Source organism: Accipiter gentilis, chromosome 10 (genome assembly GCF_929443795.1).
Source record: "Accipiter gentilis chromosome 10, bAccGen1.1, whole genome shotgun sequence".
In the NCBI taxonomy this organism is placed as follows: domain Eukaryota; kingdom Metazoa; phylum Chordata; class Aves; order Accipitriformes; family Accipitridae; genus Astur; species Astur gentilis.
The window spans coordinates 40,945,706-41,004,594 of NC_064889.1; the positions used below are offsets into that span (position 1 = coordinate 40,945,706).

At 42.6% G+C, this 58,889-nt stretch overlaps 2 protein-coding genes across 8 annotated transcripts in view; both read right to left on the minus strand.

Moving 5' to 3' along the window:
* Positions 1–1,248: 1,248 nt before the first annotated feature.
* FASN (fatty acid synthase) lies at positions 1,249–46,259 on the minus strand. The gene is made up of 43 exons (XM_049811923.1): positions 46,103–46,259; positions 40,087–40,233; positions 39,121–39,273; positions 37,652–37,825; positions 36,553–36,753; positions 35,983–36,105; positions 35,212–35,327; positions 34,823–34,957; positions 31,602–32,061; positions 31,057–31,244; positions 30,077–30,266; positions 28,566–28,660; positions 28,011–28,145; positions 27,523–27,726; positions 25,801–25,916; positions 25,187–25,362; positions 24,640–24,831; positions 24,276–24,356; positions 23,996–24,181; positions 23,500–23,679; positions 23,076–23,279; positions 21,521–21,831; positions 20,981–21,370; positions 18,802–18,966; positions 18,491–18,609; positions 18,232–18,386; positions 17,689–17,892; positions 16,549–16,699; positions 15,875–16,053; positions 15,165–15,284; positions 13,994–14,116; positions 11,745–11,968; positions 11,265–11,466; positions 10,073–10,224; positions 9,482–9,573; positions 9,179–9,330; positions 8,651–8,893; positions 6,958–7,146; positions 6,203–6,430; positions 5,520–5,740; positions 4,845–4,943; positions 4,468–4,719; positions 1,249–3,348 (listed from the first exon to the last, which is right to left on the minus strand). The coding sequence occupies exons 2-43, from the start codon at positions 40,211–40,213 to the stop codon at positions 3,211–3,213; spliced, it is 7,545 nt and encodes a 2,514-aa protein (XP_049667880.1). The 5' UTR covers positions 40,214–40,233; positions 46,103–46,259; the 3' UTR covers positions 1,249–3,210.
* A 3,314-nt stretch (positions 46,260–49,573) lies between these two features.
* CCDC57 (coiled-coil domain containing 57) overlaps positions 49,574–58,889 on the minus strand; it is a 51,482-nt gene continuing 42,166 nt past the window's right edge. For 6 of the 7 annotated variants that reach the window (XM_049813496.1, XM_049813501.1, XM_049813497.1 and 3 more), the window contains 3 exons: positions 58,155–58,277; positions 57,564–57,786; positions 49,574–50,330 (listed from right to left, as the gene is read on the minus strand). In XM_049813496.1, coding sequence (XP_049669453.1) covers positions 50,107–50,330; positions 57,564–57,786; positions 58,155–58,277 — 570 coding nt within the window. In that variant the 3' untranslated portion in view covers positions 49,574–50,106. Of the gene's footprint in view, positions 50,331–57,563; positions 57,879–58,154; positions 58,278–58,889 lie in introns of those variants that run through there. The other variant, XM_049813500.1, reaches the window with a different exon arrangement.

The window sequence follows — 58,889 nt, forward strand, 5'->3', positions numbered from 1 at the left end:
TAAAGTCTACTGCCCAGCATTTCAGCATACCAGTGTGAGTTTGTGAGCCTAAGTAAGTTTATAGGGCCAGCAGGAGACTGTGTTTTTCAGTGTCAAGGTTAAGACCAGCATGGTGTAGAGAAGCCTGTGAGAACCTAGCTGAAAAGGAGGGTGGAAAGCAACCATCAGTTGACAAAAGACTCCCACTTCAATTTCACCCAGAAGGGTAGATGTGAAGGACTTTGCTTCTGCCCTTGTCTTCTCAAAACAAGCAACTGCAGTATGTAATATTGCATTATGATACTATTGTTTTAGCTATCTCTATCTGACAGACTACTGAGAAACAACAAGCAGGACCAGCACTAATAAGGTCTTTATTTTTGGCACACTGTATTCAGCAGCCAGTTACATAATGGGTTACAGGGCAGCAGCTTGTAATTAGACAATTATGGGGAAAAAAAACCCCAAACCAAAACAATTTTCTGCTTTTCAAATAACAACCACAAGAACATTGAGAGCATAGAGGCTATAAGTAATTCTTGAAGAACTTCTATTACTAAACCAGTATCTTCAAGCTTTGCTTAGATGAGACCATGCACATTCATATTTATATAAAGAACTTGTCCAACTCCTGCTTTGGCAGCTGGAACAGCATTAGTCCTTGCTCCCTCCACATAGCCCATTTAGACTTGTTAAACACTTTAGCACAGAACTATTGTACCTGTTTGCTTAAAGTTTAATCACGCCTTTCTTTTTCCTTCTAGGTTTTCAATACAACCAAGGCAAGTAGGATTTTTCCAACTTTTTCAGGCTTACTGCAACTGCTAGTAGTTAAATTTAAAACAAACCAACCAACCAGTCTACATTCGCTTTATGTAGCATCCTGTGCTAGGACATGCATGTATAGTATGCGCATATGTCCAGTTCACATAGCCACCCTGCAGTATTAGATTTTTTGCAGCTGTAAGGCACCTCACCCTCACACATTACCCATTTCCCTCCTTCCATTACCACCTAATGCCTAGTCATCATACCCAACAACTTAATAGCATTTATACCCATCGCCTACCTAACACTCTCAACGACCTTGAGGTAGATGCTATTAGTCCCACTTTACAGATGGGGAAACTGAGGCAGTAGCATTAATGGCTTGTCCATAACTGCAGCAATGGAGCCAGAATTAGAATTTAAGAGTTTCCACTTCAGTCTTGTGGGTGTGTGGTTTGGTTGTATCCAAGGTACCAAAATCATGGCAACAAGAAGCCATGCTTGAGAATAATACGTCTTCTTTATTATTGTTATTATTTCTACAGACTCCAAATCAAGATATGCCAGCAGCAGTTTTTGCTTTATACCAAGAAACGAGAGATTCCAGATGAAACACAGGATTAAGAAATGGTGGTAGAGAATAAGACAAAAAGCCAACCAGTGATCAATTCTGTTTAATACTAGGAAAGCCAAAGAGAAAAAGACACTCTTTAGACTAAAGGAGAAAAAAACCCACAAAAAACCCCACAAAAAAGAAAAAAGAACAAGACTTATTTTGGAAATGCTTCAAGCTGATATTATGTTGGTTTTATTTCAAATTTCACAAAAGAAATACTTTTTAAAACTAAAACCAGTTAACCCAGCCACTATCAACAGAGGGTAGTATAAGCAAAAGACACTAGGTCAGAACCTGCAGCAAAGAGCCACCCATTCCTGTCACTGGAATGCTCCTGTACTACCAGGATACTTCACTGGGGGATGGAGAGAACTGGGGTTTTAAAGCAGTTCTGAAAAGCACAATAGCTCATCCTAGTTGGTGCTTTGTTGCTACCCAGGTTTCCTCTGTATCATAAGCGTAGCAAGGATTTACTGATTTCGGAAAGGACAGATCCAGCATAGCAAAGGCAAGAAATTTTGTAATGGAAATTTATGCAAGTTTCCTTTAAAAAGGTACTGTATCTTAAAATCATACCATCAAACTGATTACTTAGCTAACTTATGTGGGGTCTCCATTCTCATTAATGAGAGGAAAATGAATACACAAGGCTTAAGCAAGCCCTGTGCTAAATAAAATATACTGGAGCTTTGGGTAGATGCTTGTATGTTTGCCTGAGCTTTGGTTATGGGAGAGCAGGGCTAGGAGGATTTGTTCAGTTACCACTGAAGAATTCTATTTCCCACCCTGTTCCAAATGTCTGGTTGGGTGGTAAGACTGGCAGTGGGAGGGAATAGGTAAAGCAATAGTCTTAATACTTTACTAAAGTTCTGATACAGCAGAGCACAGAACCTTGCACAAATATAAACAAAGTACCTGCCTAGGGATAGGTTTGCCTGTTTTTGTCAAATCCAAGTTAAGGCTGTTCAATACAGTAGCATCTGTCAAACCACCTGCCCTTCCCTCCCCCGTCCCCTCTCCTCAGGAGTAGAGAATGGCAAGAACCCTCTTTTCTACCTTTTCCTTTCTGAACAGGGCAGGGCGGTGGAAAAAAAAAAAAAGGAAAAAACCCTAACAACCCAAACAAAAGAAATCAGACTGCTCCAAAGATGCACTTTTCGTTTAACAAATGTGCAACTTTGCCTTGTAGAGTAAACCTTCCCCTCCGAAAAGGGATGTTTCTTTTCTCCTATAACCCACGATAAATTAAAACCAAGTAAGAAGTCTCTGGTTTGACACAATAAATACTTAGAATATATCAAATTAAAAAAATATAGTTACAAAAGCCTCAATGGAATTCTCTTTCTGACCTAACTACAGACAGATTCTTCACAGACAAAAGGTATCTCCGAAATCAGCTGCAGCTCCTCTCCCTGCTCACTGGGCTTGGTCAACAAGTGCTATCACATACCCTTTGGAATACTGTTAAGACAAAACAATATAGAGCACAAGAAATCTACTCCTAAATTTGTTTTTTCATACTGCCAAGGGTGTAGGAAGCAACCATCAGTGGGGAACCCTCATAGCAGTGCAGAGTGACAGAGTCACAGCACTAAAGTAACACAGACAGGGATAGTAGGGGAAAACAAAGCATAGGAAGGGAAGGAGGAAAGAGAACCCATAAAAGTTGGGAAAGGAAAATACGAGCAAGAAAGGGACAGAAAAAGACCAATCAAGTTCAGCTGGACTTCCCAGTTCTGGCAGCAGAGCAGATGAGATGTTGAACAACAGGAAGAGTTCCTTGGGGTCTGTCATAACAAGGAATGTTGTTGGCATTTTCTTCACCTTTGACAGTAAGTAAGCAGAAGTTAACCCTCTCTGACACTGACACGTGGCTCTGCCAGTGAGCTGTGGATGATCCCAATAATTGATTCAACGCCATCTCCCTCCAATAAGGTACGGTGATCCCCTTCAATAATATGGACAGATACTTTCCCATCGCATACCTGCATAGATATAAAAAAAAGAAAAACCCTTTACATTCACAATATACAACCAGCTGATTATCTAGCTATTTTAGGTTTATCAGTCTTCTAAGTTACTTACAGTTTACACCACTGTATCAAACTCAGTTGAAAACAGCACCTGTTTTACTCTGACACATTTTCATACATCAGCTGCAGGGCATGGTTTGGAACAGTGTTTTAAAGCACAATAGTTTGACAGCCTGGCAGGTAATCCACTCAAATGTAAGCTGGGCAGGAAGCAAACGAACCTGACACTAACAGAATAATTTACCTACAATATCAAAGAATAAATAGATAAAATAGCTACTTCCAAGCCCTTAAGAAAACTAAATAACTCTCCCCTCCACCTAATCATTCTCCCACCACCATGAATCTTCCTTTAAGGTCATTATGTAACTTTAATAACATAAAAGTTAGCCTGGAATCAATAATGAATTTAAGTTAGAAGCCTGAAGGGGGAGGAGATGCCAGAAGCAGGAGGGCAATTCTCAAAATCGCTTCCTTTTCCCTCGTATCCATAGCATAATGTAAGACACTTGACCATTTTATGTGAACAGGGGCTAAAGAACAGTGACCTTACGTGGACTACAGGCCAAAAACTTAAGGTTTTTTAGGCCCACAATAAACCCACATACAAACTTAAGTGGTCCACAAAAGGTAACTAAGAAAAAGCTGCCTCTATTGCCAGAGGGCTGACACTTGCTCTTCAAAAGTCTGCCCTCAGGCAGTGGACAAAATCTAGTCTCCTTTCACTGTAGACCCCTAAAAGTTACTCCTGTCAAGTTACTCTCTCTTAACATCTTTATTACCGAAAGTCCATCTAGAGAGCTGCAAGAGTCAGCTATAGAAAACACTTATCTAATACAGCGGCTAGACCTTCTCCTGGCCCTCACTACCCTGAGAAAGTGTCTGTAACCAATCAACTCATTTGCTTTTGGGGATTTCTAATTCTTGTTAGAACACAATAGCTGCAGAATGATCATTTCTTTCAGGTTGGTTTCATCCCTTCTCCCTCAGTAAGGATGATTTTCTATGCTCCTCTTTATCAGTGGGAGATAAAGGAGAACCTCAACAGTCACCAGTAGGCCTCAGACTGACCTCTGAGAGTCTGTAGTCTCCACCCAGACCTTCTTCATATTCATTGTGAGATTTTGCCCGCATCAGCATCACATTTCCATGATACTTGGATTCTGGTATATACTTGTCAGCAGCCTTCAGTTTATGGTAAAAGGAAGCAGCAGCAAAACTGAGTGCTTCACGATTGATGTTTGTATAAATCTCAGTTATCAGGTCTGCAGCAGCATTCACACGAGCCTCCAGATCTTTCAGGGGCAGAAGAACCTCCAGCAGCTGGAAATATTAACATGTTTTTTTTCCATTAGTCTCAATATCTGAGAATCTGTCTCCATTAAAAAAAGACCCCTCTTCTGCAACACAAAGAGATATTAAAAAAACCAAAAAACCCAAAACATTACCTTATTGTACTCAATGCCTGTAAACTGCTGAACAAAGGCACACAATGCTTCAGTCTCCAATGCAGCCTCATTTCCTTCAGTCAGCTTAGCTCTGTAGCTCTGGAAAAGAGAATAATAAAATGCAAATATGAGAGCGATATGCCTGATTTTGAATGTTAGATAAAAACAATTACAGAACAAAGGGCTTTGAACTGGGAAAAAGGGGGTGCGGGGGAGAAAAAAAAAAGACAGACTGAAGCTTGAGGTGGGGGAATAAGACCCCTTGAGGACAGATTAGAAAGCAAATCCGCAGGTGGCAATTGCCAAGAGCCTAGTATCCTCTAGAAAGTACAATGAAAATGGAAAGGAAGGCTTAAACAAGGTTTCCTAGCACCCCTACACAAGGATCTTGTCTTGCAGGCTCCAGTATCTTCCAGAAGACATACTAATATGATTTATCATACCAAAAGCAACATTTTTCTCCTAGCCCTTGCCAGTTAATGAAGACCACCCCCCATATGCTTCCACTCTTCAGTCATCCCTAAGCATTCACTGTCTACAGCTGTCTCCCAACTCCTCTGTCAAGAAAAGTCTGTCAGCTTTTCAGATGGCTCATACCTAGAATATAAAGCTCACAGAACATGAGCCCTGATGACACAGGATGGTTCCCAGACAGATCTGCTTTGTATCTCTTACCTGGGTGTATGCTGCCACAAAGGAATGGGACCCATCAAAGAGGAATAGACTGTTGAGTGCGTGGGAAGCATTTTGTTGTGCTTGCAGTTGAGAGCACATTTCAAAGGCTACACAGGCACCGAAAGAATATCCAGCAATGCGGTAAGGTCCTTCAGGCTGTATCTGCTTCATACAGTCAATGTAATAGGCTGCCAGGCTCTGTATGCTGTCCAAGGGAGCAGCTAGAACGTGGAAGTGAGTTAGAAACAGACTCTGGTGAAAAGGCAGTAGCAGAGACAATTACGTTTTCATGACCTCAGAAACAACCCTGCTGGAAACATCCAGGTTATTTTGAAGGTAATTTTCTAAATTGCAGTTAACAACTTACATTTTGGACAAGAAATAGTAATGTTCCTGCTTTCCAAAGACAGGTAGAACAGCATGCCTTGTTTTTCTCCTGCATGCTATCTGCTGGCAGGGAGTCAACACAACATCCAGTTGTTCCACTTCCCCATACATAAGCTCTGCAGTCTAAGCTAGTACTTCTGTTGTTACCTGGGAATGTTTGACATGACCCTATGCAGACTATAAGTACTGATGCTTGATCCTCCGAGTTTAGAAGTCTAGTAACAAAGCTCTCTAGAAAGCAACCAAGATTCAGAATATTATGTTTACAAATTCAAGTTGCTGAAGAACTGAGATACCTTTTGTGCACTGGAACCCATAGCAGGGCATATGAAGTCTGGAGGCAAGAGTGTAGAAAACTGCAATAGATCCTTCAATGGGGTGAACAAGGAAAAGAGGGCGCTCTGTGCTCTGAACATCATTGAGACGGGTGATCGTTGGCCCTTCTGGGTTCACCAACAAGTTGTTCAAATCTAGTTTTGGAGGTTTGCCAGGGCCTGTCTTCATCACTTGGGATGGCTTCAGCTCTTTGAAGGGAAGAACACCAGACACAATTAGATTCAGGATCAGCCTTGGTTATGTAGCCATAGTCCTAAAGGAGAATCTCAGGGCTGCTCTGGATTAGTCCAGAGCCGACTACATCATCAGGGCACAGACATAGGCATCTTCCTATTGTCAGCTGCTCTGCAGCAACTTCATATGCTTTTAGCTTACAGTAAGCATGACATTACATTGTTTACTCATTCCTCAGGCAGGTGAAAGGTCTCAAATTACATCCTGCGCACAGCAGCGTATGAGTACTCATGCAGGCAGATACAAGCCAGGCAAGAAAGCAGCTTTCATGCTCTTACTTACACCCTACCCCCAGAACTGGTAAGCCTGACCCAATGGTCAATGCACTTCAGTGACATGTCTGTCACTTAAAAGCCTTTCAACTATAACCTTATTTCATGATTTGATAGAGGTTTATGTCACTTGAGACAAAAGCAATGGATTGGGAGCTTAATTGTTTGGACTCAGGTGACTGGTAGCAACCCTAATCCAGACACTATACCCTCTGCTGTCCTGGACTTGGAAGAAAGTTCACGCAGTTTGTTGATTGTAAGGAGTCGAATTTCTCTCATGGTCATAACGATGTCATAGTCTCTCTCCAGTGTCTGGCGCACCTCCACACCCATCAAGGAATCCAAGCCCAAGTCTGCCAAGGAGCTCTCAGCATTCAGGCTACTCACATCACGGACACCTGAGAAAAAACAGCACACTAATAAAAGGCCAATTTCTTTTTGGCTCTAGGCCTCTGTAGCAGTCTTCTCACCTTCCTTCTTTCTCCTAAAACCTGAATAAACTACAGCTACAGAGAGTTACCTTTCAGGATCACCTAACGCTTTCACAAGTCACCTCTTCTACAATCCACAACTGGTCCTATGGGATCTAGCCTTTAGAGTACATGTTAAATGTGCACAGCTTTATGACAGGGGATGCATCAGTCCCAGCTAAATAGCTGTGAACATTGTCATTTCAGCTCTAGACCAAGTTCATAACAGTCAGCTAGAGCAATTTCATACTGGAGGCTCTAACTGAAACTGCAGTCCTAGACCCAACGCAACTAATCTTCAGCTACAACGCGAGACGAAACAGTTATCAGTGTCAATGATGGTCGATTGCAACGCTTGATGTCTGTTACATTGGAGGAGGATGTGGTTCCTCTAGTCTTCATCACCTCTTCTCTTTCAACCTTCACACTGTTCAAATCTCTCACCCTTTCCTTACTTGTAAAATACTTCTCATAACACCACTTGCATCTACAGCTCTTCCTCCCCTCCTCCACCTTGTGCTGCCCCATGTTGCCACCCTTCCTACCATTAGATTTCTTATTAGATTCTCCCTTTGTCGTCTTCACACACTCTCCCCTTCCAAACTAACCCTACAGCTGGTACAACTTCCCAGACACTTTCAAATGACTTCTAAAAGCCATGTCTGTTATCCAAGGTCAGATTTACTGCCAGTTGCTGCATACAATTCCTTAAGTAATACTCAGGAGGCTGACAATTTATCAGCACCTCTTTTGTTAGAAAACAAAGGATCAGTATACACTTCCGTCTGCAAAAGAGACAACTGAAGTGGGACGTAGAGTTGACAGATTATTCACTTTCAACACAAGAACAGGGGACACAATAGTAAAAGAAATCAGGTTCAAAACACATAGGAGGACATGGCACTTCTTGTAACACACAGTTAAGCTATGGCTACTAGATGTTCACATGGGATGACAGAGCTGGTAAGAGAATACGCTACCAGTTAGTCACTAAGTACATAAAAGCTACTTTTTGCAGCGTGGGCACACCCCAAGGTGAACCTTTGAAAGCTGGAATAGTACTCAAAACGTTAGTCATGTATTTGCCATATTACGTGCTGTCCTAGAATTTTGCTCTTGGGGGCTCTTCTTGTTGATTCTCTGTTTGGAGAAAGGCACCAGTCCAGTCTAAACAAAACACTGAAGCATGTGTGCGCATGTATGTAAACACACTAAGTGAGAAAAGCCCACACTGAAGAAACAAATTGATTATTGGAGAGAAGCAGCAGTGTAAAGGGAAAAAAATAAACAAACAGTCCCACAACAACAACACACCCACACCACAGGAAATCAGGAGGAGATGCTGAACAGAGCACCTACAGCAGCACCACTGCTTTCCAAAAGCATTGAGATGGTAGACACTGCCCAGCAGTACTTGTCTGAAAGCACTTACCCAGGATGTGCGCAACTGCTTCTACAAGATCCCGTTGACTGCCTCCTTCAGTTTTCACAGAGACCTTCTCTGCTAGGACAAAACTGGACATGACAGGATGAGGTTGATTCAGGAAGATATCGAGCACCTCCAGGCACGAGCTGATTTGCTGGGGAATAGTTCCCCCAACCACAATCTCTCTGTTTCCCATTGTCTTCAGAAGGATACCCACATCACCAATGGCTCCCCATTGGATTGCCAGGCCTGGAGAAGAAATTGGAAGAAAGAACACACTAGGCAACTAACTAAAGCGCATGGCAGCAACCAATGGGAGTTAAAACCAGCTAAGCGAATGCCTGCATTTCCTTTATACTGCTAAATAGCCAGTATTCATTCACACATGAATGACTCGTGTTAACAGCTAGGAGAGGAAACGGCCTTCAACATTCATTATCATTCCAGACAAGTGCACGAGTTTCTGGTGAGCTGGTTGTCCTCTGGATGTTTGGAGAGATAGATTATTCTGCACAATGTGTAAAGTCATCATACCTGGGAGTCCATCGTGATGTCGCTGCTCACAGATACGCTCCATGGTAGAATTGGCAAAGCCATAATTACTTTGCCCAGCATTTCCTCTTCCACAGCTCACAGAGGAGAACACAACAAAATAGTCCAGGTCTGGACACTTCTTACGAGTCACCCTGGGAGCAGAGCAGGAGAGACAAACCCCATCAGGCAAACCTGCTAACTATGTGTTACTGTAGAAGGCTGGTGCAAGACTAAAACAACTAAGTTTGATCAGCTCTATAACCACAAAAGCAGTTCAAATATGTCCCTTCTACAGACACTTACCGATCCAAATGAAGGGTGCCTAAATACTTGGGCTTGTTGACCTCCCAGAAGAGTTCTGGGGTCTGATTTTCAATCATGGCATCTCTAAGGACCTATTGGGGAGGGGGCAGAGGGAGAAAAAAAGAAAAAAGGTACAGTTTCAATATCTCCAGTTTCTCCATTTAAATTTGCCACATGGTTTGAGATATGAGAGGGTATCACTATGCAACGCGTTTTTCTGACTTTACAGTAGAGATATATCCCAAATGTCCTCAAATACAAGGACAACATGGCTTTTGCCAAGTCTGCTTTTTTCAGTACTGCCACTGCAGCCTTCAACTGGCAAGTTCTGTATGGGACTTTTCTCGTCCCCAGGGGTCTTGGGCAACATTTGTCTTATCCCAGAACTGAGCTCGCTGGCCAAATACTGTTGCTTCCCAGGTCCAGGGGCCAGATCCTTAAGCCTTTAATCACCAGGTAAGGCCAAAGCAAAGTGTCCTTTGAAACACAGAGAGGCAATCTAAAACTGTATGAAGCCTGACTGCACTCAGTAAAAAAAACCACTTGAATGGCTGCCATCTCTTACAAGTCCTAAGCATTTTTGTCACTTACCACAGCCAAATTAAAGATGCCTCCAACCGGGCCAAGCTGCAAAGCTTCTTCTATCAATAGCTGTGTTCCTTCTAGTGTTCCAATATCACTGGTAGATACCAACACTTGGATTCCCAGTGCCTTCCACTCTCTAACACATTTAGCCTGGTAGCCTACAAAAAAATGAAGGTGAACAGTGTCTGAGATGAAGCATTCAAACCAGAAGGCTTTGGTTAACCTGCTCCTTATGCTTTTCTGACTAGATTGGGACTAAATAGCTAAATAATTCCCGATTCATCTACAAGAGGAAAATTGGACAAAACTTGAATAGTAGATAGAAATCACTTAAGTTTCAGAAATATTCTGAATAGATCAAAGCGGAGAACAGAGTCAGGAGAATGTAAGGCAGGGAAAGGAAGAATAAGTACAACAATGGAGGGAAATTAATAAGAATTTGGGTACCAAGACAGGAAAGAATGGCTAGATTAGAGCATGGCAACAGATGATAGCAGCACAACCAGAACTTGAAAAGTGGAAGTATTTGATCTATGTGTTTGTGCAAGTGGTGCAATTGTGAACTTGCCAATAGAAAGGAGAAGTCTGTAGAGACAGACAGAAGGTTTGTTATGACTGAATTTGTATGAGGAAACACTGAAGACTACCATAGATAAGAAATCTCAGTGCTGCAACTGTAATCAAACTAAGTAAAAGTACTGATGTTATCAGACAGGGCACATCTTTACAGATAAGCTATCTGATGGAGCAAAAGCAAGCAAGCATCCACACACATAACTTGAAACACAGAGTATCTTTACCAAAGAGTCTACAAGGCCTTTCCTTGTGGCATGTGATCCACCATGCTACAGCCACTGGACAAATCAATGAGGTAGCCGGATACAGACTTTGTAGAGGGGGTAAAGGTAAAAGTAAGGCTGCAGAAAAAATACTGGGTAAGGGAGAAAATGGGTTGATAGAATTAGGAAGCATGAAGAGAGGAAAGAAGCAGTTGGAAAAGAAATCATTTTAAAGATACTTCCTCCTTTAGAATAAAGGGGACAACAGCTTGTTTGAAGTGAGAGAATACATACACGAGAAGAAAGAGATCAAGAACATTATTATTTGCTGATAGGACACTTAAAAATGTAGAGATGCTACAAATTGAGGTCTGTTGAAAGACAGTCATGTTTCCTGCTCCTTTATGATTTTTGCTTACCAGTTCGTATGCCAGAACGAGATGTCAGTACAAGCTTCTGTGCTCCTCTCTCAACCAGCCACTGTGCCAACTCAAGCCCAAATCCTCCTAGGCCCCCTGTGATGATATAAGACTTGGTAGATGGACAGGAGGTTCGGGAGATAGCAGAGATTTTAACTGGTTCAGACCTTCTTAAAGGATATTCCTTTTCCTCTTCTTGGACCTTTCCCCCCGCAAAAGAAAAAAAAAAAAAAGAAAAAAGTAGTTAAGATCAGATACACAATGCATTTCTTATCTTTCCATAATATGTTCCTCCAGTCAATGGGAATGAACCTTTTAGAATTAGTGACAGACTCGACAGTTACAATGTCAACAGTAAAAACAATAACCCTGTGCTGTCCTAGTTATACAATTTCAACTTGAACTGGACCAAAATATCCAATATAGCCATCTACAGAGGATGACAGATACATTGGAGAATCAAAGTCATTATCTCATTACCTTGATCATAACTTTGCCAATATGTTTTCCTTGTGCCATGAATCTGAAGGCACCTTCTACCTCTTCTTTGTTGAAGACTGTACTCCTCAGGGGCTTTACTACACCGTCTTTTATGCCTTTTTTCAACAACTCTGATACTGCTTCCCACTCTTGGTTTCCAGCCTCAAAGATTGCATCTAGTAGGATGCCATGAAATGCCACATTCTTGAGGAAGAGAGCCATTCCTAGAAAAAGCAATTTGGTTATGACCCGATGCTGCTGACATTTCAAAACAGAGTCTATCTTCTGTGTTGGTCAGTAGTGTAAGACTGAGTAGTAAAGCAGTCATTAGTTGCTAGAATTCTACATTTTCCAAACTAATTCTTGCATATACTCTCTAAATGCTATACTAATTAGGTTGTTCTCTTACAAGCAAACCAGTTTAACAGAAACTCCACTCACAAAAATTGTGTCAAGACAACAAGCTAGGACATGGTCAGTCTGATATGAAAAAGGACATTTTGTGTCTAGTGACAGTTGAGTTATTCATAGAGGAGCTAGAATCCCATGTACATCCTGTCCATCTCCACAGGAAACTCTTGCTCATAGGAATTTTCCATGATGCTAGGATCTTTTCAAATTAGTATAAGAAAGGAGACCGTCAACCCTTGCTATACGCAGTTGTTCTACACCAGGATAACATTCTCATTTTTCACTAACATATCACATTATAACATTCAAATTCGTTTTCCCATCCAAGAGAAATCAGGTTAATCTTGACCCTGTGCCATCAAAAACTGGGAGGTGCTATTGATTCTCTCGAGGGAAAAGAGGCCTTGCAGAGGGGTCTGGATATACTGGAACACTGGGCAATCATCAATGACATGTGAAGTTTAACAGGAACAAATGCCAGATTCTGCACCTGAGACCGAGTAACACCAGAGAAGTATAAATTAGGAGATGAGTGGCTGGAGAGCAGCTGTGCAGAATGGGGTCCGAGGGTGCTGGCTGACAGCAGGCTCAGAGCCAGCAGTGTGCCCTGGCAGCCAAGAGGGTAAACTGCATCCTGGGATGCATCAAATGCAACATAACCAGTTGGTCAAGAGAGGGGATTATCCCACTGTATTCAGCATTAGTGTAGCCTCACCTTGAGTACTGTGTGCAGTTCTGGGCCCCTCAATTTAAAAAGGATGCGGAGGTACTTGAATGGGTCCATAGGAGGGCAACAAAGCTGGTGAAGGGGCTGTAAGGGATGTCCTATGAGGAGTAGCTAAAGACTTTGGGTTTGTCTAGTTTGGGGAAAAGGAGGCTGAGGGGTGACCTCATTGCTCTCTGCAGCTTCCTGAGGAGGGGAAGTGGAGAGGGAGGTGCAGATTTCTTCTCCCTGTATCCAGTGATAGGACACGTGGAAATGGCTCAAAGCTGCGTTATGGGCAGTTCAGACTAGGTATTAGGAAACATTTCTTTACCAAAAGGGTGGTCGAACACTGGAACAGATTTCCTAGAGAGGTGGTTGATGCACCATGCCTGTCTGTTTAAGAGGCATCTAGAAAATGCCCTTAAGTAATATGCTTTAATTTTTGGTTGGCCCTGAAGGAGTCAGGCAGTTGGACTAGATGATCACTGCAGGTCCCTTCCAACTGGAACTATCATACTCTATTCAAAATGGCACAGATATTTAGTGAAGTAACAAATTAAGGTTATCCCAAGGTCAGGTTCTCTGTAGTTATCTGAAAAATTCCAACTACTTTCACTTTACAAATTATCAAGTTTGCCCAGAACAGAGGGCAAAACTGCAGCTTGTATATGCATGAACTTAATTTGCCAAGTTTTACAGTGCACTTATTTATTACAAATAGATGTTACACTGCAAAAAGTTTAAGTCAAGTCCAAAGGATCTATGAAATCTACAAGCTAACAGACACTGGTAAACACCGCCATGTGAAATAAAAGCTGCTTCTTACTACCTTCCTATCCAAACACTTTGTGGGCAACATGTCCTATACTGATTTTAAAGAAAGACTTTGAGAAAGATAACTTCATTATTTTGCATGTTTTACGCAGGCTTCCAGAAAAATGCCAAGTGTCATGCTCCTCCAGGAAGGTATTTGTTTAAAAGACGACAAATTATTAGTGATAAAAGTGAAACAAGTACTGCAGCTAAAAGCTTTTCTAAATTTGAAGATTAGTCTGTGTTAAGATAGTATATAGGTTGTGCTGTCTCACTTGCTTAAACCTAATTAGATGTATTTTCTGATGCCCCATCTTACCAAGCTGACTGTTGTTAGACAGATCAAATTTGCCTATTTCCAAAAAGCGCCCATGTCGAGCAAGACAACGCAAACTGGCTTGAAGCTTCTCTTCTGCCAAGGAATTTAACACGAGGTTGACACCTGCAATGAAAGGAGAGGCAACTATTTAATAAACTCAACTCTGCTGAGAGCCTAACTCTGTTTTTCAGTGACTCATTTTGTCTTTAGAAAGTGTGTTGCGGTTTAACCCCAGCCAGCAACTAAGCACCACTCAGCTGCTCACTCACTCCCCCCCACCCAATGGGATGAGGGAGAGAATCGAAAAAAGAAAAAAAGAGAAGAAAAAAGTAAAAATCATGGGTTGAGATAAGAATAGTTTAATAGAACATTAGACTAATAATAACACCACTAATAAAATGACATTAATAATAATAATGAAAGAATTGGAATATACAAGTGATGCACAATGCAATTGCTCACCACCTGCTGACCAACGCCCAGTTAGTCCCCCAAGTGGCAATTCCCCCCAATTTAGATACTAGAAACGTGTTGTGGTTTAACCCCAGCCAGCAGCTAAGCACCATGCAGCCACTCACTCACCCCGAGCGGCAATTCCCTGCCCCCACTTCCCAGTTCCTATACTGGATGGGACATCACGTGGTACGGAATACACTGTTGGCCAGTTTCGGTCAGATGCCCTGGCTGTGTCCTGTGCCGTCTTGTGCCCCTACAGCTTTCTCGCTGGCTGGGCATGAGAAGCTGAAAAATCCTTGACTATATTCTAAACACTACTTAGCAACAGCTGAAAACATCAGTGTTATCAACATTCTTCACATACTGAACTCAAAACATAGCACTGTACCAGCTACTAGGAAGACAGTTAACTCTATCCCAGCTGAAACCAGGACAGCATCACGTCACATGGTATAAACTATCCCTTTGGCCAGTTTGGGTCTGCCGCCCTGGCTGTGTCCCCTCCCAACCTCTTGTGCCCCTCTAGCCTTCTTGCTGGCTGGGCATGAGAAACTAGAAAAATCCTTGACTTTAGACTAAACATTCTTCTCATACCAAACTCAAAATATAACACTATACCAGCTACTAGGAAGACAATTAACTCTATCCCAGACAAAGCCAGGACAAAGTGCAACTGCATAATGTGGCATAGCTGACAAAAGAAGGAAAAACTTACCTTTTCCATTGGTAACTCTCATTATATGTTGCTCAAAGGTAGTATTTCGGGAGCTGGCAAAGCTATTAGCATCCAGCTGTGGGAACCTTGCTTGGAGATACTCGCGTTTCTCAGTGGAGCCTGGAAATAGAAGACAGGCTGAATGATGCCAGTACTTTTACACTAAGTGTTTTATGGTGAAACAGCCCATTTTCATCTGCATATCTTTTCCCAAGGACTGTAAGTCTGAGCAGCCATCAAGGACTTGCTTCGAAGCTCTCAAGGTGTCAGACCTTAGGACAAAGGTGGTCTAGTTGTTAGTGCTCATTTATGAGCTAGAGCAAGGACCAGAAACAGACCAAGCTTTACAATGGATAGACATTCTTTGATCACATTACTGAATTTAAAACGAAGAAGCCTTGCTCTTCTTCCATACTTTTGATCACATCGTGAACAGAGGTAGATAAATTTGTCTGTGCTGTGGAAGTTTCAAGTGCATAGTCAGTAGCTGTATTTACCATGTATCCTGTTCTCAGTCTAGAAACTAGATCTAAGTTACAGGAGATCATATTGGGGGGTAAAGTATAGACATAAATATGTATTTTTATATATAAACACATGCGCGCACACACACACTTCCTCTCTTTCTATACATATATATAATATAAATATTATATTATATAAATATAATATAATCCCCCCCCCCCCAACATGGGGCCCTCAGTACTCACCTACAGTAGCAAAGACATGGCAGCCCATGCTCAGGGCAATGGCAATGGCTGCTTGGCCCACACCTCCTGATCCCGAGTGAATAAGGATACTCTCACCCTTCTTCATACCACCTCGAACCACCAAAGCATAATAAGCAGTGGCATAAACCACAGGCACTGAAGCTGCTTCTTCCAGAGTCCTAAGAAGCAAAATGAAAGAGAGAAGTTATCTTTAGCCTTGGAATAGGCAAGTAGGTTCTCCTGATGAAGTTTGCTTTTCTGCAATGGAAAGGTTAAACTGCCAAGACAGACCAAAGAGTATAGATGACTCTCAATCATACAGCAGACTACCACAGCTAACAAGCACAGCCAGGAGCTTCATCCTTCTGCAAAAATATTTCAGTAACTAACCAGTACCATAATCAACACCAAAATCCCAGTGTATACTTGAAACACATGGAGCTAAAAGCCCAAGAAAGAGATGAGAACCTTGTGCAAGCCACTGTACAAAAAAAATTACGGTCAACTCCTGCAGCAATTCTAAGCCAAATCCTATAGCTGCTCAGGACACTATAGCTCTGTTATTTCCCAGAGGGGAATCTACCCATTGTGCAGTACTCTGGTCTGATCAGGGCCTCAGGCAGGAAGGGAAATCTTAACCACATACACAAACCAGAAGACAGAAGTTGACCTACCAGTTTTTAGGCACCTCCCATAGAAACCTCTTGTCACAGTCTACCACTGTAGCCAGCCCCTTTGCTGGCAGCAATCCCATCACCCTTCTTCCAGCCAGGTCCCGTCCTGAGAACTCCATGCCCAGCATGCACTGCTGCAAAGCCCAGTTACCTGAAAGAATGTTAGCATTTTTTACAAAGGAAATTTCTCTTCTAAAATCCCCTCGTCAAGAATTTACTACAACAGTAATCCCTGAAAGTTAGAACCCCAGAGACAGAAAAAGTGCTGGGATTTACCTACTGTGTAGACAGCTCTTAAGTCACCATAGTTAATTTCTCACTACAAGAGTGGCAGAAAAGGACTTAGTCTCATTAAATCTTACTTAGTATCCTTGGTGATATTGCTTTAGTTTCCATTCTTCATCTGGGAAATTTCATGGAAACATCTTGTTTCAGAGGCAATTTTGTTCCTCTTTGAAAAAGAATGATACGTAAACTAGAAAGGATGATCACAGCAAAAATATACTGCAAAACTTTTATTTTTGCAAACATCCATTTTAGACAGAGACTAATCTCAGTCATGAAGGGAAACCCAGACCTAGTCAAGTCACCCATAAGAATCTCCAAACGCACTTTGTACATATTCTGCCCCCTCTCCTTTAAATAGAGCTTTGAAACCATTTAATACGCATTATGTTAATTTTTAACTCGCTATGAGACAAGATGTCATCACCTCCGTTTTGTAGACAGGAGATGACTTCACCTTGCATTTTTCTCCCCTAAAAGCAAAGCATGTCCAGTAGCATGGCAGCATGAAACTTCAACATTCTCACCTTGGTATGCACCTTACCCATCTCTGGACCCTCCATCAAGCTGTTTCACCTCACGCTTGGTATCTATGCAATGGGCCTAGTAATGTTTCCTCACAGCAAGGTTTATTAATTTTGCTGTATGAAAAAATGGGACTGCAACTGGAAGTAGAACTTACGAGTTTTTGGTGTACAGTCCTGCAGCAGAGCTATACTTTCTTTTCAGAAGTATGCTTTCTTACTAAACAAAAACTGATATGCACTTTAGCGAGTGCATAACTAACATTCAGGAGATTATGTGAATAAACTCTAGAACAGTAATACATTTTCTTCTAGTGTAATTTTAACTCACCAGGTATAGCATCTGGAGAAAGCTTTCCTGTGGCCAGCATAATGTCCCGGAAGTTAAGAGATGCGTAATAGACTTTGCAGAGTTGAACATTGGGGTTAGTTGTGTGGAAGTGTCGAAGTGGGGAGGCGATCCAACGAAGAGATGAGAGGTCTCCACGAGTCAATACATTTACATAGGCATATTCTGTCAGCTCCTGAGATTGTGCTGCAGAAGAAGAAACAGTAAGAACTTTACCCACATTAACACAGGCACACACTTTCCAGAATGAGTAAATTCCTTGGGTAACTGCTACCTCCTCCTCCATTTGCTCTCCAGAAAGCCCTTTCTTACCCGGCATACTACCCATACCCTAAATAGCTCATCCCTCCTCCTGGCACCAAAGCACACTACTGTTCACTCAGATGGAGCAGAAGAATTCCAAGTTAGCCATTAAAAATAATAATAATAAAAAAATAATTGTAGGAACAATAGCTACTCATTTTCTATTCACAGTCCGTTCAGACTCAAGGCCCTGCAAGTGATCCTCAGACTTAAAGGAGTTACCTTGCTGCAATGGGAGATGCCTGAAGGAGCCCCACTTTCCATCACGATACACATTCATCACCAGGTTGCTCTGAACAATCTTCTGCATCTCCAGGGAAGAAAGACTCGTGGGTGGGACAGCTGATGAAGGGTTCAAGTTGGAAACGAACACACACCTAGAAGCCAAGAGTTGTCATTTTGTTTGTTTTGCTACAGGCCTGAAAAGACGCTAACACAAAAATCTCATCTCCAACTGTGACTCAAGGACATGCTTATATACCTGATTCTGTGGCCTTCTGCTTCAAGGCGGAGGCAGTTCACCATTCCCAAAATTCCTGAGTTCCCACAACTGGTGGCAGTCAACCACACAGGCTGCTCCGATGGGTCAGCCAAGACCTCCTACAGGACAAACCTCAAACTGTTTTACTATGAACCACAGAAAGGAAATAGTCCTCATACCCTTAAGGCAGAGATGAATAACTTCTATTTTAAGAAAAGTAACACACCCACACCTTTTAATACTGCTAAATAACTCATTTAAAAAGCACAACTATTTGGAAATTCAGATATCCAGGACACAAGAATTCTCACCTTCAAGGATTCAACCCACTTATAATGGGTCTCATCTATTGGCAGAAAAATGGGTGTTTTGGCAGGGGCTTGCCGGCGACAGAGGAAAAGAACTGAACCAAAGAACGATTTCTTCACAGCAACCAGATTCAGTGAGGCTTTGCTAAATAAGCCCTCCCACTGTGCCTGTCAAATCAGGTAAAACAACAATTAACAGGAAAGTTGAAAGTCAATTGAAAATACAAGTCACATCTATACTTCATGTTGAGTGTCCTCAAAGACAGCTTCACCAGGAACAACGGGCACTGTGCACCTCTTTCTTGCTTTTGCTCAAAATCTTGGCATCTGTTCTGCATTGTCCCAGTACAAATATATATTTGATTAACACAACAGTACTTTATCCATGTCTAGGCTATTCCTTCTTCCCTGAAAGATCCTCAAGAAGTAGTAGTACAAATATCTCAAAGGCCTGGCTAGGGAACTAGGCTTGCCACACTACCAGGTGTGCAAAAAATCAGAGCAGTGACCATGCTGTCAAATCCCATAGGGTATTTGAACATGTCTAGAATTTAATTGCAGCAGTAAGGAACACATCCACAGGCAAACACAATGTACAGATTCCAACACAGAAAATAACAGAAGTGAAAAAAAATGAGTTTAGATGTTACCAGTCTATGTCACATAAACCCTGTCTGCAATAGAAAAAGTAAAGCAGGACAGAGGAAACATGAAAAACCAAGTCACCCAAATCCTTCAGCTGCAGTGGGGAGAAGCAACCAGCAGCAGTGAGGTGGGGAGAAGCACCTCCTATACACCTAAGTTACATTGAAATAGCATTTCAGAAAAACAAGAGAATGAAAATGCATGTATGGGATATCCAGAAACACTAGGCTCCACTATCAATGAAATAAAGATGACTGCAGGCTCTTAGAAAAGCACCCATTTGCTTTCCAGGTACCAGGCACAAAACTGCAGAAGGTTTTTACCGTATGACCCCTTAAATTGAGGGCCAGGGACTGTGTCCCTATCCAGCAAACTTTAAGAACTAATATTAAAATCCTGCCCACTCTCACCTGCATCATATAATTTTCTTTAGAGAAGGTGCATTCAACATGCATGCATCTTATCCAAGGGATTTGCTAATACCAGGCTACTGACACTTGTGACAGATCTAGGTTTTAAGTTATCAGCTTCAGTAGCATCTCAGTCTACTTTTTATCCCCCCTCTTTACTGGGTAAGATGCAAAGCCAAAGAACTCACCCTTTCTCCTTAAGTATCCTTGAAAAATCACTGCAGTAAGCGAAGGGCTAGAATCCATATCATTGCAAAATTCAAAATCCAACTACCACACTCCAGAATTACAAGCAAAAAAGTTAAACTATTAGAAGTGCTACTCTCATTCTAAAAAGAAGAGCTGAGAGGCTACAGTCCCTCAAATCAGGAAGAATGCCTATGTTCTGTAGAGGGGCAGTTTCCCATTACTGCTTAGTCTAACAGCTGCCAAGAGAGGGTGATGTCCCAGTTCCCACCCTTACCCTAGCCACTCACTCTCCTCCTCCTGTGCCAGCATTGACATTAGTTCATCTGAATGACATACCGGTTTGCACCTATAAAGTAGACACCCTGCCCGCTCCCTGCCACTTCCAAGGGCTTATTTTGCTGTATCTCATTATGGGATCAGATAAAGTGGGGAGGAAAGGAAGGAAGGAGAAAATAAAAAGAAAAGTACAAGAGAAAAAGCCCTCCTTTCTGTGACCACTTCAGTATTAGAAGAATTTAATTAGTTTGTAAAGTCTCATGCCCAGCAGCAGTATCAAAAAGAAGTGAAATATTCTGATACTGAAGCATTTTAGGATCCTACAGTGATAAAGCTGTACCCCACCCAACAATGTAGCACATTATTTTAGTTATAAAGGAATTGCCCTGGCCAGCGTTCTCATATGGATTAGAGATATACAAACGACAACGAATAATTTTCAATGCATTAAGAAAGGCTTTCCTGACTGAACTCAGTTTACTCTCCCAACCTAATATGTGGAAATTCACAACTCTTCTCTTCTGAAGAAGTGTATATTACATGTTCCTGCAGAGGGCCTCAATGGAAACCAATGTTAGTGTCAACAGTCATCACAAGAGTGTCTGCAAGCAGCAGAGTCCACAGTATCCACTGAGAAAGTATCTGTCCTGCCAGGAGCTTACCTCACTCAGGAAGCTGCGTTTCTGCTGTAGATCAGGACTTGTAAGGAAACTGACAATTTCTCCAAGAGTTTCTCCTTTAAGAAGGGTGTGTAGCAAAACAAATCCCCCTTCTTTCACTGCAGCTGCCAAATTAGAGATCATTTCAGTAGTGTTCCCTAGAACACTTGTTGAACAGTTGTATACCACCAGGTCAGCATTGGTCAGATTTCCAGAGGGAAGGCTAGATGGATCCCACTGGCTAAAGGAAACTCCAGCATCTTGTAGCTCTGTTTCATTAGCTGAAAGACTTTCCAGGATGCGGTCAGTGGCAATGTAGTCCACCTGCAACAGGGGCTGAGCATTCAGAATACTTTTGACACGAGAAAACAGATGTCCACTTCCTGCAAGAGCCTGTGAGAAAAGAAGGGGAAGGAAAAGAGGAAACCAAGTTGAAACATGAATGATTTTCAGAATTATAACTGGAACAATAGAAGTATGTAATCAGGTTACTGGAAGGCCTCAAAACACTGGCTATGGTCCCATCCCAGGCTTCCCACTAACCTCTACTATCTTCACCCTGTGGCTGGTCATGTTCTCCACTGCCACATCCAGGCAAGTCTTCAACTCTGAAGAATCTAGCAATCCATTGAGAAGAGGGTCATCCTGGAAGTGCATTTTCTCTTGAGACACTATCTGTTCCAGCTCAGAATGGAGGTTTCCATTTAGTTCCAGACGGCAGATTTCAGCAAGGATATGCTGAAGGCCCTTCTGTATGGGCGAGGACTCTGCAGCAGCCACTGCATCTTTTAGTCCAGGGATGACTAATTTGACCCCATGCACTGCCACCTTAGCCTGTAAATTCTGGATCAGATCTATGGAATAGAAGGCAAAATGAAAGGAAGAGTCAGATTTTCTGAAGATTTTTCTTTTCCTCTTTGCCTCCATTTGCTATGTGAGCTGATCAGCACCACAAATTACAGCATCTTATATCATCAGCCTAGCCACAAAGATATAGTGTATGCTCCTGTACACTCACATGTTTATGTATTGTGCAGTAGTTGCAACTCCCAAACAAGTAGGCTTTGTAGCAAGACAGTCCTAAACACAAAAATTAGCTGTGGAAAGACTCTGACTGAAAGAGGACAACTAATAGAAAACTTCTGATTGATTTAAGGAGTTGTGGAGGGAAACTATAGATTTCTGCAGATACAAAAATACTGAAGTGCTCTTTTGCTTTATAACCAGAAGGGAAACAGCTCATCCTGACTTAGAGATCAGAAACAGCATTACAAAAAAATAAAATTAAAATTCCTCTACAGCACTTTGGGGACAATATTTGGACACTGCGAAAAAAAGAGCAATCTTTAAAATCTATTGCCAAATTGAAGGATAAGCATGAAGGCAATTTACCAATATAGAACAAAATTGCTGTCTCAAGATACAGCAAAATTCATGACTAGAGTAAAAACTTCAAAAAATAGTAATTTTTTTCCCTTTCATGAAAAGGCACTTAAGAGTGATGAGCTGAGTGGATGCCTCCCTATCCAAAGAGCACTGTACTAGGCTACCAGTTTCAGAGCAGACTAAGATGCTCCTACTCTATTCTTGCAGCAAACACAAACTTTTTTTTGGCATGCCTCACTAAACCACTTTCCCTCCTTGGATATGCTCTTGTGCCCACAACCAAATGGGAACAGACATGTCAGCTTACCCATCTTGGCAGTTCACTGGGAAAAACAAAACAAGAAAGCTGAAGACCTGAGGAATTAGGCTCTCCTGTCAGTGTTTGAAGCAGCTAGGCTGGATTTCTCCCTAAAGAAGATGATTTGTGCCTCTCTGCCAGCAGAGAGAGTTGTGCTATCTGACACCACATTGGCTGTTACAGAAGGGTAGATGCCCCTCCCCACAGCTTTACTCCTACTCACATTCTAGCAATACCTCAGACAGAAGTAGCTTTTAGCTTCTAGCAAGCAAACATAGGACTCCTGCTCAAGTCTTCTACAGAGACTAACACTTTATTTCTTGGATGTTCTGAAGTAGTATGAACAGTTCTCTCAGACATTTCTGTCAGGCTCAAAGATTCCCCTAGTGTGACAAGAAACCAATCCCACTCTACCTTTGCAGTGCTCCAGGTATGTGTGAAGATGGACACTGGAAGACAAACAGTTACTCTCAGTATAGGGCACAAAGCAGAATTTTTCCAAGGTGGGAGGGATTCGTTCCTGTTGTCGTCGTGGTGCCACAGAAGCATGAAGACCATTAATCTGAACACCTCCTGCTTTAAGGCTATCAAGACAGTGGTCCACAACAACATCAACAGCTGAAAGACAGGAAAGAATTCTAAGTTTGCATCAAACACTACAAGTATTTTATTCAAGTTGATCAGATGAACAGTGCTATATCAGACTGTTACAGAAGCTGCAGAATAGCTCAGCAACAAAGACGGCCCCCCAAAGTCCATGGTGCTTCTTAGGAAGTCATACATTCATCCACACAGAAGTCAAAGCAACTAGCAAAAGCCCAGGCATGAGACACATTACCTTCTACGTTGTCCTGGTATTGGCACACCTGCTTTTGATGCAGCACTGGGTCAATATACACTGAGCGAATCCTGGTGGGTAAGCGTAGACTGCGCCCAGACTCAGCTAAGATTGTGACATGTAGCAGGGTGTCAAGGAAGGTCACCCAGTTCCCATTCCACAGAACTTTCCCTGCGCTTGCTGCAGAAGAGGAGGAAGGGGAAGCCTCAATGTGATTTTGTCATTCAGTAGATGCCAGAAGTCACTGCTTATCAAATGCAAAGTCTGCTGTATGTACCCAGCTTCCCCTGTAAACTCCACTAGTCAGTTCTACATTGGAGATAACAGCTTTCCCAATGCTCTGTCAGAACTCTTAGTTGTTCTCCATTATCACACAAAGTATAATTAGCACACAAAGCACAGTCAGGTGGACTGTTAATAAAAAAGAAATTAAAAGAGCAAATATTCATCATTGCAATAACCATGCTCATCATTCGTCTATAGAAAGTAACTTCACCTTCACTGTTGCATTCCAGAACGCCCTGGAAAGTTGGTCCATAATTATATCCACGCAGATGCAGCTCTTGGTAAACATCTTCTTTCAAGAGGCCAGAATTTGAGCTCATGTCTACTTGACTGTGGAAGTCACCTAGCTGGTTATGGAAGTTCTTCAGAGCAGTGTTTTCTAGGAGGGATATCTTCCCTGATGGGCACAGTAGCAAGAATAAGAATCATCAGTGTCCATAAATAACGGATTTTAGTAGGACAGCACATACACTTACACTTCCTTCACTTACCACTCACAGCCAGATTCCCATTCCCCGACACCTCAAAGCAGTGGGAAGCAGGCATAAGTCTTACTTCCAGCTGTACTGATCCTGCAAGAAGCATTGAGAAAGACAGGACCGTGAGGTCATTCATTGCTACCACTCTCAAGCAGAGCTTTCTCTTTCACCATCTCCAGACTTATTGCACACAACATGTAACAGAGATGACTAACGTGCTACTTGACTGTATGAATGAATTCACTTTGTTCAGTCATGTTGCACTCTTCTTCATATTCTTTCTCCTGTGTGTTCCTCCTCACTTTCCCCTTGCATTTCTTTCCTCCCGCTCCCTTCATCATGCAGTTTTGCAGTTATACCAGCACTCCTCACTCACCCTTTTTGGGAAGAATAGTTGCCTGATGAATTGTGACTTCTTCAAACATAACAGCCATTTGCTCCATAGCCATGCCAAGAGACTGTGCCAGAGTTCGCCAAGCCAGTACTAGGTAGCCAGTTGCTGGGTACAGGACTCTGCCATCAATGCAGTGACCAACCAAGTAGTGGTCAGCAGAATCAGGACTCACATCTGTCAAAGAATAAAAATAATAAAAACACCCTAAATAAAGGGGTCTTCTCCCCTCCATGTCTGTAAGAGGTGTCCATAGAAACCAAGTCTAGTGGTTTCCCCAGCTATCCTGCCTGGCAACATGCAGGTCTTGAAACTACTGTGAGTCTGAATCAAGGCAGTTTCCTGCTCTGTTTATATTCTTTCAGACCATTTCAGAAGCAGATCCAGTCTTTTTCAATCCAAACCAAACATTAAGCTTCAGAAGATGGCTTCAAGGATGCTGCTTTGAGCATCCTTTTCACCGTTTTACAAAAGAAATGCAGAGGTAAAGCAGGAAAGAGACAAACAAAAAACCCCAAACAGGTAAACACACCAATATTGTAGACTGAAGCAGATGCAGAGCCTTTGGAACCTGCTGGAAAGTCTTCAGCTTTTGGAACATCCCAGTCCTGGCTGTGGTCCCATTTGATGTATGGAGAAATAAGGGGTGTTCCCACCGGGACAGGGTATTCCACAGGTGGGAACAGGTTATTTCCAAGAACATTTATCCTAGGAAGACAAAAAGGATCAAGACAATGTGTGCATGTGTGTAATTGACCTTAATACTTAGAGGTCAAACAGTAACTGGTCTTGGGCTCCGTGTCTGAGATTTCTCTAGGAGTACCACGAACACTTACTGCAGCCAAATTTGTAACTGTAACAGTCTGCACAATGCAAAGCTTAGTTCCAAGGTTAGTTCCAGGTTATTAGGCCTCTAAGATGTGACTGCTCTTTAAAAGGCACCTTCCCAGCCCAAGCAGTCTCTAACCCAAGGCAACACTTCATAAGCGAGCATGTTAAATATGTGAAGCACGGATGTTAACCCCATTTTTTTCCAGGTTTGTTGGAGGAGTATTTCAATCCTTGTGAAGGCATGCATGCTAGAGAAGAGACTTGAATTCTCTCCTAATTGATACCCCACTCACCCTCCTCCCTTAGTCTCCTTACCCAGTTAAATGAATCTTTCCAGTCTGTGTTAGGAAGAACTCCAAATTATTTTTGTGCTCCTTCTTCATCAAAGGTAGAATGGTGCAAGTTGGTTTCAAAGCTCTCTTCAAGATAGCCTGGTCAAGTAGAGCCCATAAATCACTGGTGGAAGGCATTACTTACTACTTTGTCTCTGAATTTTTCTCTATAGATCTCAAACAACTTCTGTTTCTGTGCCAAGAATTCTGTGCTAGGTGCTAGAACGTACACCATTTTAACAGGTAAGAAGAGCAGCACAATACCCTTCCAGCAACCCAAGAAGTTGCACATCTGGTAAAGCAGAACCTATGTAATATTAATGAAATTCTGCCAAATCTCCCTTTCCCAAGCAGATCATCAAGTGGAATCAAAAGCTGCATTTCAAGAACTGCCAGATCACTCTCAAGCCTCCCGCTCATGCACACACCCCCGCACCACACACAACTTAGGCCCTTACTCCCAGGAGCAGCCTCTTTTAGTCTGAAGCATTCTAGAGCTTTTTCCAAGCAACAACTAATAAATCAAAGAATGCAGCCTTCAACATCTGACCCAACTTGTATCTTCTCCTCAGTTTGATTCCACAGTCTTTAACTTGGAGAAGGAAGGGAGGGAAGAGAAAACCAGAACACTCTCAAACCCAGCTGTTGAAGTCTTTAGTCACTTGCATCAGAGTTCAGAATTGTACAATGATTTTAACATGAAGAGTATAATCTTTTTATAGAGAAAAATATCTGCGTGATTTAAAAGCTGTGCTCTGATTCTCCCTTCAAGTCACTTTCAAAGCATAAATAAGACTAACATGACATAATACATATACACTGGATTGGAACTCAGAAGCTCTGTGTTAACCATTCCACTTGATTCACAAGTAACTATGATTCTTCTTAAGAATCTTTTCTCCTCTTGCATGCCACAGATGAAATAAAAGAATACTAGTCCTTGAGACTTAAGGGACAGGCACAAGACTACAGCACTCATCTTGTGGAGCAAGTGCATCCTAATGTACCTCATGTTCTGCATCCTCTACTATGGAGCTAATTCCACAAAGATCAATTCTTACAGGGTGGGGAGAAAGAAGTAATGATCTGATCATTAGGGCAAAGGAGTTAATGAAGAAAGCAAGCTCCTGTGGTCTCAGACTACTTCATTTAGAAGAGGGGAAAACACCACTACTAGCCACCACTTTCTAAGACAAGAACCTCAAACCAAATTCAGTGTACAGATGGTGATAACAGATTTTTCATAGAGAAGGCCTATTAGTCTTTAATTTCTCCCCCCATCCCAACTTTCACACACACTCTCCAATAGAACCAAGGAATGAAATGCTTTTCTTACTCATTGCACAGTTCAGAGAGCTGACTATCAGCTATCTGAAATGCATGGCCATGAATAAAGGCAACGATGTGAATGTCTGGATAGGGAAGTGGTAGTGTGTTGGGCTTATTGTTTGGTTTTTTTTCCCCCTAAACAGTAACATACACCCTCCCCAGCCCCCCCCAAAAATCACCCCAAAACCCACACAAAAAACCCATCAAGAAAATAAAATGTTAAAACTGGGAGAGACTCAAAAGCACTGAAGAGAGAGTGTTCTCAGAACTGAGGGGGGGGCAGGGGAAGCAGTATTCCCTAGTCCTCAGGCCCTCAATCGCCTTCCTGCTGCAGCATATCAATATAGTATCATAGCAACACAATCAAATACAATACCTGTAAAAGAGCATGTGGAGCAATCTCTACTACAACAGCATTCTCTGGTATATGCTTCAGACCTTCATGAAATAGCACTGGACTCACTAGGTTGTTCACATGATACTCTGCAGAGGAAGTCCTAGCCAGATCACTCTGCCACTGAGATTCAGGGATAGATGTACTGATCCATCGTGCTGAACGAGGTTTAGGGTCTGGAATAACCTACAGACAGGCATGGAAGAGGAACAGGAGGAAGAGTTACGTGTCACAGATAACTATAAGACAGGCAAAAGCAAGCTGCCCCTCCTTTTCACAGCTTGATCGTTCAGGACATCCTTCTGCTTGAGGCCGTAGGACTTTAAACCTCAGGTCTCAGAGGTCTACATGCTCTTCAAGAGACTTCCTTCTCCTCCTAAAGAAAGGAACCCCCTTACGCTCAACATCACTTATATTCAAATCCAGGTGCCCGAGCTTAAGCCATGTGAGCCATAGTTTGGCAATATTACCTTTTTCAGGGCGCTGAGCAGCACTGGTGCAATAGATGCCATGTAGTAGGAATGAAATGCAACTCCAGCACTGCGCACCTCCTTTGCAAACACACCATCCTTTTTCAGTTTGGCTACAAACTCATTCACAGAGTCCTAAGAAGAGGAATACAAGTGAACTAAAAATAAGAGCTCACGATGTATTTGGGATCTGTACGAGTCACTGTACTCCCCCCATGCCCTTCATCACTTGCCATTTAAGGTGAGGCATACCAAGGATGAGATTATTGCCCTTCTCAGTGTTGTAATTTATCACTCATTATGCCCACGGCTATAAGACTATTCAGTGCAAGAGATCTTTTATGAGCTTACTGAGACTGTAACATCACTTTCTCTCACAGAACATTTGAGTATTTAAGTTTATACGAAGCACCATGTCCCCTCCCACCCACCACTTTAATCCAGCTCCCCTTTGCAAGCAGCTGAGCTTTAACTCAGCTTCATGCTTTCTTCAAACCAGAACTTCACGGGTCCCAATCACAATTCTGGTATGCACCATATCAGTTCCTTGCTCACCAGAGGCCCCGAAACAGTGACAGTATCTTCAGAGTTGTGACAGGCTGGCACCACATTTGGAGGACAGCATTGCTTACATTCCTCCCATGTCAGACCTGCAGAAGGAAGACCCCAGGACAATACAAGTGTTTCTAACAGTGAGCCTCATAAGGTGAGGCAATCTTAACTGCAGAATCACTGTGTTTAATTCAGCATTTTGCAAAACTGAGAAGGATTCTTGAGAAAGACAGACATCCCCCCCCTCTCCCAAAAAGGGATTCTACAAAAGCTAAGAATTTTTATCTCAGGGCTTTAACGCGACATTTATCACTGTAATATTGAGCACAAGAACAGAGGACTGAATCTTTGTACCATCCCATTATAAGGGACGGGGGGAACCCACACACTTTCAAAGAAGCTACAGAATTGCTTGTTTTGTCTCATCTTGCCCTTAGCAATCCAAGCTAGAACAGGAGAGAAAACACACAAGCTTGACTCACAGAAACTGAGCACCGCAAAACATCTAAGAGAAATCAACAACTCTAGTGGCTTAAACTAGCTTAACACATGCAGCATCTGGTCATATGTTACATGGATACAAGTCACAGGAAGAATTTGAACTCAACATCAGATTATGAAAAACATATATGCAGCACTCCGAGATAAGTTCTGTGATAAGAGTGTCATGTATTTAATATGAAAACAAAACAGCTAAATTAGGTAGGTAGTCCTACGTAGCATTAGTTAAAGTAAGAAGTCTAGGATTATAACAAGTGACCTAGTCAAACATGCTTCATTAGACCCACAACAGCTTTTCTCTCAAGTGTTTCAGTTTTTAATTGACCACTGTGTCCAATAGTAAGAACAACAATAACACTACCAAAAATAATTTTAAACATTTAAGTCACTATGAAGCCATACCACAAAGAAAAACTGCTGGGTCCAAAGCTCAAAGTTTCACCCAACAGTGGGCAAAACTACATGACTTACAGAAACACTAAGCAAAGCTTGTTGAGGAGAAAGCTTCTTCCTAAGTGCTACTAGGCCCAAGTAAGTTAATGGCATTAAGTTCCACTAGCCAGTTGCCCACTAAGTAATAGTGGCTTACTGGTTTCACATCTCATTACTCTTACAGACAATCAGAAATAATTTTTTTTTCTTTTTAATAATTTAAATATATATGTATGTGTATGTATACACACACACGCACATATATCTATCTGTCTCAAAAGCCAAAACCCCCAGAGCCTTGGATTATCAGGCCTCTGTCACTGGTCACCATTTCCACATAGTTTTGGATGGATTACCAAAATTCTGCTGTATTCCAGGTCAGAGATTACTACTGTTATAGCAACTTCAATATTTAATAACAAGTTCTACGTTGGACGAAAAAGAAGTAGCAACAGTAGCCAAAATTTTACAGACATGATTGTCTCCACCGACACATTTCAGAGCCCAATTTTATCCCAATGCCGAACAACAGAAATCAGATCTACTTCCCTATATCACTCTTTTGGTAAAGGTATACCTACCAACAGCAGCCATTCCTCCTGGGGGCAATTTGGCCTCTTTAACGCACCTTCCCCGCCAATAAGCAGCAAGAATGGCTTCTTCATGACTTAGGGAGTTATCTGCATAGCCACAAGCTAGTTCTCCCACTGAGTGACCCAAAATCCCATCAGGTTGCAGACCTGCAGCCTTCAGCATGTCAATCTGGGCAATCTGCAAGGAAAAGTAATCACTAATAGTGATTCCATGCCAGAGTAAACAGGTGTCAGGCCTCAAAGGCCCACAGCAGTAGCAAGTACGTTACAAAATGGCTTTTTGGTACAGACATTCTTCTTGGCCTCACTGCTTTCCCCTGCCCCCCACCCCACAACTGCAGCTCCAGTCTCATTTCAAAGCAATCCCAAGAATCATTACACGACTCCTGCAATGGTTGGTCTTCTCCACTATGTAGCTTTCCACTAAGAAGCTATTTCCAGCAACAGGAGGTTGCCAAGAGCATGTCTGTACAAAGTAAGAGGCAAGACCAGCTTTCCAGACCACTTTAAAAGCTCTGCCTCTAGCTTATTAAAAACAATGAACCCCACACTGACATTCACAATTAAAAGAGACTTCATTTAGCATCACTTAGTTCATTTGCAGAACAAATTTTAGAAGGCATTCAAATGGAACCTTGTTCCTTGCCACAAACATTTATATAAAACTTAAAGACATTCCTTAGTCTCTTAAAAGGAGAAACTGCCCCACATATACACACAGACGCACACGTAAATCAGTTTAGCTCGATATTTGTTCAAGCATCTTGCAAGTGGCAGAGGCCAAAACTGTCAAGGGTGCAACACTCCCTGCTATCAAAGGGATACTTCTAACGGCTGTCATTTGCCAATTACACAAAACAAGTTTCCATTAAGCGTTATGAAGTGTTACCAGCCAAAGAGACATGCTAGCAGAGCATGCTTATGTGGATTGAGTCCATGACCCTCTCCACCAGTCATATGAGTCTTACCTGAACAGCAGCTAGTCCAACGAATGCCTGGACAATGTCATCAAAAGTGTTCTCATCTGCTTGCAGAAGCAGGTCTGAGACCTTGAGGCCCGTGTTCTTCAAAGCCTCGTCTGAGCGTAATACAGACTGGCGAAACAAATCCAACTTCATAAGGCTCAGGCCCATACCTTTCCACTGTGTTCCCATGCCTGCAGGATAGGCAAGGAGAAAGTGACCTTTAATAATACTCCACAAAAGGAGCAGACATCACACACTTGCTCTGGCAGTGAAAGAATTCTATCTTAGAGCAAAACATTGTACATTTCTAACATACTCTAAATTACACATAGCTTTTTATTTTCCTGGACTTTGCTATCATCAGAAGATAGCAAAGTTGGAAGGATTACATAAAATACAGGGAACATGAGTCTCCTAGACATATCACAGGTCTGCAAGATACCTTCGCATGCTACAGTGGAAAACAATATTAGAGCACAGAACCCAATTGCTCAAGCCCCAGATCTACAAAGGAATGCAGAAGCCTGGACCCACTGCTGCACACCTACCTGAGCAGACGTACCAGAGTGGTCTACCAGATGCTTGAACATGCTGAACCTCTTTTATGTCACTCTCAGTGCCAACTAGTGTGTAGCCCCTGTAGGGCATGGAGGATACAGGAACTACAGAGATATCACTGAGCAGGCTTGCAAATGGGCTGCATCCTCCATGTTTTCTGCTCTCTTGAATTAGTATTTCTACAGCTTCCTGTGTTCTGCCACAAACTTGAACCAGTCTTGGCGTGTTACAAGTCTCCAGAGGCTGGTGCTTGTTCTCGTTTGGCCTCAGAATGATATGAGCATTAGCACCTCCAAAGCCAAAATTGTTGATACTGACAAAGCCACCCTTCACTGGAATTGGTTTACAAACTACCTCCAAAGAGCCATCTTGTAAGGCAGGAATATCTGGATTTGGGGTATTGAAATGAAGATTTGGAGCCCACAGCCCATATTCCAGAGAGAGAATGACCTGGAAGAAAAAACAGAGCGTTCTGTCCTCCACATTTTCTTGTAACAAACATTCTTTTGTTGTTATTGTTTTACTACAAGTGACCATGTAGCATACACCAAAGCAGCTCTCTATGTTTGGATAAAGGGACACTTCAGAGAATAGCATTATTGATGTTACTAAGGTAGTACCTACTTCACCTAGGCAAATTAAGTCCATGCAGACAGTCAGCAGCAAAGGTGAGGGTGGCAGCTCTAAGTTTAGCTTCCAGACCCTTTCTAACTGGAAAGCCATGCAGTCTTGCTGGAAAAGCAGCCTGGCTACTAAGAATATCACATCTTCTTTTTCCCCTTTCAGATCTTGCTCCTTCACTATGCTCTGCTTCATGTCTCCCCAGTCACACACACTGCCACACATGCTCTTCCTTATCACAACAAGTGCTTCCCTTTCTGCCTTTGCTGCAAAAGAGCCAAGCTGAAGCACTGGTAAAGGAGTTTGCTTGCTGCTTTGCACCCATTTGTTGTCTTCTTGATCCAAAAAAGCAGGAACAGCAGACTGTTCAGAACTGGCAGAGCCAAAAAGAAGTACAGAAACAGCATGAGAGTTAAAACAGCTGTGTCAAAAAAGCAAGGGCTCCCTTCTCTCAACAGCATCTCTATGAACAGCCCATAACACCAAGACCATACTCCTCTGTAGCACAAGTGCAGCAAATCACAGACTACAAGGTCAGCTGCAAACACTGTGCTCTGTATGTTTGTCAGTTCCTTCATCACCCCAAAATGGTCAGAGAAACAGATAATGGTTTGAAAACTGTTCTTCCAAGTTGACTATCAGACATGGCAGCCTACCTGGGAGAACAACCAGCATAAATGCACAATTTCAACTCCAGTCAGCAAGTTTAAAGTTGCAGTACAAGTATTTTCACGCACACTATCCTAACACCTACAATACTATGCACTATGAACTTGCTGTTGCTTTACACAGCATATGTATTTGTACTTTTAAGTCTGCCATGGTTTCTACACAACTTTGACAGTACAGTACAGTGAGAACACACCAGAGCCACCAAGAAGCTTTGTCTCTGCCATGCAGCAAGTAATTAGACAGGCTAAGTAGTTCAAAGGTGCAGGTGAGTTTTCCCTGCCTTACCAGAATTTAACTGAAGTTGCCTTGGCAAGCCCTAGTTTCTTTGCTACCTATCCACAAAATTAATGGATTCTCTTCAAGTCTGAAATTGCATACTTTCATGGTTTATTTTCCTAACTGACATCTCGTGGAAGAGCATTTTATGGAATTTCAAAAGAAAACATTTACGAAACCGGAGACTTCAAGACAGTTACTGTCTAAGGGACAGGGGGCTTGGTGTAGTTTCTGGCTGGATCTGAGGGAGACCTGATCTGCCATTCTGATTAACTTCCAAATCTTAAAATACCAACTGCTGCCCAATTTTCAAAGAATCAAGAACAGAGACAGAACTTCCAATATCCTTCCAAAGCTTCAGGTGCTTTCAAGATGCCACATCTGGAAACGAGACCTAACATAACTTAATAAAAGCATAGCAAAAAGATATTCTAGCACGCATGATGGATTCCATGGGTTCTTGTCTGCAGCTGGAAGTTCTGATACAAAGTTTAAGTAAGAAAACTGATGAAAAAAGAGTGAGAAAACACAGTGTCAGAAGTCTTCAAAAAGAAATTGTGGCCCTTGCCTTTTCAGTTCTGCATCCTCAATGAACCTGTCCTGACAGATCACAGCAGAACTACACTAAACGTTTATGATGTACAACACAGTACAGATGCAGAGGTTTAGTTTATGACTCAGTTATCATTCCTTCTATGAAGGGGGGGGGGTCAGTCAGAGATAGAGGTGCTAAAGAAGTAAACTTCCCTGTACAGAGAGGCAGACACTGCTGTCTCCATGATTTATTTGCAGATGAGGCTATTCACAGCAAGTTGTATGTATTCAGGTCACAATAGCCACTTAAAGAGCCTAAAATTCTAGCAGTGACAGTGTACGTGACTTCAATTTGCATGGCTCCAAGGCTGTCAGTAATAGGCTTACAACCAAGTGTGAACATAGCTAGCTCTCTGCTAAGCAGTTTAGCAGCCAGAGCCAATAGATGCTTGTCTGCCTACAGCAGTAGTTTGTAGGCTGGTTGCTAAGACAACCAGTTATTCAAGCTGGTAGCCTCATCCCAAAGAACTTGCCTGGCTTCTTACCAACATAAGAGAGAAGAGGAAGAGATGATACGTCCAACAAACAGCCAGAAGGATCAGCTACTCTGTTGGCACCGAAAAGCCACACTGCCTCTTATCTTTGGTCATTGCCAACTACTCCAAACATTCAAATCCCTCTACTTGTACGCCCCTCAAACCCAAACAACTTACAGCAGTGTTTTGTTGGAAGGTCCGGTATAAGTATAATCAATAAAGTGATCCCAAAGCCTTTATTCTGAGCAGAGTTATGCTCCTGTAGAATTCAGCAGGAAGGGGAAACTAAAGTGTGTGCGTGCATGCATGCACATACTTGTGTGTGCGCACAGCAGAGCACCACCTGGGCATTCATATCCAGCTTGCAGAATAGCCACCTGAGCTTTTAAAAGTATTTGCAGGTAAAGCAAGAAGTAGATAATTAATGAGAATCACCTGAGTAGTTCTCATTACCAGTGAACATCTTATCCTGGATCAGTGCAAAGTTTTCCTTAAAACAAACAAACATTAAAACCCCCCACACTGTTGTGTTGCCCCCATCCCCCAATTTTCCTTCTCAAGCCACCTGTTACCTTGGCTAATGCAGCAAGCCCAGAGGCAGACTCTGGATGACCCATGTTTGACTTGGTTGATCCAATCAACAGTGGCGCTCTCTCACACTGACAGAAGACATTTACAATGCTGGTTATTTCTTGTGGATCTCCAACCTAGTAGGAAAATAATCAGGATGGCTATTAGCTAGCACTTCCAAAACACACCACAAAAGAGAAATCTGAAAGATTAGGATGTTTCGGCAAAATTCAAAAGTGGTGAAGCAGTACATATTCTAGTAACTGGTAGAAGGGAGAAATATAATTCATTTGGGGAAAAAAAATAATTTGATGGAAAAGTGTGGCAAGTGATGCAAGGGAAGAAAATAAGGGAGAAGAAAACACTCCAAACCCAAAGGGTCCATGCTGACCTTGGTGCCTGTCCCATGAGCTTCAACATACTCCACTTCTCCAGGTTCAATACCGCATTCTCTGTATAAAGAGCTGACCAACTGCTGCTGCATCTCTCCAGATGGGAATGTCACACCTAGGACCAAAATTGCTGTCAGTTCCTCTCTCCTATCAGATGCCTCCTGTTCTGATTTTAGCACGCTTTCAACCCAGCCCCAATCCCTGCTTGGGGCTACCAGGTCCAAAAAACCCGAAGAGAGACTTTTTCAGGATTTACACCAACGTCCTTAGCACTAAATACAATAAGCCTCTCAGGCTCTTTGGAAGAGCAGAGGAACCAGAAGTGGACCTAAAGCAATGAGTTAGACTAGTGTGGAAATGTACTTGTTCACAGAATACTAGGAGATGTCTATATCAAGCATAACATGTGAAACTTGGTGTCTCCATAACTGGAGAGTGGGAGAAATGGGACAGTAGTAGGGAAAGAGCCTTACAGTTATAACACCACCTACATTTCTACCATCAGGGCAGAAGTTACTGCAGAGATGTCCTGAGGAAGGCTAAACTAGGAACAGGACATTCCCGTTTTGTACAGTAGAAACCACCACTTGTCTCCAACTTCTTTACAAAACAGGGCCCTGAACTTTGCATTACCAAACCAGAAAAACCCGAACAATAAAAAACCTTCACAGATCTAAAGAAGAACCCCAAAACAGCCTGTTTTTTTATGACAAAGACTCTAGACTGAACAGTTCTATATGTATCTTACTTTTCAGAGGCTCAAGGCCTACCTTGCTCCTTAAAGCCATCAGTGTTACTTCCAGCATTGACTATCGTGGCATAGATCCGCTTAGCCATAGATCTCTTGGTCAAAAGAACAACAACAACAGCTTCAGAGCGACAATATCCATTTCCTGAGAGCAGAGAGAGAAGAATGAGTCACTAATTCTGCTCTGCTTTGAAAAAAGTTGAAAAAGGCCATGCAGTAAGGTTATCTCATTCCTGAGCTACTGCTTAGAATAGACTTGCTTTGAGACTATGACATATCCACTTCTTTAAAAAAAAATTAATGCCCTAAAAAGGCTTGCTGCTCATCACAAATGATGATAGAAAGTTTCCATCAAGAGACAGCTATTTCCTCTCCCCAACATCTGAGGAGTGAGCCACACAGTTTCTTCCCCACAGGTAGTTTTCTAGGTTCAATGGAGCATGCAACACAGATCAAGTCCAGGTTATGTCCCAAACAGCGCACCTAGGCACAACTACAAGGCCAGCTCTTTGCTATAGTAGAAGAGTATCTGGTCACAGACTCCACAGTAAGTTCCTCGCATACATGACAACCTTTTGTACTAATGCCTTACCTGAAGCATCAAAAGCCTTGCAGGCACCATCAGGACTAAGCATACCCAATTTCATGAACTGCACTGAAGTGTTGGGTTTCAGCAAAAGGTTGACCCCTCCTACTAGGGCTGCACTGCACGATCCATGACGAATTGCCTTATAAGCATTTTCCAGAGCAATGAGACTAGAGGAGCAGGCCGTGTCAATAGTTAAGCTCGGTCCTTAGGGAATGGAAAGGGAAAACAAAAAAGCTGGTTTTTACTGTTTATTTTCTTGACTTGCTCTCCAAAGACTACAGGATGGGATCACAAGAGAAACATATTAAAAACCCAAACATTAAATAAGAGTTCCTTCAGAACATAACAGGTAATCCTAATACAATGGGAGACAAGAATCACCATCTCTGCCTGCTTACCAGGTAACAAGGGATGAGAAAGGTGGAAAAAAATTTGCAGACAGTTTAGCTTTAAGGATATTTTAGAAAATTCCATCTCTGCCTCCATCAAAAAGAGATATTGTAGCTTCACAGGCAGGTCTCATCTATTCCCCCATTCTCACCAATAAAAATTCCTCCCCCTTCCTGGTGCTTCCCCCTAGCCTTGCCATTATCTCTGCTCTCTGCTGCTCTTCAGAGTAATTCCCATCCCTCCACTCTCTTCAATGCCACACATGATTCAAGTCATATCTATGCCTTCAATCACATCATTTTGGCAGCTCTCCGAATTCTTCCACTTTATTCAAAAAAAAAGCCAACTGTTCCAGTCAGTTTGTCTCTTGGCTAGCTGACTCCTACATAACTTGATACCAAATAGCAGTATAAAGGCTGGAAAGGACCTAGGCCTTTTTATGAAGGCCTCCTGACATCATGATCTTTCAGATGAATGCCAGCCATGCCCATCAGCAGCAACTGAGTTGCAAAGCCTTACAATGAGTCTTACCTCACAGTTACAATACATTTTCTGCTTCTCTTATGCCTCCTTACAATAGTTGCATGCTACTTTCTCATCCCAGAAGGTGTCTACATCATCATATCCCCCTCACTCCTCTACAGAAACTGTGGTCCAATCATGCTCAAATTGCAATTGCTGATCAGCATTGACAGGTTTGGGGGGCACTTACCTGTTAAGTCATAAAAGTAGGAAATCCTGTTGGCAAGCATAGCACGCTGGCAGCCTGTCATACTGTATCCCACAAGCTCTACTGGATCTTGGCTAAGGGCTTCACCAGCTTCTGACCCACTGGCACCAATCCATACACCTGTGTCTGTGCCACGGAGGGTGGCTGGATTAATACCTGCAGAGGTATTGGAAGGTAGATTACAACAGACAAACATAAGAGAGGCAAACTGGGGAGATATCAAGTACGCTGGCACCAGTTCATGAAATACTGTCCCTTTCTGGCAGGCCTGCAGCATTGTACCCTTACCTATAGTTACCTTTTATCTGTTTCAACTGCAGACCTTAAGTCTTACTGCAGACTCCACCAGAACTTTGGTACTGGTTTTTGGTCAGAACATATTGTGCCCAGAGACAGCTTTTCAGCTTAGCTGGGCACTACTAGAAAGTCTTGTGTAGAAAAGTGTATGGACTATGAAATACATAAATGCTTATCAGATAAGCTAACAGCTGACCTCTAGTGCAAAGAAAAGGAGAAGACTGAAGGGCAGAAAATCACAGCACTTGTAATGTCATGTGAGCACGTGAATATCTATTTCTAGTGACACACAAAGCCCAGATCTGGAATACAAGACAGAAAGGAAAATTCTTAAGCACAAAAGCCAAAAACCAGAACAACAAACAACTCTGCTCTAAAAAACTGCATAGCGAGCTCAACTTGCAGCAATCTCTACTGTTTCTTCTCTATGCTTCAGGAGTCCTGGAGACAAGCGGAATATTCAGGCATCCAGACTGAGGCTCAGCAGCAGACGAGCAAGTGTTAATTTTACTAAGTCAGTACTAGTGAGGTGGTTCCAACTTTTTCCCATGTGCGTATGTTCAGACATGAAACTGATTAACATGAAGAACGAACTTTTTGGCTCTGTGTATAAGTAGCTCAAAAGCTCAAGACACTGGCAGTGATGGAGGAAAGAGGCTCCTATTTCTGAAAGCGCACTTCCTGGGCAAACCTTCTATAGAAGCAGATCAAATGCCTCAAGTTTTCCATGAACCTGGCCAATAGACAGCAATACATCAGGCCATCTGCCATTCTTTTAGACCATGGATGAGAATTCTAACCAAGTCATCTTCCTTTTGCACTATGCAAATATGACTTTCACAAAGGGATCTATTATGGAGTATTAGATTAAAGCAGAACACACAAAAGCTCTAGAACTGTTGACTGTTTAAGTGCTTCTGTTGTACTGGTTGTACCATACGATGCAGGTAAAGATTTGCTGGCAGCCAGCATAGATTTCCTAGTTCGAGTTCCAAAGAACACACCTTTGTTCTAACCCCCACACCAGTTCTTTGGTCTCCTCTCAAATGTGATGGTCTTCTCTTGTTAAACATCTCATCACACAGGCACATGTCAGCACCTGCTGCATAGAGACAATACAGCACAATTCTGTCTTCAGTCATTCAGCTGCTTACCTCCATCCATAATAGCTTCATAAGAAACTTCCAACAGCAAGCGAAGTTGAGGATCCATCGTATGAGCTTGTTTGGGGTGAACCCCAAAAAAGGATGCATCAAATTTGCTTATGTCCTTGAGCTTTCCATTTCTCTTGGGCAGTCCGTAAATTCCTGAAAAGAAAAATTCAACACTGAGTCACAGAATACACCAGTTTTGAGGCAGCTACCAGCTGAGACAAAGTGCACAATGACCACAGCTGATTCACAACTACACATGAAACCTCACTTCCTTGTTGCAGTACCCAGAGTGCTGCATGAATATCTACCCACCCATCTCTCCAAATCTCATTTGTAAATGAGAATGCTGCATTAACAAAAACAATTGTCATTTTTAAGACTCTCCTGGATATGGCAGCAAAAGACATCTATCTAGTTTAAGCATTCTTGCTTTGGCAAGTTGTACCAAGCACATAAACAGAGTCCAAATCAGTGGTTCCAGTCAGTCACCAGTTAGAAGAAAAACAAAAGCTCCTTTTCACTTCTGCAAGTCACTAGCTTGACTTGGATAGACGCGTACCAAACACTTCAGAAAGGCAATCAGACAGAACATCGTAAAAAGCCATAAGTTACAGGACTGGAGTCCCTGTGCTACTTCTGAACCCAGAAAAGCGTCAGAGCTGTCTTACTGCTACAGCTATCAACAGCAGGTATGGGATTCATGTTGCCTAGCTGCTCTGTCAGTGTTATTTGGAAATAAGCTACATATTATGTAACCTACTACTGCATAGGACATGACATTATAAAATGGATTGCGTGAGACCTTCATAAAAGTGTTCTGTTCCTGAATTTCTTGATGATGTATCAGAAGTGAATTCAGAAGCTCTGGCAGGGTTTCACAGCTGATAAATCCTTTTCTTTCATAGGATAATTCCTCTAAAATGCTCAGAATTCAGGGCTCCAAAAGAAGAGACAATAGGCACTCACCTGGTTTCCACCTCCGATCATCCTCTGTGACCATATCAACTCCATTAATCAGGTTGTCCCAAAACTCTTGCAAGTTCTCCGATTCTGGCAGCTTTCCTGCTATGCCTGCAATCACCACGTCCTCCATCTCTTAACTTCTCCCTGTTGCTGAGATCCACAAAGCAGTAAGGCTAGTAAGATTTCACACAGAGAAGGAGAGTATATGAGTCTCTTGTCTTCCTGACATGTTGTGACAAACAAGCATATTTGCAGGAGAAACACCCACACAGGAACAGCCCATGGAGTCTCTACTAAAAAAAAAAAGAAGACATCCCAACTAATCAAATGGACCATAAGATCCATGGGGTCAATGAGGATGAGAAAACTGATCCTGAAGGAGTGTCAGGCTCCAAGAACCACCAGTTTCTACATGACAACTAGAGAATGAACAGGTCCAGCTCTACTAAATGCAGAGCCTCTGTGAAGTCAGCAGAGAAGAAAGATTAACATGCTGAAGCAGAGGTGGGTGGAGAAGTTATGACATACATATAGTAAAATACATAATTACAAGGCAAACCTAACAGGTAGCAAAACAAGTTCTACGATCATTCCAAAGTTAAGCGCTAACTTAAGAATCAATAATCAGAAAGTTTGTTGGATGGGGAAAAAACCAACCAAACACAAAAAACACAGAACAAACAGAAAACCAACCAACCAAAAAAAAAAACCACCTCACACACAAAACAAAAGCCCAGAACACACACAGGAGAAACCCATACAAAAGCAAAAAGATTACAACTTAGCATCATTTTAAATACCCAAAACAAGAAGTTGTACATATAAAGTGTTTCTGAACTGGACCCCACTGCCACATGTTTAGAAGACTAGGAAGGAGGTCCCAAGAAATTTGCATTCTAAGACCCCAATCTCAAACACCACAAGAGACCATCATGCTGCATAACGCAGCATGGCAGACCATCTATAAAGTTCACAACACCAAATGATCGTTCATATATCACGGTCAGACACACTCATTTAATTTATTTTCTATTACACTAAAAATATATTAACAACTAAGCAGAGAGAAGGCAAGTTAACCTGATGTTTCAGTTAAGTTCAAATTATAGTTTGTAGATTCTAAGTAGACAAGTTAAGGGAGGGGGAAAAAACCCCATATACATGGGTTATTTTTTTTTATATATATAAAAATAAATAAAAGTGTGATTGCATGAACAAAAGAGGTAGTAAGCATTCACAGTACTTCCTTAAATAATCCTTCTGGTAAGTAGAAGTAAAATATTCTTCAGAGTTAGTGTGTGGGATTTTAATAAGTAAAAACAACAAAGAAAACTGGGTATTCAAATAGCTAAAAGACTTCCTTAATAGCTTTGAAAGAAAGACTTTGATATGGAAGACCTAAAGTTTGACTTCCATCACAGATTATGCTCCATAGTGCCATGCAGGCACTTTGCTTAAGTGCTGCTGGTGCTTGATCATCTCCTCCACAAAACAGCACTAATGGGTACTCTTAGATGAGCACCTCATAGCTGTTCTTTCAACCCAAGACATTTTGTTTAGGCACAGTTTTAAAGCCCCTTTCAGGAGTTCCTGATGCTTCTGAGCAAGAAACGCCTCTCTTCCACCCAAACACTGCTCAGGCGTAATGCCTTCCTGTAGCTGAAAGCAGGGCTGGGGTGCACAGAGGGAAAGCAAAGCCCTCAGGTTAGCTGAGGCGTAGCCCAGCCCGAACACACTGCCACAGAGGTTGCCCGATTTCTCTTACCCTTCCTTCCTTCATCAGTTATCTTGATTCAGATCTGTGGAGTAACTGTGGAATTATGCAACATGCAACACTGAAGCAGGAGAGATCATTGCCTCATCCAGTCCATCCCTTCTGGGAGCAGAAACAGCAGTGCTCCCAAAAGGACATCTTGGATTTCTCAGTCTTATGCTAAACACCCAGACAACACAAGTTCCACTCCACTCTGGTTGTTCATTCAAAAAGGGAAACACTAAGGGCCAAATGCACAAGGCCCTTACTGAGAAACTATTCCCCAAAACTGAAGTTGGTAGTAATAAATACAGTCTACTCTGCTCTGAACAGATGCCTCTCAGTTTTTCCACTCAAGTAAATCTAGTAAGTCAGTTTTATTATTGGTGTCATCACTGTACCTGGAAAACCCAATCAAGGGCCACAACTCTGCTATACATGTGGCAGTTCTGCGCTAGGGGCAGAGAAAGGACAGATCTCAGGCACAAAGCTTACAACCTAAGCGTAAGACAAGCGACAGACAAGATAACGTGATTATGATTCAGTTTTATGGCTCAGCTCTTTGGGCTATGATCTCTAGGGAGAGAAATATAACGTGTATTTCAGGGGACTGAAACATCTCTCCCTGGAGTACCAGAAAAACTCTATCCAGGTACGACCAATCTTGACAAAATGTTCTTCTGAGACAGTGAAGTAATGGAGTTTATCAGCAAAGCAATTTTTGCCAACGTTATGAATGTAGTTGAGCAAGACTGTGTCAAAGGTAGAGAAAAAGATGCTGTAGTAATCAAAATGTAGAAGAACAAGAGCCAAAAAGTTAATTTTAGCTGGGTGAATGGGTAAGAAGAGCCATAACTTAAGGATTTTTATACACAAAGAACTTGTAAGATTTAGACTCAAAACAAAGAGCTCCAAACGCCTACATCTAAGATAACATACAAATTACAGATTTAGCAGCAGACAGTAGAGATAATTTGCTGTGGAAAACAGCTGGGAAGAAGAAAAATCATGAGTACTAAGTCATCCCTGATTAAACAGTGATTAAAGTAGATGCTACGGCTACCAACAATGTCTTTGGTCTTCCTCAACAGATAATAAGCAGGCAGACCATTTTAAAGTCGATTGACTTTACCCCCAAATGGTGTATTGTATTATTTTACTATATTAGAGACCCTTTTTTTAAGAGCATTTTTAGACTATACACAGTACACTGACAGATTTTTGAAGTATAGGATGTAGCACAGAAAGAAAATTGTTTCTACAACCGTTTTAAAGGAGATTGGACTGCAGCAAATATGCAGAAGAGATTGTTCCTACTATATCTGATGACCAAAGTGATCAAAAACAACAGGTCAAAAAAGGAGATAAAGAGGGACAAACAGGACTCTCTGATTTCTTAAGGCTGTATTTTGCTGCATCCAACCAGACTTCTATCATCCTTTTTCCTGTGTTTATCCCACAGTTTTGCTTGAATTTAATTCTGTGAATTCTTCCCAAACAGCTTACATTTTTAACTGAGGGGAGAAGTGAGAGAACACCCCCCCCCCCCATCAGTCCATAGGCACGTCAGTCAAGCATAAACTACTACCTCACTGGATTTACACAATGTCTTTTGGCAATGATATTGCATTGCTGACTCACTCAGTTTGTGACTGGTAATAACTAGCAATCCCTTCTGGTATTATTGACTAGTAACAACTTTCATCACTTTATACCTATGCTCTGGTTATCCACCTCCCACATTAGCCATTTGACAAGGCTGGTTTGCTTATTGATGCCTGTTCCTTTCTCCAATCATGTTATACCTTCTTAACCTTGTTCTCTATGTATTGAATACCTAGTGGTATCAGGTTAGCTTAATGCTATTATCAAAATTACTCGTAAGTTGAAATACTGTTCTCCATTGCATTTAAAACCTTTGCTTTTCAGTACCTCACTAATCCAGCACCAAAAATTAATCAAGAAGTATTGTTTTCTACCATCCCTGGCAGCTGTACAACTTTTTTTTTTCTTTTTACAATAATTACATCTACTGTTTCCTGACAAAAATATCTCTGTGTCCAAAAGCTTGTATGCTTTTGGGGGGTGGGGGGAAGGAAAGACAAGAAAAATAAAAAAGTGAAGGTAAAGTTTGATTTCTTCTCCCACTCATATTTGACTGGCCAACCGCTGAAGAGAATACTTTTCATATTCTGCTATGTTCACCTAAGGTTCAGTGAGGAAAGGAGGAGAAGGAGGGAAGAAGAAACTGTTTGCAGAGAAACAACAAATAAAACCCAAACATTGTTTTGTCTGATGCACAGTTCTCTTTCCTAGACAGAAGCACAGTATTTATTTCACTGTTATTTTGATGGCTGTCATCACAGTGGAACAGAATCCTCAAAGCCAACTCTGCTACTGTTTCTAGGCAGTCCAAATCTTGATCTTTTTTGGAGCTCCCATTATTGTAAAACGAAACATCCATGACTCCTCCATAGCTTCCTTCAGCACAGATACTGACAAAAGGATTGCTTTCTTAGTTTTTCAGTATGACTACATCATAATCCACGTTTCCTAATCTCCAACTATCATTTCTAAAATTTGTAATCAAAACTGTCATTACATAGGAACTTCACTTAAAAAAGCTATAACACCTGCCTCCAAAAAATGCTTTATAAAAATAGAGGCAAACACAGGCTGCTTTTAATTTTTTGAAAGCATTTGGCTACCATCAATCTGTGTGTTATTGCTTTGAGTTAACAAAGATCTTTTAACTGTCTCTTTCTGTTACAAGGCTGGATTTCTCCCATTGACCACAAGACAAATGAAAAACGGTAGCGTATTTTCATATTTAAGATGCACTACTTAACAGGAAACACAATCTGGTTCAGAGCTGTTATTTGAGAAAAGTAGCTCTGTTAATTCCCAAATGGTCAGAACTGATTTGTACAAAAAATTAAGCCCCCAGCATCACTACATCACGTTCGTAAAATATCTGTTCATAGCTGCCCGTGACATAGGGCCCTCATCCTCCGAATTCACCCACTAAATGCAGCCTTTCACAATGCACTATTATTTTCAGTTTGTTCCAAGAAGCATAGAGGCTGCAGGAAAAGGTGAACCCTTCGCTCATGTGGCTCGAAGCTTTTCCTCCCGTTTGTTTTTTAAGGCCAGAGACGCTCCAAAGCCCCCAACACTGCTCTCTCAAGGAGCATGCAAGTTAACATACACAGGTTTAACACCACCCGTTTCGACTTAAGCATCCGAATAAAGGTTTTCGCTAGGAAAATACGCATTCGGTATCTCAAAGGGCCCTACGCCAGGGCCGGGATGTGGAATAAAAACCAAAGAGGAGCAAAGCCAGCAGAAGACGATCATCGCGTTCCTCACCGAATCACATCATCAAATCCAGACTGGTGTACGATAACTGGCGGTTATTTCGTGCGGACGGCTGGTTTATATCGAAGCGGAAAAAAGAAGTTACACGGCACCTTCTGCGAGATGGTTTCCCGGTACCTCCTGACAAACCACCTTTCGCAAGAGCGGGCGAACGCGGCGGGATCCCCTCCCTCGCCAGCTCCCTCAGCCTGCCGCGCCAGGGCTCCTACGGTACCCGCGACCGAGCGGCCCCTTCAGCCCCGGCACCTGCCCGAGACGGCCCGCCGAGGCCGCCCAGCCCCGCGGCGGGCGCTTGCTCGCCGGGCACCGGGCGCGGCCCCTCGCCCCCCGCAGAGCCGAGCCGCCGCGGCTGGGGAGCGGCACGCCTAAGCTCCTGGGAACGGCAGGACGGTCCTGCCGCCGGCCGCGGGCGAGGCCTGCGGGCGGCGGTGCCCCGGCGGCGTCCCCGAGCGCGCCCGGCCCGGCGGCGAGGGGTCGCGGCGGCGGCGCGGCCCCCGCCCGCCGCCAAGATGGCCGAGCGCCAGCACCACAATGCAGCCGCTCGGCCTCCCTCCGCGCCGCCTCGCCGGGCGGGCGGAGCGGGAGGCTGCGGCGCGGCAGCCAGCCGCCGAGCTGGCGGTGACTCTCCTCGGCAAGGGCGGCGCTGGCCCACGGCAGAGCGGCCCGCGGCAACAGGGCGCGGCGACCGCGGCGCGGAACCTTCTGGTCGCGCGGGCCGGGCCCGCGGGTACCCCGTCGCCCGCCCAGCCGGGCGCGGGCGCAGCCCCGCACGGCGCAGAGGGCAAGATGGAGCCTCCCTGGCGCGCCCGCCGGGCGCAGCGGCCCGCGGAGGCGGGAGCGGAGGCTGCCGCTCTCCCGGCCGCGCCGCATCCGCCGCCCCGCGGGTACCTGCACAGGGACGGAAGGCTTCGTGCCGGGAAGACTCTGGCGTCAGCTCAGCGCCGGACCGGACTGCTGCAGGACGGGCTCTGCGGCTGAGACGCGGACGCTGCGGCGGCCGGTACCGAGCTGCGCACGGCCGATGCTCCGCGCTCTCCTCACTGTCTCCCTCTAGCTCCCACCGCTATTTAAGCAGTCGCCACCTCCGGCGGCCACGCCACATGGGCTGACAGTTTACTCCTCGCCGCAGTCCAATGAGAGCCGGGGCAGGGCCGCCCCGAGCCGGCCCCGGGGTGATGCCCACCCCTGCCCGCCGGAGCCGCTCCGCGGGAGGAGGGGGCCCCGATCGGGCCGGGGCGGACCCCGGCGGGCCTCCGTGCCCGCGGCACCGGGCCAAGCTCTCGCGCCCCGCCCCGTACTGGAGGCCGTGGAAGGCCGGGCGCTGCGGGGGGGGACGGACGGGGGGGCCGGCTTAGGACCGGCCCGGCCGGGGGTGAGGCAGCGCCGACCAACCGCGGGCGCGGACCTCTTCGTGTCTCTCTCCCACCTCCCCGCGGGTGTGCACACTGGGGGGCGGGGGGGGGGGGACGGGGACGACGACGCTACCGCCGCGCCGGCACCGTGGCTCGGCGAGGGGCGCGGGGGCTCGGCGGGCGCCGGGCCAAGCCAGGCCGGACTGCGGCTCGTCCGCACGCGCCCGCGGCGCACAAAGGGAAGGGACGCTGGGCCGGACGCGCAATCCCGGGCCGGCACCCAATCCGGAGGCGGGAGCGTGTGGGCGGGGGCGCGGCCCTGCCAATCGCGGGGCCCGTGGGGTGTTGCTAGGCGATAAGGCGATGTGGTGACGGCTGAGGGGACGGCCGGGGCCGCCGGCGGAGCGAGCAGCACCCGCGGCGCTCCGGCGGCGGCGGTCGTTCACCCCAGCGCAGCGCGGTCCCGGGGTTACCAGAGGGCAGCGGGCACGCCGGCCGGGGATGCGCTGCCCCGTGCCCGGGCCCGTCGCGCCGCCGCGCCGGGCGGCAGCGGAGCGGGCCCGGGGGCGGGCCGCCGCAGGGGGCGGGCCGTCGCGCTCCCGTGGGCGCCAGAGGCTCGCTCCCCGCCGTGCCCCCGGTACGCCCACCTTCCCGCCCGAAGGACGGGAAAGGGGGAGATGGCTCCGCGCGCAGGCACCTTTTCTCCACTTTCCCTGCAACTCCTACTCCTTAAATCAACGCAGAACAGTAAACGAATCTGCGTTTTGCTCCGTGCTACCCACGACTGCTACCTCAACGCGAAAGGAGCCCCCCCCGCCTCTCGGCCGGCAAGCGCGGGCCCGAAGGCCGGGACGCAGGAGAAGCCCCCACCTCCCCTCGCCCGTGGGTAGAACACGCCTCGCTCAGAGGTCCCGTTCCCATCGGCGCCTTCCAGTGCTGCCAGGACTGCGCTGAAGCACTGCTGCTACGCCATGCAGCTCGCTGACGACCTTCTCTGGGCAGAACTTGCGCCTTTAGCCACATATTCCTCAATACTGTAACAGTTTTTTAACTCTTTGATAACAACAACAATCAACAAGTTCCTCTCTTTCACCTTTTTGGTACACTGTGATCGGCTGGAATTCTCTTTTTTATAAGCTCTCCTTTCTCTGCACAATTCAATAGCTCCCACAGAAGGACCTGCTCACCACTCCTCCTCTGGTTTTTAAGAATCAACGCCCAATTTGTTAAATATTTTGGTCATAAGAGAAACACATGAGAGTTTTTCCCCCATGCATTTAGTACACACTTAGCACAACCTCCCCCCCCCCCCCCCCCCCCCCGGATCCAAGCAATATGTTCATGTTATTTATTGTCATTATGTGTATTTATACGCTATGTTCTTATATACGACGATTGAACTACTTTTTTTTCTATCGCAAATAAAACAAAATGGGACAATCAAGAGCTATCATCTTCTCTTACCTACAGTTGCATTAAGGAAACCTGTTTCTCTGGGAAACGGAATAAATTAAAGTTGTGTTTCTGGCAACAGGTCTGCGTGACCAGGCATGCCAGGTAACATACTGGGGAGGGGGGGGGGGGGGGGCAAACAACCACAAAGAAACCCCCAAACCCCTCAAACAAGCAAACAAAAAACCTAAAAACCTGCAAAGAAACCTACATAAAGGCATTTCTGAAGTCTGCAGCCCATGAGCTTATATCCATGATGTAAGGAATAAAGAGTAATTCAGATGCAGTGTTACAAAGATTATGGTACAAAGTGCTCTTTTACTAAGGGCACACTGCTTTTAACACCAGTAAATGCACAGGATCTCACAGCACTGAAATACTGTGCACCTCCACAGTTCAATATTAAACATGGCATTGGAAATTTAAAAATTATTTTTCAGGATAATCTACAGCTATTAAAAACTCTGGAATTTACATGTTGTGTTCTAGAAATAACCAGTGAGAGCTGTAACTGGTGTGATCTGGGCCAAAATTCCTGTACTTGTTAGAAACCACTATGCTTTGAGCTACAGAAAGAGCTCATTCAGGGCCTGGTTCAAGGGAATGCATCATGTTGTTCCGGCTCATGAACAATGTTAAATGTTGAATCCAATGACAGGATTTTCAAGTAATTAAATGATTTAGAACGAAGCTCACAAGGTCTCTCAGGCCTCATGTCGGGTTGGTAACATCCCAATGACATTTACTGCAGATTTAGCATCTGATTATATCATAGCACCTTTACACTGAACCAAAACATTTTCAGTAGAGAGTAGAAAAATAATTATTCAAATTCACAGAATGATTACCACCACATTGTCAGATGCCAAAGAGAGCAGCTGTTTGCAAAGAGTACCAGGAAAGCATTTCTAAAAAGAAAAGCCCTACAAAAAAAGAGTAGCACTGGTGGCTAAGTAGCTCTCTTCCTTCATTAATCCTGTTTAGATTTTATATGTTTTTTTTAGCAGCAACTGAGAAGCATTATTCACTTCAGTGATACCACTCACAGAATCACAGAATCGCTTAGGTTGGAAGAGACCTCTTGAGTTCACCTAGTCCAATCCCTCTACTGAAGGAGGGTCAGCAGGAACACGTTGCCCAGGACCACGTCTAGTTGGGTTTTGACTATCCCCACAGACGGAGACTCCATAAACTCTCTGGGCAATCTGTTACAGTGCTTGACCACCCTCACAGTAAAAAAGGTTTTTCTTGCATTTTTCATGTGTGTTTCCTTTCCTTACAGTAAAGTTCATCACTGTAATATCCTAAGACAGCTCAGCATTACTGGAAATGTTACAAAAATACACTGATTACTCGTTTCAATGTCCTGGCGTGTTCATAACTATATAGATACCCCTCATTACATCACAGCTCATTCATTTTTTCTTTTAGTTTCATCTGTTGTAAGACTTATTTCTTACAATGCTTCTGTATGATTCTAAGTGTTGCTAACGAATGTTTCTCACTGCTTTAAGCTCTGTGCAACCTCTTGTTAAGAAAAATGTAATTACTGGTGTGACAACAGAAGTTTAATTTTATACTCTCTCATGTTGTCTGAACGAGTGGAAAGAGCTACAGCAGATTCAGGCGTAATCTTTTCAAACCCCTGTATTTCAAGTAGAAAGATAGCTGCACAGGATTAACGGTTGCATTGTTAATTATAAGAAAACCAGTAGGTTGAGGCATCCCACTTCTAAGCTTAAATCACATCTACAGTTTCACAACAAAATATTTGCTAAAGACCTGCAAGCCCTGCCTAAAGGCACAAGGCTTTACATATGCATTAACTGGGCATTTCTAAATCCACGATGCAAGCGATATTTAACATATATAACTGAAATAAATCAGTATTAACAGTGAAGACAGTAATCTCATAATGTACACAGATTAACCTTTAGGATTCACAGCATGAAACAGGGTATTTGTTCTCTCTTCTGACCGCAAACATCCCAACTCGATATACAAAAATGAAATATTTAGACCTGATTTATAGATTTCAAAGTAAGTTAATAGCAAGTGTGGACCTGGAACTTGCTGCCAACAAAGAAATCAGTCTTTAATATTATAGTTGCGGATTTTTGCCATTTTAGAAGAGATTTTTGGTTTTATGGGATAAGCAGAAGGTAAATTCCTGGATTTCAACTTCTGCTGAACTTCCAGCCTGGTTCCTCTGACTTTCAAATCTGCAGATGGCATTTCAAGTTTATCCTTGGTTTTGATATGTTGCCGAGATTCTTCAGATTGCTCAGTTGAGTGTGTAACTTCAAACTCCACTGCTCAAAAAAAGGAAGAAAAATACTTTGTAGTTATGTTTGTATTTAATTACGAGACTGGATAGTTGAAGAGAACTGGTTTACTCTTTTTCTCTAGGTATATTGCTGCCATACTGCCACATTGTTGAAGTCTTATATTGAGTAACAGAACCATTTCTGTACATAAGAGGCATAGAACTGTCCATTAAGGCTTGCTATGCTGATGGTATAATACATCAGCATCCCCTGCTAAATCCTCGCTTCATCTGTACCTGTTCATTCTCTATTAGCATCAGACTGCTTAAGAGAGGAGAGAGACAGACAGCTGGAAGGTCGGTGTAACTGTTCCAAGTCAAGCACTAACCATCTGTTCAGCTGTTTTTAAACATCACATTTTACAAGTTTACCCTCCTCTCCATTGTGTGAGAGCATCTGTATCAATCAAGACAATACCAACACACTGGACAACACGATACAAAGCTAGATCTACCTGTTCCTGTATTGGGAAACGGTGATAAAGTAGTTGGCTGCAATAGTTTGATCCGTTTCAAGAAGTCACCAGCAGCCGTAAAAGCTGCAGCAAAACATGCTTGGATTTGCATGATCCAAAGGGCTCAAAGGCAATTCTGTGAGCTTGACAAAGCTGCACTACCACCATTATCTTTTGCGGTTATTTTTATCTTCTCTGATAGAGGAAGGCATTTACTGTGGAAATCTTAATTTTTGTTGCCTAAAATATCTGTGTGTCCTAGAGAGGACTAACTCAAAAATTAACATCTTTGGTTGGGAAGGAGGGAGACTGGTCTTAATACCAATCGGAGTCCATTCTGCAGCTTCTCGCATAATGTCTGAAAACCACTATCTCCAACTAACTGAACTTTAGTCTTATCACAGGTTTCATTAGGTAAGATAAGTGGAATTGGTCAATCACAGTATTCATTGTAAGCTATAGGTAATATTTACAGGTGCTTGGCTCCAGCCATTTAATCCTTATTTTTCAAGGCATTGAGATTTTAACTTTAGATTTGCTATGGAGAGCCAAAGCAGACAGCAGAAGTAGCCATAATATACTTGCGACAACACACACTACAACATTCTGTACTAGTTGAATTTTCTGAGCGTGACAGGCTTCAGTCCCAGGTACTATTCAATCAAAGTGCAAGAAAAAGAGGTGCACAAATTGACAAAGATAGGTTATTAGTAGGATAAGGTAAATTTTCATAGTCAACAGAACATGGTAGAAAGTCCAAACAAAATTCTACGTGGAAGGAAATAAAAAATATTCTTGAATTATGGAATGAATTAATCTATTGAGGGTTTATAGCTCTATGCAAAGCATGAAACTGTGGCTAGTGTCAAAACGTAACACTTTTAAAAATAATTTTTATGTTCAGGCTTAGTTTGAACCAGCTCTTCACTCATGTGTGTGCAATCTCTGCACTAAGTCAGCTTGGTGGCATTTGTTATTACAGGTGGCAAAAGCTCAGTGGACTCTTGTGCTATTGATGCGAAATCCTGTTGTTCAGCTTGCCACCTAGTGGTTACCTACAGATGTAGAAGGTATGAAAGAAGATGTCTGAGCTCATGGAAGACCTTTGGATGTATTTTCCTGCCTGGAAAAAGGAGTTTAATCATTACAGTGGATTACCCTAGACCTCTACCACATCTGGCAGGTAATAAAGCAGAATTTCACAACATCAACAGTTTAGAACAGTGCAGGCAGGAGTGTCGGAAAGGTACTGGATACAGCTTCAAAGATTATTTTGCTTGAACAGGAGCTGCAACAGAATGAGATTACCTCTTGTTTGTGGTCTAAATAACAGCAATGAGCAGATCCATAAATAGCACACAGTCAGCAGTACTTACAGAGAGTCTGTTTTTTGAAATACTCCCTCAGTTTTGAAGGGTCTTTTTTTATTCAACCAAGGGGATGGCTTTCACAAATAATGTGGGAGGCCCTAATCCCGTAGATCCAAAGGCAAAGTAACCAACCACCAATGAATCACTGCATCCCTTCCTCTCAAGTCTTCTGTATGCTTGTCTCTTGACATTAGTAGAGACACTACAGTTATGTGTTTGGAAGAACAACACAGAACACAAGGATTCTATATGACTATTGTAAAGTTTGTTCTACAAAATAAAAAAAGACAAAGAACAAATAACTCAGAATTAGAAATGCTATTTAAAGTGAAATATCCTATGAGAACACTGAATAAGGACCTTCATATGTTACTGGTTCTGCTTGGGACTGTTCACATGTGTGAAGGACATTGAATGAAATCAGCATGAATATGCACTGTGCCGTAAAATTTAAATGCAGTAGCTTTGTTTTCACAAACAAACAATGAAAAAGCACACCCAATTTACAAGTGTGTAACTTACTTTCAGAAGTGACCTTGGCAATAAGAGCTAGTAAGATCATAGTTAAAAGCCTAAACTGCTTTTGAAAATGGACCTAAATGTTTAGTGTACTGGAATGCTTAACATCTCTATTTGATGTGTGTTAACTACAGTCAGAAATTAATATTCACAGATTTTTTTTAGAACTAAAGAGATACAGCTAGACATGTTGTATGAGCAAACTGAAATTTCCCCAGATGGAAAATTTCATTTAAGAAACTTGTCTCTAGATATTTGCTTATGGCTAAAAGTGCTTCTGAAGGAACACCAACTCAAACAAGTTCCTATTCAGGAGAAGAACATTTAAGTGAAGAAAATGTAACTAGGGGATTAGTTAATATTTGTGAAACACTTCAAAGATGAAGTTTTATGTAACGCAGAAAAAAAATCATGAGTCTTTCTCTGATTGGAGCCAGAATGAAGCCAGAGCCAGAGCACTCTTTCTGTTTGTTAATATTTTACCAGATTCTTTCTCTGGCCAGCTTTTTACCCACATGGATTGCTCTTAGAACTGTCAGTGATGTCAAAGCTGTTGAAATTCTGTCTAGTGTGGAAACACTTAAGATAACTTTTGATCCATAAAGTGTAGAATTTCAGACCACAGAGCTTTTGCAAGTAATAGTAACAACGAGAATTATAGTAAAAGAAACTCATCTAAGTTCAAATAGTAAACCAGAAAAGTTACTTTGCTTCAAAGCAGCTCAATCTTGTTCTTTGTTAGGCTACAATGTAAACTCAAATTAATATGCCGAGGACATAGTTCTGAGATCTGTGGAGTGGGGTTTCTCAAAAGGTACAGTGGGACCATCCACTGCTAGCGGAGCCCTCCTCTGGCATGGAAAATACAAAGTTTCATCTACCTCAAAAGTGTGTAAAACAAGTGACTAGTGGGGACATTCCAAGCGCAGATACAGCTTGCCGCACGCTCTTCTTCCCTCTGCACTGACCCCAGCCTCTGTTGACCCAAGTTGATCAGGAGCTTTTCACATGGCATCACAAAGCACCCTTCACAGTATTGGCTTCACTCTAAATGCAGTCTTATAGTCAAACTTTACTATGGGATGTTTGCCTGTCTTTCCAGAAAAACTAGTAAGTGTCTCAAATAGCAAGTAAAAACTTCATTAAGCTAAATTACTTGAAGAAAAATAAATTCCAATTTTCTAAATGTTTTACAAGGCTTCCCCTCCTCCTGCCTAACATTTATTCTAAAATCAATAGCCCACAGGTGAGTAGAGAAACCTTGCACCATGTACAGAAGCTAATCACATGGTTGTATACATGTGTCTTGATTTTCAGAGGAAAGCATACAACTCTTCTGACAAGCAACTTTCCTTTGAGGATGGCCTGTCATCAGCTTTCAAGACACGTATGATACGGATCACCAGCTGAAGTCTTCTACCTGCTCTCAACCTCTGGGATAGGGCATATAAAATGGAAAGAGAGAGAGAAGCATATTTCTTACTAGTACAGTCTACATATGTAACACTGACACTTTTAATATCATTGTGGCTTGTATCTGTCTATCTCTGTAGCAGGATCTTTTTCTTTCGATAATACAGAACAATAAAAACACCTGAACAAGGAACCCGTGTTCTTTCTAAACCCTTTCTTTCTACTTATCTGCAGAATTAACATACAAATTATTAAATTAATCTCATTCCTGCAGTACAAACTAAGAATCAGCAGGTAGAGTAAGGAGAGAGAAAATTAAAATATCTCATAGCCTTCTGACTTGCATGGAAGCTTCCACAAGTTCTGAATTTGATGGTGAAATGAACAAAGTATATGACAGTCCACTTCATGTTAACATGTAGCCATAAATGCTCCTGAGTCACTGAATTGTGTCATATGCTGAAAATACAGCAAATTGCAGGGCTTACTTGACATGCCAACCATTTTAAGTCCCAATAGGCTGTTTTGTACACAAAAAAACATGAAGGAAGCTGTTCAACAGGTTCAGAAAATCATTCTCACACTACAATTGTTTCTGTTTCACCAGAAATGCCCATAAAACACAGCTACTGCTGTGACAGATTTGTACAGAGTTGAACTTGTAAAAGAAATGTTTGAATAAGCAAACTTGCTTGCTTTGTTGCAAGTCATTTTTTGTTACTGAGCTTTCAAGTCTGTGTGTGCGTCACTTTTATCTGAAAGCCCAGTACCGAGTCACTCTGTCTTAATGACTGTTCTATCCACTGTAACCATGTGTTTGATGAATGTATTAAATTCAAGTGAGTGGTTTTAAACAGGAAAGATTGAGTTAATTTTCCATAGCTCAGGCATGAAAAATAACGCAAGCTTCTGCTAAAAATCAGAAGCAGAACCCCTTGAAAATTTTGTATATTCTGCTCTGACGTGACATTCTTCCAGTAAAGAAAGATTTTGCTTTCACAATCTTGTTTTCTGAAATGCAGAATTCAGTATAGTAAAATTAAGGATACCATTTGGATGGTTTCCTGGAGGAGAAAGCTAAGCAACATGAAAGAGTTTTTAAAAGTCCTATTTTTGCAATTAAGTATTTCAGGGCTTGCATGTTTGAGTAAGAAGTTCTGCTCAGGTGTTAGGGTAAATCTGGATGCAGAGATCAAATTAAGGTTGTTCTCAGGAAAACATCACCCCTTATTGATGTTTCACTTGTTTCATGTTGGCAGTATCATCTTTCCCTTTTGCTATTTTCTAGATCCCCAAAAATCTACAGTAAGTTTTGCAATGGTGGCTGGAAATTTCTAGACATTAAGAAACTGATGTCCTTGTAAGGCTGCCAGTGGTGTTGCATCATGCATACAGGAGCATGAAACTGCATGGCACTATCAGTAATGTTTCAAAGACATCCTTTTGCTTATCCTGTCAATATAGGCCTGACCTAAAATACTCTTCCTATTTCAGTTCCAGCCCCACAAAAAAAGCACATGAATCATGACTGTCAGCACTATGTCCATTCCAGTCCTACAGGTCTGTCAGTGCACATTACTTTGTCCCTGCAATGCACTGCTGTTGTGAATAAATACACTTGTAATCCATTCTTCATTTTGAAAGCCCTTTAAAATATTTTTTTTTCTTGTGTGCCGCTAAAGATGGTTCATTGCACCTATACACTGGTTTAAAAATAGATATAATGTAGGTTGGAAAGGACCTCTGGGTGAAATGTCACAGTGCTTATCACTCCCTGCTCAGAATGTATCTTGACACAACTCGCGTCTATTGCCTCTTTTCTTTTCACTGTGCACCTCTAAGAGTCTGGCTCTGGCTTCTCCAAAATCCCTTACCGGGTAGTTAAAAAGCAGCAATCAGACCACCTGTTGGCTTTCTTTTCCACACTGAACAACGCAGCTCTCTAAACCTCTTCTCCTGTAACGTGCGTTCCAGCGCCCTAGCTGTCTTGGTGGCTCTCCATTGGACTCCCAGTTTGTCAATCCTTTGTACCAGAGGGTACTCTGGATGTGGCCTCACAGGTACCAAATAGAGGGGAACAAACCACTTCCCTTAACCCACTGGTTGCATTCTTGCTCCTGCAATCTGGTATGTGGTTAATGGCACATGAGCATCTATGTAATGGTAACAGGTCACTATTAATATAAAGCTCATTTGAAAAGGCTAGATGGCTGCCATGTTACTCCACAGCTGCCATCAGATCATCAAGTGATGATGATAAAAATAATAATATCAAAATCAAAAAACCAAGCAACCCACACAAGCCCCACAACACTGTAAGAAATAATTTATTGAATGCTATGACTCTTATTAAAATATAAAAATCACCTTTACTTGGAACATTCTGGAGAAATGTTTGTCTGTCTATTTATAAAGACCCTTAATAAAGAAGAGTCTACAATCCTGCTGGGGAACATACTCCATTATTAGCCATCCTTAAAGTTTTTCCAGTATTATAATTTAAGGCCATTACTTTTTGTCCTATCCACAGCAAGTGTTAGAACAGTCTTCCAAAGTTTGCCAACGAAGGATTACTTCATGAACAGGCCAACAGCATGGGAGACGTAACATTCATCTGCAATATACCGCTCAACATAATGGCTACCATTAAAAAGTTCCTTTACAAGTTGCCTGTGAAGAGGCTACACTTCACTGCACATATCTTACAAATGGCGCTCCTGCTAAAATTTCCAAGAACGTGGTGCTTTTTGTAGAAGTATAACATTGATTAACGTTCAGTCTATGACCTAGGCTTTACCTTCTCCTCTCATCCTAAACCAGATACTGTCTGATATGTAAGGTCAGGATGCTGTCTCACATATAAGAATTTGTGTCTGCTTTTATTTTTTTACGTTCCAACTTGTTGCACTGGATTATAAAATTCTAGTGGATAACAACACCTAGTTCACTGTGTGCCCACAGCATACACCACATTATGCCCATGATCTCACTTTTGGCCTTTAGGTCTTAGCACACTATGCTGTATTGTAGATATTAACCTGCCACAAAAATGATTAAGCAAGGATTTGCCAAATTACAATTTGATCTAACAGTCATTTGGCAACACATGCAGTGTGCAATTCTCAGACGGACACTTTCATATCTGCCCCAGATAAGGTTTAGACTATGTCAAAACAGAAGGGTATTTGCATTTCCAGGAGTATCTAATAAAAGGGGAGAAGTATTTGCAACAATGGCATTAAAACCAGAGAGCTATATAGGCATTTCTTTTAATTCTCACTTCTGCTGGCAACAGTGAAATTCCCTTCAAGTAACTCATTAGATCTTCAGATTCTGGTTACAGGACTGTAATAACAGTAGCAGTCATGCAAAAAATTTAGTGGAAGGGGGCAGAGTCCACTACTGTACTTCCATTCTTCTAGAAGAGTCAAATACTGTGATTACTTTACAAAGCATGCTTACCTTGGTCAGTGTTCTTTTGAGGACTGAGAACAGAAAGGCTTGATCCCATTTCTGAAGTCTGCCAAATACCTTGGCAGAAATTATGTGCTCCAGATGAAGAAAGCTGGACTTGCTGGGCTTGACTAGGACTCTGCCCGAGTGGCTGACTCTTAACAATTTTTGAGGATGTATCTGCCTTTCGTTGCTCTGGCCCATGATTTTCAATAGAGAAATCTAGCTGAACCTGCTCAAATTCAAACACAAACTTACAGATATACGTACGTGTCACATCAAAGACATCTGAAAATTGGTTAAATCTCACAGGGGCATCTTGGTCTTGGAAAGATAGAAGGTTTCAGCAAGAGGCAAGACAAAAGAAAATTATTATTTTTAGTTTTGAAAGGTTGTATAAGGAGATTAATTACAACATCATGAAAGTGATTGAGAAACCCTAGTTTATTAAGTGTTAACAGATACTATTTTGTACAGGAACAATGCATAACTTAAAAAAATACCTATATTTTTAAGTATTCCAGGAGATGACTGTTGAGAAACTGCAACTGAAAAATCCAGATGAAGGCAAATTACATTGATGATAAAACGGCACTGTACCTCAGCAGATGGTAATTCTGTTTCTTCTCCATAGCTGCTTGGAGCTTCTTCTTCCTTTAAGCTAGGGCAGGCAATTAGAGAAGATATCCTTGAGGGATGGTGTTGCTTTGTATACTGCAGCTCCTAATATGAAATATTACATTAACACAAATAACGCATGGTCTCTAAAAATAATACATTTATAGCTCAGTCTGCTGTTACACTGCTAGATTTAAAATAATCAGTTATAAATAATATTAAACAAAATTATGTTCCCTTTGGATGAACAGGGCCACACTACCCTCAAAATGAACCTCTCACTAAATCTGTTCAAAATCTACATTTCCTGCTGCTGTTACTATCATCCTGCCTTGTTACTCAAGTTTACATTGTCAGGGTCATTCTTTACTTTTGTCGTTTCCCATGATTAAATTACAGAAGAAAAACTCCCAAAGAAGTCCTAAAAACCCAAAAAATAAAGCAACTATGGAAAAGTAATTTGTCAGCAACAAAAAAACCCTAATTACCACACAAAGTTTCCCCAACTTTCAGCATGTAGCAATTAAAGTGAGATTTGATGAAAAGCGGACTGCTTCAGCCCTGTCAAAGGAGATGAAAATAAACATCAAAGTCTTTTGTTGTACATTTAAGACTAAAGAAGCAAAACATGAGCCTATCATATAAAGTAACTGACACTGAAATTGCTGTAGGTATGATAGTAATATGTTCTCTCAGTTTTTGGTAAGGAGGATGATC

Excerpts from the sequence above, each read along its gene's own strand:
- FASN (XM_049811923.1), bottom strand. The coding sequence starts at position 40,213 with ATGGAGGACGTGGTGATTGCAGGCATAGCAGGAAAGCTGCCAGAATCG. Across the intron at positions 27,727-28,010 it reads TGCTCAGCGCCCTGAAAAAG|GTTATTCCAGACCCTAAACC; the intron begins GTAATATTGCCA and ends GCCTGTCTGTAG. Across the intron at positions 23,680-23,995 it reads TCTGGAATGCAACAGTGAAG|CAAGCGCAGGGAAAGTTCTG; the intron begins GTGAAGTTACTT and ends CCTCTTCTGCAG.